Here is a 71,318-nt window from a genome sequence, read left to right on the forward strand (position 1 = left end):
ATTAGAACCATAAATTTTGCTTTAGCTAACCAAGACTAGGAAAGAGAAGTGATGTACAAGCAAGTTCTAATCCATTTTACATGCAAAACAATTAGGGATGTCAATTTAGCCCGAACCCGATGGGCCAACCCGATAAAAACCGAAACCGAGCTATGGCCCGAACGGGCTAGCCCGATAAAACACATTAGCTCGACGAGCCCGAAATCGATTAGCCCGATACCCGATACGGCTAGCCCGAAATTAAAAGGGCTAGCCCGACAACCCGAACTATTGAAAATTATTTTTTATTATAGAAGTGATGTGAAACCTAGCATACATAAAATAATTATTATAATTAAAAAGAAATAAATAAATAAATACATATATATATATATATATATATATATATATATATATATATATATATATATATATATATATATAATAAGTAAAGTAATGCTACTGTACATTAGCATTACTAATATATATATATATATATATATATATATATATATATATATATATATATATATATATATATATATATATATATATATAACTAAATGCTACTCCCGTTTTGCCCCGCCCCGTTATTATTCCTACTCTAAATATGAGTACTCACTTTCAGTTTTTAATTTTAGTTCAGATTGTTCAACCCGCCCGATTAGCCCGACAACCCGAAGTTTAAGGTTAGGGCCAAACCGAACCCGAGAATAAAATATTAATTAACCGATTAGCCCGACAACCCGACAGGATTAGCCCAAAATCGAATGGGCTGGCCCGATTGACATCCCTAAAAAAATCATAGAACTCAAGTCAAATAATTAGTTGTAGAATTGCAACAACAAAATGACAACATCTAGTGTATGAAGCTGTCCATAATGGAAAATTTTCTATGGACCATGGTCTACACAACTTGTGTGAACCATGAATATAAGGTACATTTTTAATATACTAAAGGTACATTATCTTATAGTATATATAAAATAATGTACCTTTAGTAATAAAATAGTGTACTCTCAAATAATGTACTTTTAATATACAAATAATGTACCTTTTGTATATTAAAAATGTACTTTATATTTATGGTCCACACAATTGTGTGGACCATGGTCAATGCAATAATGATTGGTCCGTAATGTCATAGGCGTCTAAAGGGATCAATACGAGCTGGTCTGCCCCATTAGTCCCGTTTTACCGCAAATTGTAAATTTTGCAAGTTTTACAGGTTGACCCACGAACCCGCAAGTTAAAAAATTTTAGCCCTAACCTGCCTTATGTGGGCTTCGGACTCCCCGGGTCAACTTAAAAAAAAAAAAAAAAAAAGACTTTTAAAAATTATTATAATATTATTCTATAATAATATAATAATTTGATGGAATAAGGGTCAAATGGGCCGTTCAACGGCACACCAAAGTGCAATTAGGTCACTGAATCATACAAATTCATGCAATTCAATATAAAATTACCTGTTTATCTGAAGTGACGGTTATCAATTTTAAAAATTATTTTTAAAATAATTTTAAATAAATTAATTAATTAAAATTTTAAATAAAAAAAAATGGCCGGGGATGATTTCGACATTTCGTCTCCATGGCTGGAGATGAAGGGAACCTTCGCTGCTTCGTCTCCATGACTAGGAGACGAAGGTCTTCATCTTCATGGCCGGAGATGAAGCCGACCGGAGACGAATCGTCTCCGACCGTTCTCTCTTTTTTTTTTTTTTTGTGATTAATTATTTTATTTAAAATTAGTAATTACAAGTCATTTTGGATTCAATTGCATAAGTTTGTATTGTTCAGGGAACTTTTTTTTTTTTTTTGAATGCTACTAGCTCTATTACAATGTAGTATCTGTTCATATACTTTCTCAACCTACTGAAACACAAAGAGCCAATAACGCCTTCACTGAGGCTCGAAATCACAATCTTCCAAATGGAAGTCCAACCCGGATACCATTAGACCACATAATCCTGGTAATTGGAGTACCTATTTGACCCTTATTCCTAATTTAATCTAATATATATACACACACAATATTTTGTAAATTTGATAGTTAAAAATTAAAAGAAATATTTTTACTATAATCGAATCTAAAAAAACGATGGGTACTCAAAAATGGAGCGGAGCACACATTGTTATATACTAGTTCATAAGGGTGAGACAACACAGGAATTAGAAGCATCGTATCTTGATGAAGGAACAACGAAACACACGAGTACATGACAAATTTAAAATTTCTATTAAAATCATTCGCTAATAATAATTACTTTACATTGCAAGTAAATGAAGTAATATGGTCTGACATTTTTCATCAAGAACACGTTTTTTTTTTTTTTCCTAAAATGAATCTTGAATATGTTTTCATTGAACTTTCCTTTAGGAAGCATTATTACCAATTATTAGTCATGAAAAATGATGGGTAAGGACTAAGGAGAATTTCCTAGTGCTGGTAAAAATAACTAACTCACTATGGTATATATAAAAAAAAAAAAAAAAAAAAAAAAAAAAAAAAAAAAAAAAAAAAAAAAATCATTTGGCTAACTGCTAACATCTGGGCAGTGAAGTGTTTTCTGAGTAGTTGAGAAAGCTTCATCCATTGCATCCCAACACAGAATCCATCTCGCATTCTAAACAAAAAGATGACAGTAATAAATATTTCAGTCTAAGAGAATCACTACATCCAGTTTACGCAATAATGCCATTCTATCCTTATTTCAGAAGAATCAAATTGATACATGATTAAAACGTGGTAACAAATTGCTGCTTGAGAGTTGAGACAGCACAACATAGTAGGAAACAAACTCCATTTTCTGTTAGGATATTACCTGTAGATGGGTGGGAAATGTGGGATTCAATGCACAGGGCCACAGCGTTATGTAGGGTTTATTAAAATGTAACGATGTTAAACCGCAAGGCTGTTTACCATGCTTGGACTTATGATAAGAAACGAGAGAAGAGCTGAAGTGTAAAAGAATGAACTTACACTAATCTAGGTGATGGGCATCTTTGTTTTATGAGGCAAATCCTTGGTCGCCTGAGAAATCTGTTTTACAGTTGAATTGCTGGATGTGGTAGTATCATCAGACTCGAATGCAAACTCAAGCTGCTTCTCCACAGACTTCAAGACAGAAGTACGTTTTGATTTTAACCGATATGGAGGAGATGCATTATAAACGTGGGTGCTGTTCAGTCCACTGTTATTATATGAAGAATTCCGAGACGGACTTCCATCTTGCAGATCAGAGTTTTCTGACATGTCAGTCCGTTGCTCCTCAGAAGATGTACGGGGTGTACGGGGATTCTTACCATCTACAACCTTTGATGGTGTGATTAACCGAGCATCAGTTTTTCTCTTCCTTAATATAGAGGGTGTATTTGGGAAGCTTTGGGCAGCAATTTTTAGTATAGACTCGGGGGTTTGTCCATACAAATTGCTCCCTTTACTGCTGGGTGGTGTTAGAAAAGTAGCAGGTGGCAAACTAGGACTTTGCGGAGATTCATGATGTGCCCAGGGGAGATTTTGATGATTTCTCTCCAGCTGAACATAATGTGGGGAATCATAGTACACAGTAATGCATGTAGGGATACCAGAAAACGCCAACTTATGTTGCCCATTTTCATCACTAACTCTGCAGCTCTCGAACTTTAGATCTGTACTAGAAATAGCATGAATTGTATCAATCCGTTGAGGACACACTGATGACTGCACCTCATATCGAGCACTTCCAGAATTACTAGTTGAAGCACCCATGTTCATAACCGTGATTGGTGTCCTGGGTTCTTGGTGAACCTTACCGTCTACTTGGAATATACATATATCTGTTGTTGCTGGTGACTCCAGGCCAGTTGAATCGGATTGTTTCTTTGAGCACTGAAGCCGCTTATTCTTTGTAACTGTTCTACTGATATCTTTACAACTATTTTGGTGGCCATTCTTAGCAGCAGGTGGTAGGTTTCCTGTAGCCAAATAGAAATCCATTTTTTTCTTCAAAGAACTGTTCCAGTGATTCTTTATTGCATTATCAGTCCTGTGCAAAAAGAAGTCATCAATATCGGCAGCGAGGGAGAAAGCAGACTGAAATAAACTATAGAGTAGAAATTTTTCATGTATTATCCATTGAAACTAAACAAATTGATTAGGACTTGTTATCCAGGTTAAAGCTCTAATTGCCAAATCCCAACCATTTATTACTACCATCAGCATTCTACATAGCTGTGTTTAGCTATAGTTTGGATCAAAGGATCAAGATGTCTTTAGACGGTGACATTAAAATTGCCATCACAAAAGAAAGAATGCATAGACTGAATACCTTCCAGGTAGGACCTTTGCTATTTTAGCCCATTTATTCCCATTGACATGATGAGCATTAATGAGTGCTAGCTCCTCCTCTAATGTCCAAGCATCCTTCTTTATATTAGGATTCAAATGATTGTGCCACCTAAAAAAAGTTTTAAGATAAATCATCAAGCTAATGCACATAGAAGAAAAATCTTGGAAGGTTATTTAACAAAAAAAAAAAAAAAAAAAAAAAAAAAAAAAAAAAAAAAAAAAAAAAAAAAAGAAGAAGAAGAAGAAGAAGAAGAGAGGAGTTTTGAAGTAGTAAGCTTAAATACTTAAGTAAAGAAGGTTTTAACGTGATGATGAATCAAAAAAGATACGCAAGTACACAATACAAAAGAAAATACGAGTACAAATTTTAAAATTTAAATCCATTACATCTATGTTATGAAAGCTAACGCTTAAAGACAAAATACATGCTTCCACAAAGATACCCACACAACAAATACAAATTAAATCATGATTGTGTAACAGTTGAGTGTGTTTAAATAAGCAAGTTGTTTCAAACACATAGCAGTTGCAAAAAAAGACACCGGCACAAAAATACAAAACCAAAATGTGGTTATGCAACAACTGAATTATATTTAAATAGATTCAAACACATAGCAGCTTCGTAGGATGAAATTCCTACAATCATAACAAAGATACTTTAGACTTCAAAATGAAAAACTAATAATGATCCATGCCTTAAATGGAAACTAACTAAACAAAAGAGAAAAAACTAAAAAAGAGAACATTCAAAGTGCAGAAAGATACAAAATTCAAGATAATTCTCTTGAATAGGAGATATATGCCATTAATGGCATTACCTCTCTCGGCATTGTTTTCCTATTCGACCAGGCAATGACTTTGCAATGACAGACCATTTTGTAGCCCCATACTCCTCTACAAGTTCAATGATTCTATCATCCTCCTGTAAGAATAACAGCCAAAATTTTGTAGTTACAGATTTGAGAAAACCTCCATTAATGGGGCTGATACCAATGCAAAAATGAAGCAAAAACTAGTATTGACCTCCTGAGTCCAGGGACCTTTTACAAGATCTGGATTTAGAACCTTTTGCCACCGATGCAGGCATTGTACTTCTGATCTACTGGGAAAGAATTCAGCTGAAAGAGATCAAGTATCAAATCACATTCTTATTACATATTAAAGCATAAAACAAAAATGTACACCACAGGCATATATAAGAGAAAATGCAGGCAGCAGATGCAAATTACCTATTTTCTTCCAACACTTCCCATTGTATGCTGCAACAGCCTTCTTTAACATATCATCCTGTAACAAATCATCATGATGTACTTTAAAAAAAATGTAGAATATAATAAAAACAATGCTCTAAATGCATAATTAATGAGAATAAAAGGCTTGAGGTGGAATAAATATTCCTCCAAAAAAATCCAAAGGTAGTTCATTTTTCAGATTATTATATGTTCATTGAAAGAAACATGCTTACCTCCTCAGGAGTCCAGCCACCCTTTGCTCGTCTTATCGGACCACTTGCTCTCCTAAAAATTTGAATTTCATGTAGCAATAGTTAATCATTAAGTTATAACCAAAAGAATAAGTGTCCTTTCTCTATCCATATAAAAAAAAAATACTTAAAAGATCAAATTATTTGACCACACAACCCAATGACATTAATGATACATGCACAAGCATTTCAAATGATAGTGAATCTGAATTGTGAATTCATATAGCTGAATAAATATATAGAGGGAAGAATGGGGCAGCTGAAACTTAGTGGGATAAGGATAGCATTGATCAAGACATATAGCCTAAAATACCATATTGCACTTCATTATAAGCTTTAGGTGGTGATAATACTGTTTTATCATTCGGTTGCTCTTTTATATCAGAGCTCCCCAGATATTCATTCTCAAATTTAGATTCTTTTCTGGGAATCATCTAATTTTAGGTGTTGAATAAAAAATATCTATCACAAGCATGCAACATTGTATGCGCCCCAATATAGTTCAGAGCCTTTGGCAAAGTGCCAAAGAAAAGGTAAATGCATTTTCTTGGTAATTATTATTAGAATAATATAATCCTAATTTACAAGACACAACGAGAAGGCTTCTACTATTCTAAGCATAAAGAGAAGAGGTCAGTACTGATGCGAAGGTGACGACGGCATGGGGCTAGAGATCCCTGGTGACTTGAAGTTAGTACTCCCACTATTCTCAGAAGCTGAAGAACTTGAAGCAGCTGTTGATTGCTTATTCTCCACCCAGCAATCCTCTGTTCTAGCTTGATCCATCTTAGGCTCACACCTCAACTTTCAAAACTCAATACTGAATGAGAAACAATCACCAGTATGAAAACCACAATTCAATAAAAACATCAACTCTTAAACAAATTCCAATTCAACAATAACTAACTGAATCCACCTAAAGCTCTAAAACCCTGACAATAACTAACTTAAACAAACTCCAGCACGTAACCAACATATCAAGCTAAATCCAGATCTCAAGACCTGATCTTCAGATCAAAAATAAATTAACCAAACAAAACCAAACCAATAAAAGAATCCCTAGCCTTCACCTACCAATAAATGCAACAACAAAAACAAAAATCCCCTATCCCGACTAATCAATTGAGGATAGTTTAAATAGCCACAGTTTAACCAACCAAAAAATCAGTAAAATTCACTCTCTGGAAATCAAACAGAGCTCTTTCAACGCAGTTTCAAGAATTCAACGGTAAACTAACCTCAAACGGGAAGGAAAAAAATGGCGGGAATTCAGTTGGAGCTCATCGAACCGAAATCCTCGGAGCACATGAAACCTCAGAGTCTTCTGCGTAAAAATCGAAAAGGAAAACAATTGAGCTTTCGCTTCGAAGAAGAAAAAACCTCGCCCGTTGAATGAGAATAAGAGTAAATCTTAAATATATATTTGTGCGTTAAAAAAGGTTTTGTATGTAACGGATAGCTAAAGGTCACCGACGGTGCCGTCTGTTGTGCCGTTAAGTGTTCGGGTTTGACGATGGGGAGAGCGACTACTAGGAGGTTCCGTAACGACGCCGTTAACAGTTTCACCCAAAAATAATAATAATAAATAAATGAAATATGGTTAAATTGTCGGTCAAGTGCATGGTGTGTAATGCTTCCCGGGCAATTTTAGCCGTTGATTAAAATCAACAATTCGTGTTTGATACGTTTCTAAACTCGAACTCTCTCTTATATTTTTATTAAAAAATAATAATTTATTATTATTATTATTATTATTTATTATTTATTACGGAGTATTTATTACTAACCTAAACTCCAACCAAGTTCTTTTCACAAAAGGTTGAACATTAACACCAAGGACCCCACACTTTGACCCGACAAAATATTTAGAAATATGTAAATCACGATGACTTAATGGCTCACTAAACATGACCAAATATTAAAACGCACAAAAAAATTTATCCACTTTAAACATAATCCCCACATTACTCCTACCGTACTCCAACCAAATTCTAATTAGAAAACACTCTCTCAGTATTTATTGTTAGAACCATACGTTTCTAATTTTCGAAGTTGAGATTTAAGATTTAACTGCTGAAGTGCTGAGATTTGTGCAGTGATTTAAGCGTTGTTTGGAAATACGAAATACGATTTCTGAAAAAAAAAATAGTCTTAAAAAAATTAATTTATTTTCTAGTATTCGACTAGGGTCATAAAATAATTTTTTATTTAGTTAAAAAAAATTAGAATTTATATTTTCGTTATTTAGTTTATTTTTTAAAAAATACAAACATAAATCTATTATAAATATTTCTTATAAAATATTAATTATTTTAGAATTTTAATGATAATAATAATTATTATTATTATTATCTACAACTATAAATTAAAATTTATAATATTTATCAAGATTAATAATAATAAGATGTAAATAAATACTTTTTAAGTTGTAACTTATATTATAAAATAAGGATAAATACATAAATCCACAAATATAATAATTATAAACATTGATACTTTCCCATCAATTAAATTCTTGGGAAAAATATTTGGAAATATATTTGATGGGATAACTTTGCAAGAAAAATTAATTAATATGTTTGGTTTTACTAAGAAACATACAAATTAAATTAACTACAAAATTAAGTAAGATGTTTGGTTTGTTTTAGTTTTCTTATTTAAATCTCCAATATAGCATTACTATATACAAACATTAAAAAGAAAAAATATAATGAAAAAGTGAGAGTTTAATAAATCAGTTGTAAATTAATAAACTATATGCCAAAAAAATCTAGTCTGTAGCATGAATATTCAAAATTCAAAACAATATGTAAGTTGATAAATACAGTTGTTATCCTTCGTAACGGTAGAAGAGACAAATTCATTATATTTTTAAGAGACGTTTAATCTAGCACCAAAAAGAATAAATATGTAACTAAATAAACTTGGTAAATTCTTAGTCACTTGAAAAAAAAAAAAAAAAAATCATACATCCCCAAATTTACTTTGCTTCCTTGATATCATAAAATTAGATTTCCATTGACTCAAACTTTCTTAAATCAAAGATTTCACCAAAACCTAACAAATACAATTCATATTGCAAATATAATTGTAGATAGTATTGACAGTTGGAAGTAGTTCATTGTAATGTATTCATCAATTAATTAACATTGTACATATACTTACATATGTATGTTACTCAAGCACTGCCACATGAGAGCAACAATAAATTCAAAAGTGTAAGGTTTAGGCAAGCTGCATTTATTCATTCATGTTAATACCAAAATCAGAAATACTGCCTTCAAATAATACAGATAATGAAACTGAGGCAAAAAAAAAAAACTTTTCATTCTTTGGCGCCTGCCATATATGGATTTCAAAGAAACAAGACTAGTCTCGAACAATCCAAAATCATTCTCGGGAAAAAATAACCATTTCCTTCCCAATAAATCCAAAATCTATGAGGGAGAAGGCAAAACTCCTATTAAGAGACCATTTTATGCAAACTAGAAATCATTGTCAGAAACTGGAGGATGTATATCTCAATCTTGGGTAGCTGCGCCTTGGTTGAGCTCAGCAAATCTCAGGCCAACACGCATTGAATGCTTCAAGAACTTCTCAGCACAACGGCGCACGCAGGTCTCCTCTTGTTTGTCCAAAGTTTTGCGACGGAACGTATCAACACAATCAGTGAAGCATCTCTCCACCAGGTTGTTGTACATCCGTAAGCTGCAGTATCCACCCAAAAGAAGCATAAAGATCATAATGGTTTCAGTTTTAACTTTTAAGGATGTGTTGAAATTGCAAAAGCTTGCACAGCACATTGTGTACATGGAAAAAACACACTTCAACAGAAAGGCCAAGTCTAGAACAATTTAGTTATTCAAAATGCATCACAGCCACAAAAAGAATATCAGGAAGTGGATAAAATTCAGATGTACCAGTTTCATAATATCAATTAGTATAACTGTATAAGTAATGCAAAATAGAAAACCACAACAAAAGGACTCAACAGATGTTCTTCAACTTATAAAACAACCAGATAAGTCATTTTTTAAAGTACAAGTAGGTTTCATCACCCTTACACAAGAATCAAAAGATCCCTTGCTTGGTAATCCAGACTTATAAACCTCCTAGCTTCTTTCACATCATGCACACGAATTTGATCATTTGCAAAAATAAATACTGTCATTTAGAGTTCAATACAAACCATTAAGTTGAAGACCGACAAAATGTGCTCATTTCTTCACCTTCAATATTGTAAGCCAAGCTTACTCATTGGCCAATCACCCAAGCATTACCCTTAATTATAAAACAGATTTTATTCTACAACTACAAATGCAACTTGTGCAAAATATACAATATGACAGAATTTTAAGATGTACAGAACAGAATTTACATAAAGCACTTTGATAACTACCCTTTCTTGTCCCCAAGTGAGTCCAGCATGACATAACAAGTATGCCTTATAAAATTGAGTAGAGAATTCATTCAGCAAGACTTAATATTATATATCTCCATTATGCAATAAGTAAAGAACTCTTGGAGCATGAAGTTTCTGAGTTGAGATTAATGCTTGGTGACAAACAAGAATTAGCAGATAGCTGCTAACCTGATTTATTCATTCCTTTCAATACAATTGGTAACACGGCACAAAAATCTGTTTAAGCAACTAAGACTAGAATAATTCCTCTTATCAGCCTATGAAATTGTACCCAACTGACGGCTAATCTGAATTGCATCTTAAATTTTCCCAACCGATCAATCCAGGCTGAAAATTTATGCGGCCAACTCAAAAGGTGTGATAAAATTTACACATCTAATAAATCACCATTGTTAAAATGCCATTTACATTACTATCGCTCATATCAGTACGAAATCCCCATTAGTGAAAGTAAACAACAGTTATAGCCAAAATAAAAAATAAAAAATCAAGAACATGACGAACTACTCGTATGCCATGAAATTAATAAGCAAATCGACACATACACACATACAGAGAAAGAGAAAGAACCTGTCACGGATTTGGAGTTGGTCAATCATGGTGGCCATACGCATCTTATCTTCCTCGGGAAGATTGTCCATGTCGCCAATCATGCTCTTGTCCATCCTGCTTGATCGCTTCTCGGATTCACTGCTAGGGTTTTAGAAGAGAAGACGGGAAGACCAAAGTTTGTTTTGCTTTCTTGCACTGAGGAGGAAGGCATCTAAAACCAAAAACCCTAACGATTTTACGGAGCGGTCAAGTTCTCTCGGACTTATTTTGCTAGTAGGTCCTTAGTCTTCAAGAAATTGCTTTCATTTCCTTTATTAATTAACTACGGAGTACTACACTACTACATAAGGTTTGTTTATCACTCGATCCCCTCGTGGCCTCATTATTTAGCCTCTTTAATCCTCAAATACAATTTATAATTGGCAGAAGTGTCAAAAGACTTATTTACTAGTGCGAAGTGCTTAATTTTTACCACGAATTAAATTAAAGTCTAATCAATTACACTTATTAATTAAATTTGTTCGATTAACTTTTTTTGCAGGTTGCTAACCGATTGCCTATTTAATTATTTAAATTAGAAAAAATCAGCCACCGACTATCCGGCGATGACAGCCGGTGGCTGCCTATTTCACTGACAGCCGGACATCCATGGCTATTTGGGGACGGCCATGGCGGTCCATTGCCGTTTAGAACGAGGGCGGTGGCCATCCGCCGCCCTCATTCCAGGCCGTTTGAGGTCCAGATCTGGACCTCATGTTTGACAGACGTGGCTATCCGGCTGTCCTCGCCGGATTGACTGCTGGTGGCTGAATTTTTATTTTTTATTTTTAATAATTGAATAGGCAATCGGTTAGCAACCTACAAAAAAAGTTTATCGAACAAATTTAGCTGATAAGTGTGGCTAATTAGACTTTAATTTAGTTCGTGGTGGAAATTGAGCACTTCCCAGTAGTAGATGAGCCTATTTGACACTTATGTCTTTATAATTTTAATGAGTGAAGGTCAAATAGATCATCGGACTATACACAAAAATGCAATTAAGCCATTAAACTTACAAAAAAAAATGTAATTGAGCCTTTGAGCAAAGCAAAATGATGTAATTGAGCCAAAAATGACCTAATTACTTGTTAGCTTACTGGTGTGGAGTTTATCATATTAAAATAATAATTTTTTAAAAAATTTTAATAATTTCAAATAACAAAAAGTAACAAAAAAAAAAACAAAAAAAAAACAAAACAAAAACAAAAACAAGTTTTCCGCTTCATCTCTATGCCGGGGACGAAGAAAACCTTCTTCGTCTCCATGCGAGAGACGAAAAGAACTTTCTTCGTCTCCGGCCAGGGACGAAGACTCTTCGTCCCCGGTCAGAGGTTCTTCGTCTCCAAGTTGCCGGATACGAAGAACCATTTTTCGTCTCCGGCAACCTGGAGACGAAGCGGCATTTTTTTTTAAATTTATTTTGTTATTTGAAAGTATTAAAATAACAAAATTAAATATTAGTAAAAAGTTGTGTGAGTCCGCCTCACGAATCCTTGTATGTGAGACAGATCGGGTCAATGTGAAATGTAATACTTGTACTAACAAATGTAATACTAAATCATGAATAAAATGTTTATTACTTATATGAGAAAATATAATACTTTTACATTTTAATGTAAAAGTATTATATTTTTTTTATTAAAAGTATTACATTTTCCTTTATAAGTGCAACATTACTTAGAAGGGACAATAAAATATTTTGATAAAAAAAGTAATATTTGTATATCAAAATATAAAAGTATTACACTTGTCTTCAATATTATGTTGTCCTTATAAGTAATGAATATTTTATTTATAATTTAGTATTATATTTACCCGTATGAGTATTACATTTACCTATTGATCTGACCTGTTTTATGAATTATTCGTGAGACCGTCTTATACAAGTGTGATTCAGAAAAATACAGAATTGATTGTTAAGCCCGTGGACAAACAATAATTTACAAATAAGTTGTACTACATATACTTTCAAATTTTACTATAAATGTGTCTATATCAAAATTTGAAATGTAAAAGTAAAAATTGAAAGTATAGGATGTAGATATATTATTTTCCTTTCAAAAAATTTTCTCCAACAATGTCCATGGTGGCCCAGGCGTCTTTAATTCAAACCGTAACCGCATTTCGAAAATTTGAATTCATCTCTCCGCAGCTCGCAACCCCTGTTGTTTAACGGTCTCTCTCCCTACTCCATCTCCGAACCTTAAGTCACTGTGTCTGCGTCTGAAGCGAAATCGATCCTCACCGGACAAGCTATTTCGACTACAGAAATTTCATTTCGGATTCCTCAGCTTGAACTACACAAGGTAAAAATAAAATAAAATAAAATCTGCTTTGTTTTTCTCTTCTGTGTTGATGTACGTTGCTCTTTCTCCCTCGATCGCTGGGAAGTTTTGTTTATTACATAGCCAAGTGATGAAAATTTTGATTCTGAAAGTTCATCGAATTGATCAGAATTTTAGGTTGATTTCATTCCTTCCTTCCTATTTCTCTTAATTTGACTAGTAAATGTTTGTATTAATTTCAAACTTGAGTATATGACAAAGGTTTAGCTGATTGTATGAACATGCTGTGTTTTAAAATTTAATATTAGGATTTCAGGAAGTTAAGCTGACAGGTACGCTGTTTCTGGGTATAGATATAATGGCGGCAGATATGGCTAGCCTTAAGGCATCCCAAACGGAGAACATTTCGACTCCGGAAAGACTCCAAACCTCACAATCTTGCTTAATATCTAAGGTGAAAGTCATTGTAAGAGTTCGCCCCTTTCTTCCTCAAGAAATCTCGGCCAGAAATGGGAACTCAGTCTCTTGCGCATCGGTACTTCACTCTGATTCTGAAACTTCCGATGAAGTCACCGTTCATCTCAAAGATTATGAAACTAGGTACTTTGTTTTGGTCTTTGGGGGCAATTAAATTGTTACTAAAATAGCAAAATGTCTACTTAAGAGTACTTGTAAATTTCTGATTTATGGTCTCATGTCTTTTGCTTGCTTATTGCCTAGCCGAAAGGAATTTTACAAGTTGGATGGTTTTTATGGGCATGATGACAACAATGTCGGTCAAATTTTTCACAAGGAAGTTAGCCATTTGATCCCAGGGGTGTTCCGTGGCTACAATGCAACCGTATTTGCATATGGGGCAACTGGGAGTGGAAAAACTTACACCATGCAGGTATCATTTTCATTGCTTCTGTAAACTCAAATTTCCTTCATTTCCATTAGTGAAACTGTATTGAAGTAGAATATGCATTGGCAACTGAAAATATTTGAGAATAAAGCTAAATAAACGCAGCTTTAAAAATTTATGAATGCATGAGAGGTCTTATTGAGCAAACATGTTCAGAACTCAACTAGAAATTGGCTTACCATTCTGCAGAATAAAAGACTCCCCTTGAAGTTGTTTATGAAATTTCATCTTGTCTGTGCTCTATGTATTTGTCACTCCATAGTGCCCACAAAGAAGCATAGCAAGTATCAAACCTGTGAACAGGGACATTCCTTATTCTTTTAAGTTGGGTACCTTAGCATGTAAAATGACATTTTTTTAATACATAGTCACTTATGCTTCAGTTTCAGAGCATTACTTATTCTTTTTGAGTTGGGTTCCTTAGATGTAGAATGGCATTTTAAAAATACATATTCTCGTGCACTTTAGTTTCTTTTTGCCCTTCTCAAATATACATGAAAGCTTACAGCAAAAATAAACGATTCTTGATTTTCTTGTACAGGGAAGTGCTGAGATACCTGGTCTAATGCCACTTGCAATGTCATCCATCCTTTCAATTTGTCAAAGCACTGGAAGTACTGTGGCCATCTCTTACTATGAGATTTATATGGATAAATGCTATGATTTGCTAGAACTGAAAAATAAGGAAGTTGCTATATTGGATGATAAAGATGGGCAGATTCATCTGAAGGGACTTGCACAAGTTGGAGTTAACTCAATGTCAGGCTTTCATGAGATTTTCTCTGCTGCAATTCAGAGAAGAAAAGTTGCCCAGACAAGTCTTAATGATCTCTCTAGTCGGAGCCATGGCGTGCTTGTCATATCTGTTTCCACACCTTGTCATGAAACCTCAGGGAATGTTATCACTGGGAAGCTGAATCTCATTGATTTAGCAGGTACTTCAGATGATTAACATTGGTAGACATGACTGGATGCATACAATGTTTTTATGTACAAGATTACTGATGTATTCTGTACTTTTATCTGGTCTAATTAGGAAATGAAGACAACAGGAGGACTTGCAATGAAGGAATTCGTCTCCAGGAGAGTGCCAAGATCAACCAGTCCCTTTTTGCATTGTCAAATGTGATCTACGCATTGAATAACAACCAATTGCGAGTACCTTATAGGGAAAGCAAATTGACACGTGTACTGCAGGATTCCCTTGGAGGAACAAGCCGTGCTTTGATGATTGCTTGTTTGGTAAGTAGTTCTCATCTTGTAATTTTATCACTGTTCTGAATATGAGAATATGAAACTGAAACTTTCACTAAATTTAGTAAATTTGTTCCTTTATCACCATCTAGAACCCTGGAGAGTACCAGGAATCTGTTCATACAGTCAGTTTAGCAGCGAGGTCAAGGCACATTTCTAACTTTTTATCATCAGCTAAAAAAGAAAATACTCCAAAAGTTAAAGTTGACATGGAAGCAAAGCTTCGTGCTTGGCTGGAATCTAAAGGCAAGACAAAAAGCACACAAAGGCCAAAGGTGGTTTCTTCTCCATTTACTAGTAAAACTCCAAGTTCACTGTGCTCAGTCAAAAAAGTTAATATGTGTCCAAGTTCAGTTAAAGCAAAATTGTTTAGCAACCAAGGTGCTTCAGGTTTAAAGCAGAGGTAAGGGATGCATGCATTAACTGGGTTACCCACCTTAAGGTTTCTACTGCTATCACTATTTAATTCATTTCATTTTGCAGGGCTCCCGATGTTCCTTTTAGAAGCTTATTCGGTAGTAGACATGATTTTATCTCTGTTCTAGAGGTGAGCTGAAACATTTTTTAGCATTCATGGTTATTTTCCCACATATGGGTAATTTTTTATGATGTTATTTTTACAAAGATCCTTATGATGTATCAAATAACAGAAGGGTTCACAAATTCTAATGTAGACAATACTATATGTTGCTATGTACACGGGCATCTTTTGAGTGAAATTCTTTGATTGTTAAGAGATGCACTTCAGAGTTCAGATTCTCCTGTTGTTTTACTATGCATTAGTGATGATACACTGACATTTAGTAGTTTATTTAACGGTCCTTTTATTTGTTCAAAGTGCAAATTTTCCCCATTTAAGCTGGTTCCACACTTAAAAAAACAAAGCTGAAGAAACTTTGGATGTTTGCATTTGCAGGCACTAGACCATGTTAATGGTACAAATTTGGAAACAAAGCTTGAGGTTTCAGAAGAAAGAGACAAAGAGTCTAATAATTGTAAATCTGATGCCATTCTGCTGCATGATTAAATTTATTTAGTTTGATTCATTTTTCCCCAAATCAAGTGTATTATATAATATATACACAAATTCTGAATATTGTGTAGATAATCAAGTGGTAAGGGAGGAGAAAAATGCAAATGTTGAATCTGTCAACCCTGTAAGATCATCACCCGCTACTAAGAAAACTAATGCATTTCAAAGTCCACCCAGGAAAGCCCTTTCTCCAATTATCACCAACATAAACATTGAGAATGTTTCAGAAAAGGAGAAGAGACATATATTCCTGTCTGATCCAGATAACATTGCTGATAATACATTTCAAGTGCTAGGAACACCACTTGATAAACTTCATACGAGGAGTTCCAATCTGAAGGTATACAGCCAAGCTTATTTTCATGAACCCGTTGTTGTTGCTCCATTTGGTTCTGATTCCCGATGTGTATCAATATGCAGAGCTCTCTTGCCCAGGAATATATTGAATTTCTGAACGCAGCCAACAGGTAAGTAGTTTGTCAGCTGTTTTTTTTTTTTTTTCCTGCCTTCATTCGTGCTTAGAGACATTACATTTTTTTTTTCTTACTTTTTGGCAGGGAGGAACTGCTGGAGATAAGGGTAAGCAATGGATCAATTATAATAACGGTCACAATTGTCTTGTCAATAAGTTGATTTCCAATTTTGTTTTTTTGTTTTTTGTTATTACACAGGGTATAGGACAGAAACTTGCTGACTACATTATTGAACTAAGGGAGGAAAGCCCCTTGAAATCGGTAAGACCCTCTTCCAAAGCAAATACACTGTTTTGAACTCTTCTAAGCACCCTGATCCGTGCTGAAATTATAGCGTTATGTTCTCTTGCAGCTTAATGATTTAGAGAAGTTGGGCCTTTCGTCAAAACAGGTAAGTTTGTTAACTTGCTATCAACATTCAGCTCTGCATATCTTGATCGCGGCCATGAAATGATACTTGATCTTACATGGATCATGTCTGTGTAACTTGCAGGTGCAAAACCTGTTTGGTAAAGCTGCGAAGATCTTATTTGAATAGACCTGTGTACCAACACCTTGTTGTGTCGTAATGATCTAGGATTATTTGTATCATATCAGTTGGGCTAATACTCATATCTGCTGAGTGCTTGGCCAATTTGTGTCTGTATGACTGAAATGTATGTTAATTGAATGAGGTGTGAGGAAACTAGGAAACACAGTAATCTAACTAATGTAGCATTGTTGGCTTGTGTGTGCAGCCATTGGATAATTGTTTGATTTGTTTCTGATAAACCTGTGCTATAGAAGTCTTTGTAGTTTGTACTTTATTTTATTTCTTCATGTATTTTAAGTGATCCAACTAGGAAATATTAGAAAATGCTTGTTTAGTATGCAATATTTTATTTGGATTGGAATCGAGTTATAAATTTATTAAATTGAAAATTTGTTAACTTTGTTTAAAGAGAAAACTGAATAATTTTGCAAGCTTGGTCCAATTGTAGAGGATTTACTTGGTTGTGCCAAGCAACAATGGTGAACCATTATGCCATGTGCTATCTAAGAGCAGCATCCAAAATCTAGCTAATATCTTGAACGACTTTGCAACAGAACTTGAGTTGAACTTTACTAATTATGTACGAAATTTCATGCCCACAAATGTCATGCTATTATCAATTGTGAATCTAAAATTTAAATTTCACTTTGAATGAATTGAGTGGTACAAACTTTGTAGTGTTAGGATGGATACGGTTTACAACACTAAATTACAATAACAACTTGCACTGAAAATATTGAGAATATTTCTAATGTAAGATTTAAAATAAACATACACAGAATAAGACAATTTGAAGAAGAATTTTTTGTATTGACAAAATGATATGACAATAGGAATTACAAATATAACTCTATATTTTTACTCCATGTATTTTGCTATGTTAAGAATGGATCGAATAGGATGATCTAAATGAATGAAGAGATGTTGCCTATTTATAGAACCCATGTGCCTAGAGATTTCCAAGCTAGCAACTCATGTGCCTAAGATTTCCAAGCATTTAATGCAACATTAAATGCAATTATTCTCCAGCAAGAAAAAACTTTAGCCCAAGCTTTTCCCTTTACACAAACCTCTACCCAAGGTTTTCCCTTGCCCAAGCATTTCCCTTTCTCAAACCTATGCCCAAGCAAACCTCATCCCAAGCATTTACTCCTCCAAACCTTAGCCCAAGGTTTTGCTACTCTAAACCTAGGGATGACAATTTCAATCCGTCCCGCGGATATCTACCCCACGTGTGTCGGGTATTTTTGGGTGGTAGTGTGTGATGGGTTGGGTGTGGGTTTTAAAAAAGTAAACTCACGGTGAGTTGAGTTGGATTCGGGTTCTATGTACAAAACCCGCCTAGGACCCCACCCGACCCATAATGTAGTTATTTATAATAGTTTCTATAACTTTATGTAAATTTTTACTATTTTTATATTTAAACTATTAAATTTATTTTTAAAAATTAACAATTTAGTTATTATATTTAAATATTTATATTGTTTTATGTTTTCGTATAATTAATAAATTTTATTATTTTATTATGTGTAAGTAATTTAAATATTACTCCGTATTATTTTTTAAATAATAAGATTATAAGTGGTGGGTACCCGTAGTGGGCACCCACACCTGAAGGGGGTGGGGGTGAGTTTTGAAAAAGTCTATCCGATGCGGGTTGGGGGTGAGGGTGAATGGAGAAAATATAAGGTGGGTCGGGTGATGGATGCCAGCCCTCCCCGACCCACACCCGAACCACTGTCATCCCTATCTAAACCTCTTCCCATTTCCACATTTTAACTTTATTATTTACATGTAGCTTTGTAAAATAAGAAAAAAAATCAAATTCGACCTATTTTTAACATATCTTAACATTACATATCAATGTTTATGTCCCTTCCGTTCGAGTCTCTTTCCATACTTTCCCAAGTTTCATAATATGTTGAAGCATTGATGTCATTGTCACTCAAGTAAAGTTATCTCTAACACCACCGTCTTCCCAAACTAACAAACATACAAAATACTGGTAATCAAACATCAGTATTAGTAATCATTTCAATTTCACCTTACTACTAAACATACAAAATACTTTCACCAAAATCTATTACCATTACCGATACCAAGTATTTGATTCTCATTCCAATTCCAATTCCTCTGTGCGAACCAAACACGCCCTTAGATGGTAAATAGTAAGTTACAATTCACAAATTAGTATTTACAATTCACAAATTAGTATTCCAAAAGGCTGAACCCCAACCCTAAGGGGCCCCCGACAGAGCGGTGGGAGGTTGTAAATCATGGTGACTCAACTGAGGTGGGAGGTTGTAAATCATGGTGACTCAACTGAACATTAAGGGCCCCCCCGACAGAGCGGTGGGAGGTTGTAAATCATGGTGACTCAACTAAACATTAAGGGCCCCCCCGACAGAGCGTTGGGAGGTTGTAAATCATGGTGACTCAACTGAACATTAAGGGCCCCCCCGACAGAGCGGTGGGAGGTTGTAAATCATGGTGACTCAACTGAACCCTCACTGCGCACAAGGAGCCCCCCTCACTTTGAGAGGTTGCTCCCACACTGCCGCTGGTGAGACTCGATCCCTGGTCATTATTCCAAAGTTTCACCTCTATGACCAGTTGAGCTACCCATGCGGGCACAATTCACAAATCATAAATATGCAAACGGGAGGTTAATATAATTTTATAAGAAATACATGCCACAAACACGAAAAAAAAAAAGAATGGGAAAAGGGCCAAACAACAAAAAAAGGAAAATACAAGACAAGAAGTAATCTTAACACATAAACCCTAAACCCTACTAATATCCTTCGCTGCTGAAACGAGATTCAACCCAGAAGATTCTGTTTTCCCGCCGGAGATACGCCAGTTAGCGTTTCTGCAGGCTCTCCGGGGAACTGCGGAAGGTAGAGGAAAGAAGATGGGTTCCGTAACATTGAAGAAGAATTACAAGTGCGTTCAGTCCCTGCAGCAATTCTATTCCGGAGGTCCTTACGTTGTTTCGTCCGACGGGTCTTTCCTCGTCTGCGCCTGCGATGAAACCATTAAAATTGTCGATGCTTCGAATGCGTCGATAAAGTCTACAATCGAGGGCGACTCGGAGCCGGTCACGGCTCTCGCTCTCAGCCCTAACAACAGCCTGCTCTTCTCGGCCAGTCATAGCCGTCAGATTAGAGTCTGGGACCTATCTACCCTAAAATGCCTTCGTTCCTGGAAGGTATTTCTTCACACCATGGTTTCCAGTTCCATTTCTCCCCTTTTTTCTGCAATGCCTTTGTTCTGTTTTGAGTTTTTTAATTTTAGTGTGTAATCAACATGGCATTGTGGACAGGCACATGAGGGACCTGTGATGGGATTAGCTTGCGATGCGTCGGGTGGGCTGCTGGCAACAGCAGGGGCGGATAGGAAAGTGCAAGTGTGGGATGTGGATGGAGGATTCTGTACTCACTATTTCAAAGGCCACAAAGGAGTTGTGACTAGCATTATGTTTCATCCTGACCCAAATCGTCTAATTGTGAGTTCATGTTTCTGATTTCTTGATGGGTATATTAACTGAGGGCTTTCCTTGTATATATATTTCTGAAATCAGGAATTAATATATATTTGGTGATCTTTTCCTGTTTACTATGCTTCAAACTTTCCCCTATTTCCTCTAAATGATGATTAACCTTACTAATTATTTATGCATTTGAATTTTTGGCTGCTAGTGCCTAGTGGAATATGTTCACTGCTGGGTTGGGTGTTGAGCAACACCCTAGATTTATTGACGCTCATCAGTTTTCACTTTCATCTTTATATTTTACTTATAAGGTTATTGCTTCTGTATTCCTTGTAGCTTTTCACTGGGAGTGATGATTCCACAGTTCGAGTCTGGGATCTAACAAGCAAGAAGTGTTTGGCGACACTAGAAAAACACCAATCAATGGTCACTTCTGTCGCAGTATCTGAAGATGGATGGACCTTGATTAGTGCAGGGAGGGATAAGGCATGTTTTAATCTTTCCTCCACTCCCTTAGTTTTTTTTGCATAATGCTATATTGATTTTCCTTTGGATTAAGGTATAGTGGTATATTGTATGTATGATTTTGCATGTTCCTCTTTCTATTCATAAGTATGATCCTAAGATGAGCAAGAGAAACTGTCCAGTTTAATTATACAAACCGCCACATGTGCAATATAACTGTAATTTATTCTTGCTTAGGCTCTAGGATCCATTCTTTCCTATGAAGGAAATGAAATTTATGATAATTTATTCAATTCATTAATGTGCCCTTCCCATGGATTTGAACTAATTTAATTGCATGTCTAAATTCTTGGACCTTTTTCTTGCCTTCACTGCTTCTTGTTGGGCATAAATTCTTATACCAGTGGAGTTGCTGATGTTCAGATAAATTTCAGGTTGTGAATTTGTGGAATTTGCATGACTTTAGCTGCATGATCACAATCCCAATATTTGAGGCAGTAGAAGCTGTGTGCATAATTGGGTCTGACTCTCGCTTCAATGCATGCATTGCTTCTTCTTCGGATCAACATGGAAAGAAGAGAAATGATATACCATCGATTAATTTTATCACTGTTGGTGAACGAGGGGTGGTGAGGATATGGAAGTCAGATAGGTATCTTTCATTGATTGGAACTGATTGCAATGCTCTTATTACGCTACTTTATATCTTTCTGGTTTTTAGTAGCATCCTTTCTTCCACTTCCCACTAAAATGTTTCTTTGTATAATATACTTCTCATAGAGCAATGTGTAAAACGATAAGTAACACCCTACTTTGTGAGTTAAACATGCATACTTTGTAGTTCATAAACCTTTGAACCGAATCATATATTGGTTTATTAGCATTGTTTCCTCACACTATAAATCCTGGGTTAACTGACTTTCAACTGTATTTCCAACAGAGCTCTTTGTATTTTTGAGCAAAAACAGTCTGATGTTACTGTCAGTTCTGAAAGAGAAGATACCCAAAGAGGGTTTACTTCTGCTGTCATTTTGCCAACAAGTCAAGAGTTGCTTTGTGCCACAGCTGATCAGCAGTTTCTTATTTATTCTCCCAAGGAATCTGATGGTATACTAGGATTAGTTCTGACGAAAAGGCTTGTTGGATACAATGAAGAGATTGCAGATATGAAATTCTTAGGGGAGGATGAACAGTTCCTTGCTGTTGCCACAAGTGTTGAGCAGGTGAGATTTTCTAATGAGTTTCTTGATCTAAATTCTTTCAAGCTCTGTCATGCTGCATTGTCTCTGCATGGTCCTTGCTTTCAATCTAGGGTCCATGTATGCTAATTTTAAGGTTTTGAGGACAAAGTGCGGATATATAATCTGTTTTAAAAAATAAAATTGTTTATTGACATCTGCCTACAATCATGATATGTCATCTACTGATCACTATAGGATCATCGAGAGACTAGAAATCTACTAAAATATTATTCTTTATAGTTCTTAAAATGTATTACCTTGAATTAAAGTCAGCAGGCTTGCTTTGAGTTATTTTGAGCCTAACCTTTAGGGATTAGCATCTAAAGGACTGCATGTATGCTGATCTGAGTGTATAATCTTATATCAATTATTTAAAATTCTTAAGATTTATAACATGAAATAATGTCTGCATTTTATACTTAGCTCTTTTGAGTATAGCTTTTGTGGACTTATATCTAAAAACTGTATGTACATAGGTCCGAGTGTATGATCTTACAACAATGTCGTGTGCCTATGTGTTGGCTGGTCACACTGAAATCGTTCTGTGCCTTGATACCTGTGTATCAACTTCTGAAAGACCACTAATTGTTACTGGGAGCAAGGACAACAGTGTAAGTTTATCATGTCACTTTTATTCAGGCACCACTTTATTGCTACTATAACCCTCTATCATCTTTTTTTTTTTTGGGTGGTTCATTGTGAGGAAATATTCTTATCTTCAAGCTTCTGTAAGCCTTATTCCGTTGTTTTCATAGGTTAGGTTGTGGGATTCCCAGACCAAACATTGCATTGGAGTCGGTGTAGGGCATATGGGAGCTGTTGGTGCTGTTGCTTTTTCAAAGAAACATCATAACTTCTTTGTGAGTGGTAGTAGGTAAGTGTCACACCAGAAATTACCGTACTATAAGTCTATATCATCCTTTGGTATATTTATTTAATCACACATTTGATACTGAATTAATAGCCTTAACATTCTAAATCACACAGTTATGTTCCTTGCCTACTATTCTTTGTAAAAGAGTTAATTGAATGATAAAGATGTTACCTAGGTTTTCATCTCAATACCCACCCTGTTTTCATCTTATATTTTCTTTCAATGTTGTGAAGACTTTTGTTTTGTTTTTTTTGTTTTTTTCTTTTTTCCTCCAGATATTTGGCATATAGCTACTGATTTAGGTGTTTATATAAAAAAGGTTTTTTTTTTTTTTTTTTTTTTTTTTCAAATCTTTCAGTCCTATATTTCTTTCTACTTTTGAGAGTTCGCCATTTCCAATCACTGTTCTGTTATCCTCTTTCTTTTTGGAAGCTTAGTATTCGGTATTTCACTATTTTTAATGGATTTATAGTGCTCCTTTGACCAAATAGACAGAATCAATGTTTCACTCTTTTGCTACTTTAAAAGCACTGTAATTGACTCATGGTGTTTTTGTGTCTGTGCAGTGATCGTACGTTGAAAGTATGGAGTCTAGATGGTCTCCTGAATGACACTGAAGAAGTTTTTAATTTGAAAGCAAAAGCAACTGTAGCAGCACATGACAAGGATATTAACTCTCTGGCAGTTGCACCGAATGATAGTCTTGTTTGTAGTGGTTCTCAGGTACGAAGCTACTTTTCAACATTTAGAATCTCACATACTTCTATTGGAGTCTGGTTGTCATCTCACAATTTTCTTTCATTATCTCTCTTTCAATTACAAGGACCGCACTGCTTGCATTTGGAGGCTTCCTGATCTAGTGTCTGTGGTCACACTCAGAGGGCATAAAAGAGGGATTTGGTCTGTGGAGTTTTCTCCAGTTGATCAATGTGTGATTACGGCATCTGGAGATAAGACCATAAAGATATGGTCTATATCTGATGGTTCGTGTTTGAAAACATTTGAAGGGCACACATCAAGTGTAATTCGAGCATCATTTGTTACACGCGGCACTCAGTTTGTTTCTTGTGGTAAATTGGAATCCTGAAATCTAGGCTTTTTCTAGTTGTGACCTGCTTTTAGCCTGTTACTAAAAGTGAAACCATCTTTCTTTTAGGTGCTGATGGTTTAGTGAAGCTGTGGACAGTCAAGACCAATGAGTGTATTGCAACATATGACCAACATGAAGACAAGGTGCTAAGTTTCTTGCAGTTTTTCTTCTTGTGCTTAAGGAAGCCTATATGTATTGATTTGATGAGGACAAGATAATCCATGTTTATGAGATTACTGATAGTAGTGCCCATCCATTGATGTCTACATGATGCCATGGCTGCTTAACATGCTTAGACTTCTTTTATGAGCTTATGGCATATTTTCATTTTCTTTTCAATATCGGATAGTATGTTCCAACTTTTTTGCAGTCATATTTGCAAAGGATGCAATAGTCTTAATTCCCTGAACTGTTTGACTTCAGATTTGGACTTTAGCTATTGGGAAGAAGACAGAAATGCTTGCAACTGGTGGCAGTGATGCAGTTATCAATTTATGGCATGACTCTACAGCTTCAGATAAAGAGGAAGCTTTTCGTAGAGAAGTGAGATATTTATCTGTTTGTTTCTTTTATATTGAAACAGTCCTCATGCTGTATGAAGCATCAAGTTATTGGGTTACAGCGTCCTAACAGCATTACTGTGCTGCTGATGCAGGAGGAAGGTGTTTTGAGAGGACAGGAGCTAGAGAATGCTGTATTGGATGAAGATTACACTAGAGCAATCCAGATTGCTTTTGAGCTTCGCAGACCTCGTAAGCTTTTTGAGCTATTTGGTCAACTCTGCAGGTAGGCATGGCTACTGGTCTTCTGTTCTTTTTTCCTCTCTTGTTTTCATATGCTGGTGGTAAATGGTAATGTTGTCACAATGTCATCCCCTTCGTCTTCTTTGTAACGGTAATTTCAATGCAGAAAGGAAGAGCCTAGAGTTCACTTGGGGAAAGCTTTACATGCTTTTGGCAAGGAAGAGTTTTGCTTGCTTTTGGAATATATCCGAGAATGGAATACAAAACCAAAATTCTGTCATATAGCACAGTTTGTTCTTTCTACAGTATTCACCATGCTTCCACCAACAGAGATTATTGAGGTTTGAGCCCTCTCCTTTGTTGTTGTAGTTACAGATTTTTGCAGATATTAGTAACAAATTCAATGCCTATGAAAAAAGATTTGATATTTTATTAGTGAATTGGCAGTGAATTAATGAATTGATTACAGTTAAAAAGTGTTTTACTAAATTTGAATAAAGAGTTTAAAGGAAGTTTTGTTCTTTATATGGTGTTCCAGATAAAAGGTATAGGAGAATTGCTCGAAGGCATTATGCCATATTCACAGAGGCATTTCAGCAGGATAGATAGGTTGGAAAGAAGCGCTTACCTATTGGACTATACTCTAACAAGCATGTCGGTCATTGAACCTGGAGCCGGTGTTGGTGGCTTAACATGGAAATCGGAAGAAAAAGATGCCAGAGACACTGTTGAAGCAGCAGATGAAGGGCAACTAGGAGAAGGTGATTTAACAGAGCAAGAGGCCAATCAGGAAGAGATTAAAACCAAGATCTCTTCGAAGAAAAAGAAATCACACAAGTTGAGAGACATTGAACCATCAGAAGGTGATTTAACAGAGCCAGAGCCAAATCAGGAGTTGGAAACCAAGGTCTCTTCAAAGAAAAGGAAATCACACAAGGCGAGAGACATTGAACCATCAGAAGGTGATTTAACCGAGCAAGAGCCAAATCAGGAGTTGGAAACCAAGGTCTCTTCAAAGAAAAGGAAATCACACAAGGCGAGAGACATTGAACCATCAGAAGGTGATTTAACCGAGCAAGAGCCGCCTCAGGAGTTGAAAACCAAGGTCTCTTCGAAGAAAGGGAAATCACACAAGGCGAGAGACATTGTACCATTAGGAACTGATTTAACAGAACAAGAGCCGAAGCAGGAGGAGCTGAAAACTAAGACCTCTTCAAAGAAAAGGAAAGAGGTGATTTAACAGAGCAAGATCCGAACTGGGAGGAGTTGAAAACAAAGACCTTTTCAATGAAAAGGAAATCATAGAAGTTGAATGGCAAATTGGCAAGAAAGCAAAGGGAGAGAGAGAGTAAGTTGTTGGGTTCATCTTTAGCCTTCTGTCTGTCTGTGTAATTATCAAATTTTGTCATGAATGATGAGTGAACACATAACCCCCATTAAGAATTCTCACTAATTTCCTTGTTTGTGTTCCAATTTTTATCTTCAGCACTGCTGTAGATTCAGTCAGTGGTGTTATTAGCATTATGTGTTGCATGCCATGTGACATGGCTTATAATGTTAGTATTTGGGTTTGCTACAAATACATGTCAATTCTAACATGAGCATATATGTTGTTCATTTTTACTGAATTTCACATTTTCATGGTATGAAGATTTACAAACTTGGGACTATGGTATACTGTAAGTAATACTGATTGTACTAACCCAAACCATTGTTGTCTGGAATATAAACTAACATGTTAAAAAAAAAGTGGCTGTCATTAAATTGTATGAACATAGGGAAATATACTTCCCACTCCTACAAAATCTGCTGATAGATGAAGTCAATATACAAGCAGGTCATCATAAAGCAGCTCATCCAAAAGATCATCTAATATGAGGTCTTCCAGCTCAAGTCCAACACACTCTGCTTCAAACTGAAGATTCATCCAATTATCACCCCTAGCCAAATCCCAGCCCACCGGATCCTCAAGCAAATCACTCTGGCGCAGTAACCGCCTGATATTGCCCCACACTTCCTCTAAAACCCCATAACCTACAGGCATTCGTCTGATACAAGACCGGCACGTCAGTGGATTTGGCCAGTACACATACGACTTGTCGTATATTTCTAGCACCGTCTCATTCACTGAACTAAACAGAAGAAGATGATCGTACGCGCCATCATCTTCACTTCCAGTACAGTCTGATTGTGCCATAATGCACTGCTCCACTTCATCAAACACCAGAGGGTTTAATGGCATTTCAGCCGAATGCCATCTCTCTAGGAACTCTCCTCTGCATAATCCCGATTCTTGTAGTATACGTTTTACATAATCGAATGCAGCCCTGTTACTGTCATCAACCTCAATACGCATACACATGTCCTCCCATCCCTTCTCATCGTTTACTGAATCTTCTGCTGTGCTTATATTTTCTGTCTTTGATATGTTTTCTTGGTCAGCAAATGAATCTCCTATATCACAGAATAAAGAAAACAAAAGTAACCCATAAGTGTCGATTTAAGGTTGTCTCTATCAACTTGGCCACACAAGTCAAGCCATAATCTTGATTCTAATTTCTAATGCTTAACGTTTGCTTAGTCATATGATACAAATACACACAAAAGTAGTCAGACATGAAGGCATGACATATAACAAATTCCTTAGTTTTTGCAAAATACCTTCATCCATAGAGAACTCTGCTGGTTCTGTTGTGAACTGGAGATCTATTTCAGGAGCCGATATTTGTGTTGGTTTGTCAAGTACTGAATCAGAAGATGAAGTGCGCTTGATGTTGTTGCTATAGGGGGCAGGGCTCTCGTGAGTTTGTAAGCCACTAAAGTCATCATAATCACTTTGAATTTCCAGATGCTTTTGGTCACCGGAGATACTCAAGGTGTGTCCTGCAGCAGTACTGAATGGCGTGTTAGAAGAACTAGCATATAGACAATCCTCATTTGAACCATAACACCTCAGATCAGGCAACGAAAGAATCCTGCCGAGGGTTTTGGGGCCAGCACTAGAAGAGGAAGGCGTTCCTAATGCTCCATAGCTCTGCCTCTCGGAGGTATGGTGTTTTACTTTTTGTTTGAAACAGGATTCGAGCAACCGATTATAGCGGTCTGCAAAGTCATTGCAAGACACGGTTCGTTTCATGTATCGTGCATCGGTCTTTCCAAATGGAGAAGTACTACTGGAACTCCTCCGGAGGGACCTTCTGTATTTCGTGTCCAACTCTTCTTTTTTATCGTGTCCGTGGGGGACTTTATCAAGAACTGCATCCATGACAATCCTATGCTTCTCCTTTTTGCTCTCCCTTATTGCATGCCTTATTTTATCCCTTAGGTTCCTGAAACTTTTTTTACCTTGTTTACTATCATGCTTGTTCTTATGCTCCCCACTTAAATCTGGAGGGACATTGTCAAAGAACTCGGGATTTGTCAAAAGACGTTTTGTAACACTACCTTCCCTGCACAGCTCGGGTGAGGGTGCAGGCCTTTCTGCTTTTGCATAATGCTCGATTTCTTTAACAATAAACGCCTCTCTTAGGAACGAGCCAGCAGAAGGAAACGACACCGACTTGGTTAGTCCTACTGGCTTTTTCGACCCCTGGGTGCTATGCAATTGATGCCCAAACGCTGAACCCCGGTAATGTAAGAATTTGAGGAATACCTCCTTTTTCATGTCTAATTGATCAAGAGCACCCGGGAATCGCTTTGACTCTGGCTTGGCCATACTTGGCAGGACCGGGTCCGATAAGCTAGTGGCAGAACAATGGGCACTACTAGTGCGATTATGCTTAGAAGTTTTGTCAGCTAAAGAAATATCATTGTCAGGAAGATCTACACTTGAAGGAGCTCGACGATGGATGGAATTTGTTCGGGCTAGTGGTGAGTGTGTTGGGCTTGGGCACGATGAGGTTCGATTGTGTTGGCCCCTTCTTTTATACACTTCGTCCACGATTAAAGCTTTCAATCGAGATCTCATGGACTTAGAAACCGAACCAGACGAGTCCCCAGCTTTCCCTGCAGCCTGAAACTCATCATATATAGTTAAGATCACATCTCATATAATTGAAGCATGTGCTCCATCTCAACTAAAAGCTTAAGCTGATAGTTGGATTTGCACATTAATGATTATATGCTCAACACATATAATTGGAAACAACACAGTACAGTTAGCACAAACTTACAGAATTCTCGGTTTTGGCATCTATGTTTCCTTGAATTTCACCTCCACCCGGAGCAGTTTCTTTACTCCCTTGATCTCCAACCACCACAAAAATAATACATACACTTTCAGAACCATCGATCTCGAAATGTTAATTAAATGATGAGGAAAGTGATAGAAGCAATGGTAGTTCTAACCAGAGTCATTTTTCGAACTGCCAAACCTTCTGCTAGGCAACCGTTTCTTGACATTAAGCCATTTAGTGCGGTGGAAGTGATGTAATATTCCCCACATGCATCCTGGTTGAGGATTATCCAGAGAAATTCCGCTTTCTTGGTGCTGCAAATCCTTTCCCATCTTCTGCAATACAATGCTTCCCTAAGCTGTCACAACATAATAAAATAGTTCAAGTACAAAATTTGAGGTATTAAAATTTGATGTTACAAGAAATTATGAGTTATGACAATCTAAGGTTAAGGATTTGTTGGCGAAAACATTGAAGGAACGCGAACAACAAGAAGTCAAGAAGGATTGGGTTATGCCCGAAATCCTGTATTTAAAAACTGGAAAAGAAATTTGGGATAATCCGTGCGTTCCTTCAAATCCAAATACAATCAGACTAACTAACGAAAACGGGAAATTTTTTAATGATTCTGTGGGATAAACTAAATAGCAATATTAACATAGGCAGGAACACGGCATCTTTCTGTGTATGTTTCATTTCTAATTCCTAAGTTTTGCGGCGAAAAGCAAAAGTTAACAATCTGAAATCATGGAAATTCAAGAATGGGTTTTGTATGTAATGTGATGACCATCGTACCTGGTGGTCTGCTGCCATGGAGAGAGAGAGAGAGAGATAGAGATTGGGGTTGAGGGAAGAGAAGAGAAGAGAAGAGAAGAGACGAGACGAGACACGGCTAAGACAGAGATTTTCTCTCCTCCGATGTTTTGGTCGGTTTCTCTCTCCTCTGTTGCTCTCTACTTTTGGCGCCATATTCATCCGCCAACTGCTCGCCATCTCACGCTTCTGTGAGTCTTTTGTCCAGGTGGTAGTCTATATACATTCCATTCAAATTTTTAGAGGTAAAAATACAATTTAGAGTTCTCTCATTATAATACTTTGGAATAAGGATCAAATAAGCCAATCAATCAAAGTGTAATTAAGTTATCAATTCAAAAAAAAAAAAATACAATTAGATTCTTGAACAACACAAATTTATGCAATTAGGTCTAAAATAACCTGTTTACCTACTGTGGAGGTTTTGAATTTTAAAATGATGTTAAATAAAATAATTAATTAAAAATAAAAAAATCAAAAAAACAAAAAAAAAACAAAACAAAACAGCACGATCGTTTTCAACCGGCGAACTTCGTCTCCCTGGCATGGCAGGAGATGAAGCCCTTCGTCTCCCGATGGCCGGAGACGTCTCTAGTCTAGGGAGACGATTCGTCTCCATGGCCGTCATGTCAGCAAAGTTTAAAGTAAATAAGTCATTTTAGACCTAATTCTATTAATTTGTGTTGTTCAGGAATTTGATTACATTTTTTTTTTAGTTTGATGGTCTAATTGCACTTTAGTGTACAGTTGAGTGGCCTATTTAACCCTTATTCATAATAGTTTTGTCACGTTTTATCCTACACTTTTAAATTCACTATCCATGGTCCTTCAATTTTCAAATTATACCATTTGTAATTTAAATTAATTACACATAATTTTTTAACTGTCAAATTTTAACCACCCATGTTCCTTCAACTATAAAATTTTAATCCATAGTTGTAATTTTAGAATTTGATTGTTTAACCTTTAACTACTCTCTCCCTCTCTCGCTGAGGTCTGGACTAGTCTCTCTCTCTCTCTGCCGGTGGAGCAATGACGGCCGACGGCTGCTTCAACGACTGACGGAATCGACTGCGTGGTGACTCTCTCTTTTTGCTGCTTGACCTCGGTGACGGACGAAGGAGTGACGGCTGGCAGTGACACAAAATTTCAGATTAATTTCTGCTTGGCTATAGGTAATAATTGATTAGTTTCAGAATGTATTTGAGATTTTCGGATTTAGTGATGTTTTTCAGATTGTATGAGAGATTTATTAATTTCTGATTGTATGTTGATTTATTGATGCTTTACTTGAAAGTTTCTGATTCCCCGTCCAGATTGTGATTGTTGTTGAAAATTGAAATTGATTTTGAGATTGTGTGTCGGCAGTGTTTATGTAATATGTTGCTATATTTCAGATCAATTTCGATATGCCAGCTTGTTTATACATAATATACCTATAGGTTATTTCTTGGTGGGTAATTCATGCGTTTCTGTAATTAACAGTTGGAGTAGAGGACTCGGAATGTGCATATTTGCTTCAGCTGCTGAACATCATAGTGAGGTTATGCTTCGTGTTTCAAATATGCTGAATGATATTTGCTTGAGAATGCTCTCTGGTGGCTGTGAACTTGACCATTCCTGGGTAACTTTCTTGAGTACAGTCATCCCATACAATAACCCAGAATATAGGAGTGACTAATGGTAATCGATATTTCTTACCATTTTACTTCATCTATTGATATCTTCATGAATTTTTCTAAGCTGCTTAAGAGGGCTTTATGCCAGATCTTTTTATTTATGTTGATTTTTGAATGTGTAATGTGTTGCTGTTTGCTACTAAAGTGCTAAGAGAGCGTCTAAAAGAGTAACAACCGTTATACTGTGGGTTATGGTCCATATTGCAAAATAGATCACTGACATACAAGTTTATTTTTAGTATGCCATAAATTCACTTTTACCGTACTATTGTAGAAACTAAAAATGAACATACAATATACTAAAAATTAACATGTATCAGTCATCCACAGTATAATTTGCCAAAGAGTGAAAGGAAAGGTTTTAAGTGCAGACGTATTGGGTGTTTAGCCTGGAAGTGATAGAGGCAGGGCTTAGTATAAACATATGTAGGTGGCCAGGAAGTGATATATGCAGGGCTTTGTAATCAACAGAAAAACACATTCCTAATTACATACAATACCTTTTAAGTCTTTTAATTCTTAAAAATGGGTTGACGGGTTGATCTATTTACCTTGGCTCATTTACAAGCGGGCTAACTTGATAGGCTTAGGCTGTCCTGTTTTGACAACTTTGTCTGGTCTAGTATATATATACAAACAGGAGTAGTAGGGACAATTGTCTTAAAAATGTGAATACACAATTATAAACACCATGAGGTATAAAAATAGATGGCTTATTGGTACAAAAAACTCGAACCCAATTATATAAAAACTTTTAAAATTTGGTAAAAGAAACTGAAATATTTGTGTTTTGTGACAATTATATCAAATTATAATATCTAATCATAAAAATAATTTAATTATCTTAATTTAGGTATTAATGGGTAGCTATCATATTGACCATGTAAATTTTTTAGCAGTTTAGTTTTGAACTTTTAGTGTATTATTTGGATACATTATGGTTTATTTATTTATTTATATAAATGATGTTGTAATTTAAAAAAAAAAATTGTAAGCAAACTTTAAAAATACAGCTTAGATTGGATATTTTCTTGGATTGGAAATTATAATTACAAAATACAAGTCTTTGATTTTAATTTGAAAAAAGTTTAATATAATTATGGTGTATGATAATAATTGTCACAAAATACAAATTTTTGGATTTTTTTTCAGAAGTTTTAGAGGTTTGATTATAATTAAGGTTTGAATTTTTTCAAATCTTGTTGGAATTGAGTCACCTATTGGGAAATCGCAGGTAAAGCCATTGGTACAAGAAAGAATGCTCTCAGGAGCTGCTGTCTCCCTGCTCTCCCTCGTACGTAAACATGAACTCAAACGTACAGCAATCCAACAACTCCACTCTCATTTGATCTTTGCTTCCGTCCACGCTGACTGCACCTCAACGCCGATCGTACTCACTCTTTGGAACTCTGTTCTCCGCCACTACTCCCTCGGTTCCTTCCCCCAAGAAGCTCTTTTCCTATTTCAGCATCTGCAACGCATATTGAGACCCGGGTTCTTCTTTGATAGCTTCGCTTACTCTTTCCTCATTAAAGCTGCTGCTAATCTAACCCAACCCAGTATTGGAAAACAGGTGCATTGCCTGAGCTTTAAATCTGGGTTTCATTCTCATGTTTATGTGCAAACTGCCTTGGTTGATATGTATGTTAACTGTCGGTGTCTTGTGGAATCCAAGAATGTGTTCGACGAAATGCCTAGCAGGAATAGTGTGACTTGGAATGTGTTGATTACTGGGCTTATCAAGTGGGGCGAGCTTGGGTTTGCTCGGGCTGTTTTCAATGCGATGCCGGAGAAGAATGTAGTTTCTTGGACGGGTATTATTGATGGGTACACACGGACGGGGAAATTCAATGAAGCTTTGTTGTTGTTCCGTGAAATGGCGGTGAGTGAGGGGATTAAACCAAGTGAAGTGACTCTTTTGACGATTTTCCCTGCTGTTTGGAACCTTGGGCATCTCAAGTCTTGCCAAATGCTGCACGCTTATGGGGAGAAAAGTGGGATCAACTCTTTCGATATCCGCGTTATGAACTCCCTTGTGGATGCATATTCCAAGTGTGGGAGCATAAACTATGCTTCAAAAGCTTTTGATGATATATCAGATGAAAGGAGGAATTTGGTGTCATGGACATCAATAATATCGGGATTCGCAATGCACGGGATGGCCAAAGAAGCTTCAAATGGTTTTAGGATGATGCAAAATGCAAATGTAAAACCAAATCAGATTACATTCTTAAGTGTACTACATGGTTGTAGCCATGGTGGTTTGGTGGATGAGGGTGTTGAGTTTTTTGGAAAGATGGTTCATGACTTTGGGCTTCAACCAAATATTAAACATTATGGAAGCTTGATAGACATGTTGGGGAGGGCAGGGAGATTGGAAGAAGCAGAAAGGATGGCTTTGGAGATCCCTAATGAGATCTCCAATAATGTTGTGATTTGGAGAACACTATTGGGTGCTTGTAGTTTTCATGGAAATGCAGAGTTGGGACAGAGGGTTATGCAGAAGATTCTGGAGGTGGAGAGAACATATGGTGGTGATTATGTGTTGCTTTCTAATATTTTTGTTGATAATGGTAGGTATATAGATTCTGAGGAGGTTAGGAGATTAATGGATGAAGAAAATGCACAAAAGGTGCCTGCCTTTAGTTTTGCCTAACTGTAAATGAAGGTTCACCTTCTATTGTGGCATACTGCCATTACAAATTGTTTTTCTCTTTTGGGTATTTGATTACCAAGTTCTTTTTTTTTTTCTTTTTTATTTGGAATAAGTTCCCTAAAGAATACAAATGTATGCAATTGAATCTAAAATTACCTATTTACTTGACAATTACCAACGTCACGATAACCAGATTAAAAAAAATTTTATTTTAAAAATTATGGAGTATTTTAATAATTTTAAATAAAATAAATGTTAACCAAAAGAAATAAAACAAAAAACTCACCCCTCTCCGTGTCGGAAACAAAGACAAGTTATTTGTCTCTTGGTCGGAGATGAAGGCGGGAGAGGGGAATTTTTTTGTTTTTGTTTTTTTTTTTTAGAGTTAAAATTTATTATTTTTTTATTTTTTGAAAATAAAATAAACTTTAAGCATGAACTTAACCTAAATTTAGAAATAATGTTTCTATATGAGTCTAAAGGATAATAAAAATTACAATAATCTCACACTCCACAAGAAATTGAGAAATGATACTTGAGAGATTCTAACGCCTAGTAAACTGGGATAGGATTTTCTTTTAAATTTTATTACCAATTACCAAAATTATTAATGATCTAGTTGGGAGGTTAGTGGATAACGAGAAATATCCTTATTTTATGCCAAGAAAGTGTTCAGACTTCAGAGTGAAAGTGGTTTGCTTCTCCCACCTATATTGGACTAGTTCTTTGGGAATTGGGATGAACTCTTCCCTCAAGCTAAGTACCTTCCTATCACAATGTTTCCATATGTATGACATATGAGTGTTTTGTTGTATTAATATCCAATTTAGGCCCTCAACTTTAATGGTCTTACCTAATTGAGACCCTAATTATTAAAATCAATGATTATATTGAAAAAAATCACTATAGTCGAGAATTAAATTGGATAAAATCTCTATAGTCGAAGACTAATTTGGGTAAAACTATTATATTCGAGAACTAAATTGAGTATTAATAGAGGTGAAATTACCAAACTATTTTAACAAATGACTCAATTGAGTAAGACCATCAAAGTCAAGGACCTAATTAAGCACAAAGAGTCGTTTAGGACTAAATCGAAAAAAATAACCCTAGTGTATGACTAAATTGAATATTAACTCGTATTTTGTTTAAACTAGGATTTCAAATTCAAATTCAAATTCAATCACATACATTGTATAAGTGTAAGTATTATTAGTGGATGGACTTTCTATTATGGATAATAATGCATAATAAACTTATATGTATATCATATTTATGTTTGAAGACATTGACAAATGGAAGGTTTATGAAATTATGAGTGTAAGGCATAGGGTGATGGTGAGCCCATTAAAAACGAGGATGTTAATGGTGTATTTCTGAGCCCCGATACACAATACAATAATAACTTATCCATTTAAATTGGTAATGTCACAAAATTCCTGTCTATACCAAATATTCACTTTAAAATATATATATATATATATATATATATATATATATATATATATATATATTCAAGAAGTAATGGTGATGGTGATGAAACTATGGAGGTGTTTGGTAAACGTCTATTAGCTGATTGAGTTAGTGAATTTAACTAGTTGATAATATTAGCTGAATGTAGAAAAGTATTTGGTAAATTAATTAGTTGTTAGCTGATTACATACAAAATGACTTTTTCAAAAAGTTGATCGAAAAAAATTACTTTAAGCAGTTTTTTGAATTTTAGTATTTTAGAGCAATAAGTTGTTACAAAAAACTAATTAATCAAACATTCATATTGATTATTTAACCAAGTTAAATAATTAATAATGATTAAATAAATTAAAATTGACTGATAGGCTAATTATTTTACCAAACAGGACTTATATAATGTTACTATATTTAATTTGTATGCATGGTACTATGGTACACCCATTGAATAGTAGTTTTGACTTTTGATTCATTTCCACTGTATCACTAAAATATGAGCAAATTATATCCTGGACCAGAGTTTACAGTGCACTGCGGACTTTGGTCTAATACACATAATTTGACTTCATAAGATACCAAATTTATGTTCATAATGCACAGAATTCATATTCATAATACACATAAACACGATATAATAAACATGAATTCTATACATTATGAATATGAATTCTGTGTATTATGTTAAGTGTTTATGTGTCTTCAGCTATATAATATACATGATTCATGTTCATAATGCACAAAATTTATATTCATTATATCATGTTTATGCATATGTGAATTATAAACATGAATTTTGTATATTAGACCAGGGATTACAGTGAGTCTACAATGAACTGTGGACCCTGGTCCACGACATAACGATTGTAAAATATGGTAGTTATCACTTCATGCATATTAATTGAGCATGTTCATTCAAAGCCCAACTAACAACATTAGTATCTAGACCAATCAAGATGGGCTTATATTATATTTCATTTTTGGCACATTCCCTTTGTATCAGCAAATTATACCATGGATTAGGACCTATATACATTGCATTGTGGATTATGGTTCAAAATAATCTTCAAATTATATGTTTACTATTGACATATATATTTTGTATTTGTAATTAACCGTTTATGTATTTGTAAATAAATTAAAGGCACATAACATGTTAACTACAGACACATAACATAGTAACTACCGACACATAATATGTTAGCTGCAGACACATAATAAATTGAAAGCACATAACATCTTAACTACATACACACATATAACATGGTAACCACCGACACAATGTATTTTTCAATATGGTAAATATTATGTGTCTGCAGTTAACATATTATATGTCGGTAATTACAACGTTATTTGTCTATAGCTAACATATTATATGCCTTCAATTTATTTACAGACACAAACATTTAACTGCAAATATTGAATATGTCAATTACAAACTTAATTTTTAGATTAAGGCCCACAATGCAAGATGGACCTTGGTCCATGGTATAACAATTTCTTTTGTTTCCAATCATTATATATAGACCATAGTTCAAATTATAGGTGAACTACACTAACATAATGTTCATTTTTAATATATTGAATGTCCATTTTTTATACATTAAATATTCATTATTTGGTAGTATATCAAATAATGAACCTTCAGTATTTAAAAAAATTAACTTTTAATATATAAAAAAAATGAATATTTATCCATTGTTCACATTGCAATGTAAACTATGATCATAATATAATTTGTCATCTGTATCTCTCACGTTTCCATATTCCAGAGCAGATAGACTATTTGATCAATTTCTTCCTGCATGATAATTTTTTGTTTTCTACAATATAATATTTGACTAAAGAAGTGGTTAAATTATGACGTTATATTTGTAGTAAACAGTATTTTTGTACTTGACATTGAAGCACTTAAAATATGTACACAATTTTATAACAATATCTTTACGACAATATTAACACGCTTTATAGTCAATGAGTTCTAGCCTATAGGTTAAACAATTGCATACCCTAACCTTAAGTAGGGGGTTCATTCGATACCATTTTTTAACAGGTGCAAATGTATTTATCCCATTATTTGTATAGTAGGTGTTTTGTCCTGTTAAATTCAAAAGTGATTTTAATTAACTATATGTAGTTGTAACACATAAAGATTGTTATTTTATGATTGCATTCAAGAGGCCCTCACCAAATTAAATTCTGAGATGTATCAATTGGATTCAAGTTCTCATCAATAGACTTATAGACTGTATACTATTGTACACGAGGTCCTCTTCAAATTGTAGGGTATGTTTTTATTTTATTTTAATTTTTTTTGAGTAATTCCACTTTAATTAGGTCCCCGACTATTGCACCTCTCACACATTTTTTATCATTAACTATCCAAATTTTTATATTTGGCGCATGATTATCAATTCTTGTCATATTTGGTTCTTTCGACCAATGTACTCCCACATAATAGTCATGTGCATTTTCGAACACTTTGTGGTCCATTTATGCGTACTTAATGGTGAGTGATCGCGCGGCTGCACCCAAACATGCATGACTGTACTATATATATATATACTTATATAGCAATCACACATCAAGACTAATTTTATTCGTGTCCAATAAGACTTCAAGGGCGACAAAGCATTTCCTCATCAATTTTTAAGGTGACTATATTCTCAGGTTCAAATTGAAAACCTTGATAGTCTAATTAAGTTGATGATGAGTTGATTTACCGTGATTTACTCCTCTACAAACTGTCGGGTCGAGGTGTGGGAGCGCCTGAGATGGGCGATTATATTCCACCTTCTGCATGTCACATGTTTGGAAGAAATTCAAACTATTTTATCTACGTCTTGTCAAAAATTTTATATTGGGAAAGAAGTAAATGGTGATTGGAGGCAAGCTATTGACAGTCAATTTAATGCGTTGCTTAAAAACAACAATCAAACGGCAAGCAAATTGGTTGTATCGAACGCTACAAACACTAACTCGTGGCAACCATAATATTTAATCAAATTGAAGGCGATGATTTTAATGATAAGTTTAGCCAACAATTGTGAGTATCGTGTTGGCTTTATATATATGGAAATATTCACGTGAGAAGAAATTTCGAGGTGAAAAATGGATAAAATTTGAACAGTTAATCTAATCTAGATCAATTGTTCAGAATGAAGAAAAATTTTAAAAAAATAAACTCGCTTCTTAGAATTATGCACCCATATCTTCATTTAATTTTAGTTATACATATTAAGTTCAATGTTAGTTACCTAAAGATTTAAAATTATGCACATGTAGTTCCAAAGGTATGCATCCAAGGGAGTAAAGTTATGCACCTAATTAATGATTAAAATGTATGCACGTTTAGGCTAAACTCTATGCATCCCAATGTGCAAAGTTATGCACCATACAGTGCAAAGATAACATTTTAAAGCCATGTACCCAACGGTCTAAACTTATGTATCTTAAGTTCTGAAGTTATGCACCCAACAGTCTAAATTTATGCACTTTAAGTTCTAAGTTATGCATTCAAAGAAGGAACATGCACTCGAAGAAGGAATAATATATATGCACCCAATGAAGGAACAATATGCACCCAAAGAAATAAAATAATGCACCAAAAAAAAGAAGAAGTAAAAGTGCACTAGAAGATAAACTATGCATTCGAAGATACAAAACATGCATGCATTCAAAGAAGGAACAATATGCACCCAAAGAAAGAACAATATTCACCCAACGAAGGAAAATAATGCATCCAAAGAAAAACGAAAACGAACCTATACTAAATTACCATAATGCCACAACGTTTTTTATTTTATTTTATTTTAATTTACTTCATTCAGGACGCTATATCATGACAAAATCAATCATTATGATTTAACCTCATTTTTCACCAAAGACAACCTTTGCATATGGTCTTGTGTGTGTGTGTGTGAAAACATGATTTCATCAGGTAGAAATTGAAAATTAATCTAATTCATCTATTTATATAAATTCAGTTTATCAAAAAATAAAGAGAAAATGAGCAGGAATAATTTTATAAATATTGAAAACTTAAGCTCAATATTAAGAGATTCAAATTTGACTCAATTTGTAATTTGATATAAGCTCGAGAGTAACCACTTGAATTTGAACATTCATTGAATCAAGCCCATGTAACTCATGAATAGCCTAACTCATTTACACCCTTAGATTCGGACACGATTTTAGAGAGGTTGTCCGGGAGAAGGCGACCAGAAAGGTCGCCTCGCCTTCCTCGGCGGCTGGTCGCCGGACTAATGCGAAATGACTTGTAATAATAAGTCATTTACCGGTTCTCAAGATTCATTGTCTCAATTTGACATGTTTGAGGGTTTAATTGGACTTTTTAAAAGTTTAGGTATCTAATTGACTTTTGGTGTAAAGTTTAGGGGTTTATTTGACCATTTTCCCAAAAGAAAAAATTAACCACACGAAAATAACCATATTAGGGAGTGGTAAAAATTATATGATTTACCCCAGGACTTAGCGTATTTGGTTTGTCGCCTAACCTAAAGGTCATGGCTGACTGGTGACCGAGCTGATTGTGCAACTCGCGATTTACATCCAGAAGTTCTAGGGACGAGGTTCTGTAGACTTAAGATTAGTCCGATGAAACTCGAATCACTTAAGTTGAAAAAAAAAACTATCTAATTTTTTTTAGAGGTGAGAAGCATTTCTTTATATAGAGCATGCTTTCTTGGCAACTTAATATCAATCGTCTCACAAATGGCTTGCAATATTTAAGCATCTTATTGATCAAAGTCCATAGTAATGACATAATTTTTTTACCATTTGATAATCCTCGTATGCCATATATACATTGTTTATTAGTTAAATTAATTTTTTAAAACTTATTTTCTTATGATTTTTAAATTCAAACTTTTATATTTAATAAAATGTTTATTGCAATTTTTAAATATATAAAATTTATTCATTAAACTAAATTATACACACAAAAAATAAAAATCTAAAAATTTTACATCAACATTTAGTTATTCCTGTCATATATTATTGTAGCAAAGATGGAGTACCCATAATTTTTATCAAAACATTTTATAGTGCGAAAATTTCTTTAAAAAAAAAAAAAAAACATTTTATAGTGGACAGACAGACAGTTGGACACAGTAGTACGTAGAAAGAGTTGTCTTTAACGAGGAGAAACAAGAAGGAAAGGACAAGCAATGCATGTCATTCATATCCAACACAAAGACAACAGTACCCACGACCAGTATCACATCCTACATCCTGTCACCATTCATAAATCCCTTTATCAAATAGTCAAATACAATTAATCATTCCCATACTTTCTTATTTTTATTTTTTTATTTTAATGCATAGGTTTTCAGTTTATAAATTATGTCACAGTAATCTTAACCTCTAGTTTCCATCTTGAAAAATCACTAGAAGATATAAATTCGAATCACATGAGTAGAAACGGGGAACCCAACTCCAAACAAGGGAAACTGTTGGATCTCAGCGCTGCACTATGCTCATTGCTGTAAGTCAAGCACGTTTAACCACAAAGTTATTTGGCTATCTGGTTAATTGTTATCACCCCCTCCGTGACTAGACTTGGCCCGAATTACGCCCACATCCCATATGGGACTGGACTCGGCTTTCACCTCGTCATCGATTCGAACCCGTGACTTTGGCTCTGATACCATTTGTTAGATCTCAGCACTGCACTATGCTTATTTTCCAATGGGTCACTCATCCTAACTCTGGTAAGTCAAGCACGCTTAACCACAGAATTCTTTGGCTATCTTGGTTGTCAAATCCTACTTAAAACCAATTAGTTATAAGCAGGTGAAAATTAACCATTTAATCACATTTTTCATGGTAAGCCACAACGCTATCTCTCGAATCGAGCAGGATTGAACTCAGTCGACCCAGCCGACGTCCAACAGAACCCAACTCCAATGATATTTGAGGTGGAGTTGGAATACTTTGCTTCGGGCATCATTCCCATACTTTGCTCCCACATTTTTTTTTTGTTTCAACTATTTTTCATCAAAAAAAAAAAAGAAAAAGAAAAAAAAAAGAGAGGAGATGATGAATATATATAATATATGAAAAGTATACAATACTGATAAATATCACTATCAAATGGTATCTATACCTTAAAATTTATTTTGATCGAATGATATCTATCAAATGAGCAAAGTGCATTGCTGGGCATGATCTAGTAACCCTATTTTGGAGTAGTCCTTTCATTCCATAATTTTTTTTAACTCCTTTTGAATTTCAACAAGTATCGTGTAGCTCTCTAACTTCTAGATAGTCCTTTCTCACCATACACCGAATTCTTAATAAAAACATTATTAATGATAGATGAGACTATAAATTATATACAATTGGGAACTAATTAGTATATATGTAATGAACCTTGAGTAAGATCGATCTCAAATTCTAACCCTATGAATAAATTAGCAAGTATTAAGAGAATTTGTTTTGGTAACATTCAATATAGAAATTTAAGTTTAGAAAGGATTATACTATAGGAAATACAAAAATTATTATCTGATTAATAAACAGAATACATAAAACGACAAAAAGGGTGAAATATGAGAAAATGGGAATTGAAATATGAAGCTAAGGGGGCAAAATCATGGAGAAGCACATGCATGACATGCAATCATACGTAGTGCCGCATCAGTGTCTGCACGCACTCCATCACCTTTTTCCATAAAACATTAGAGCAAAACGGGGTGGACATTTTGGTTCAGGCCAGGTTATCCGAACTAAATCGACTTGGTTGGTTTTGATTTATTATTCAAAACCGAATAATTTTAGTTTATGTAAACTTGGTTTCAATCTTTATTATTATTATTATTATTATTATTATTATTATTATTATTATTATTATTTTGAACCGAAAATCATTCGTTAACACATATATACAAAATAACTCAAATACATATACTAATAATAGATGTCTTTGTCGAACTAGGAGCTCGTTTTGAAAATCTGAAAAATGTTTTCCAGTGACTAATTTTTTGAAAAATATTTTAATTTTCTAGTATTTGACTAAATGTTAGATTTTTTTTTTTTTTTTTGGCTAAAAGTTAATAAATTGTATTTTTTAGTTTGGTTCATTTTCCTGATAATAATAATAATAATAATAATTATTATTATTATTATAATTATATTATTTTTCCTGATAATAATAATAATAATAATAATAATAATTGTATTATTTTTTGTTGTAGCTACCAATTTATTTTTTAATTTAAGTAATAAGAGCAATAAAGTGGAAAAATTATGATGTGGAACCGTGTCCACCTTGCAAGGTGGACACGGTTCCAAAATTGTTCATAATTATGAATATATAGTTCAAAAATTATGAACATAAAGTTGTGAACATAATTATGAACATATAGTTCTGTAATTATGAATATAGAGATTCAATAATTGTGAATATGAAGTTAAAAAATTATGAATATATAGCTTTATAATTATGAACATATAGTTCAATAATTATGAACATAGAGTTCTGTAATTGTGAATATAAAGTTCAATAATTATGAATATGAAGTTAAAAAATTATGAATATATAGCTTTATAATTATGAACATATAGTTCAGTAATTATGAACATAGAACTGTGTCCACATTGCAAGGTGGACACAGTTCCACGGCATAACGATTGAATAAAGTGGCGTACATACTTTTCATTCACAATAATGAAATCATTGATTTTTTTAAAAAAATTTTCATTCGTTGTTGACACAAATTGTTTTGAGAGCTTGTCAATGACAATTGCTGTCAATAGATGATGATAATAAATAATTCAAAATATAAGGTTACAATAGATATTGTTATAATAATATAGTAAAAATTAACTTACAAATTTCTTTAGAAGTTTTCATGCATTGATAAAAGCATAATTGAAATATTAAGTTTTGTTCTCAATAATCAAAAGAAGATTAATTAAACGAAAAAAAAAAAAAAAACTGAACTTAAATTTATTATTTTTTAATGAAAAAAAATCAAATGATTATCAAAGTTCTTGATTTATAATTCTTGAATGTTATGTATTTAGTCGGGCTAATTATTTGACCAAAGTTTATGTTAAATTTTATATTTTATTTTTTAATACATTTTAACATATTTGTAGTATATGTTTAACAATTATGCTAACTCTAATTGGAATGAGGTTCGAACCTAAGACCTTTCTTATAAAAATTAATGAGTAAGTTAAGAATAATAAATAGTTAACGGAATATTCTGTTAATAAAGTTTATACTAACGAAATTTAAGATTATTTAAGGAAAGAAAATAATATAATAAAGGGTAAATAAGGAAAATCATTAAAAATACTAAAATCAAAATACTATGAACCATTCATTTTAAGAAACAAGTAGTACCGACATTTTTTTTTATTGCAATTAAGGGCCTAACATTATTGGCTCTTATTATAATTGTAAATTGTAGATGTAGATTTAATATATATAATCCAACTTCAATTTGTAACATTTTGACTAGGAATTTTATAATAAGATTATTAGATCGCATAAAAGATCCTTATTACATCAATGTTATTGATTCTTTATTAAACTAACACATATCTGCTTATTATAAAATTTTTCTCAAAGTTGTCATGTGCTCTTCTTAACCAAGTAACTAACCATGATTAATTAAGTGGAAGAAGTGATGCATGTGCCAGTAAGTTCTAATTCACATTGCACATCAGATCGATATGATAACCATGTTGTCTCATGTTGAAAGAATTAATTACATTCCACAATTGTAACTAACAATAAATTAATGAGTCAAAGTTAAAGTAATCACTATAAATAATTCATTTTTGTCACCATTTAGTAAAAAATTTCTCTATCAAAAACCCATTTCTTTACTTTTTGTATAGGGAAAATAGCACTTTTTCCCCCTTTGTTATATACTTATAGCACTTTTTTCCCCTAAATTATTTAAGTGGCAGTTTTTTCTCCTGATATATTAAATGGACATATTTACCCTTAAAATAAATATTTTAATTATTTTTCTTCTCCAACAAATTATAACCACGATTTGAAAAAATAAAATACATTAAGTGTTGAATTTAGAATATTTTAAAAATAAAAAAATAAAATTTTAAAAGAAAGTTTGAACCAACCGTTCAAATTGGATCCAAAATTGTGAACCGACGGTTCAAAATAAAACTCAAACCGCGATTATATATACTTATATGTGAGAGTCAATATAAATGCGAAAAAAAACATACACTATTTGCAAATATTATAATTCTAATTTAAGCTATTGCTAGTAGTTATTCCGATTTGAACCTCCGGTTCACGGTTCAGGATCCATTTTTTTCCTGTTCACGATTTTAATAAACGGAAACCCAAATATTGGATTATGTTATGAATCATAACCGAAATTTTTTAATTTGATTGCTATAGTGTTTGGTTCAGTTCGAACCGAACCGTGGTCATCCCTACGTATAAGCAATAATTTGTTGAAGAAGAGAAATAAATAAAATATTTGTTTTAAGGGTAGAAATGTCCATTTAATATTATCAGGGGGAAAAACCGCTACTTTTATAATAATTGAGGGGGCAAATGTGAATGCATGAATAACTCAGGGGGAAAAAGTGCTATAAGCATATAACACAGGGGGAAAAAGTGTCATTTTCCCTTTTGTATACGATATATATGAAATGACATGGAATACACCACATTCAAATTGATAAATCAGATAATGTGATAATCTTTATAAAATTCTAATAACTCGTTAGAATTTCTACGTTTAATTTAGGAATAATTTACCATGTCATAAAATCAATTCCAACTCTTATGATGAGTATGTATATGTATCTAACGTCTGGCTCTCATGAAAACAAAACTTTTTATGAGAAGTGTGACCTGGACAAATGCTAGTTATCGATTTAATAAATCTAATGGTTAAAAAATAAAGAAAAAGAAAAGGAAAAAAAGGGTACGTTAATTTTATAAATATTAAAAGTTTGTAATATTTGTGAAATTAGCATTGTCCTTTCTTCCTCTTATTTTCTAGTCATTGATAATTTAATATGGATAGTTCATATTAGTCCACACTTGAAGCTTTGTTCTCATCAGCATAATTGCTTTAATTTCTCTTGATCCCTCTTTCTACCTTTTTTTTTTTTTCAAAAAAATAAATTAATTAAGAAGGAAATCCGTATGTAGCCACTCCTCTAGGATGCACAATAGGTAAACTTTGTTTTTGTACTCACAAATTGCACTGGAAAGATCATGTTCGACATGCTCGATCGATAAGATGTTGACAATAATCAAACTCATGATCTTCTAGTACAAGAATCATGCTCCACACACTTAACCACCCCTTATGGGCACCTCTAGATGAGTAGATCCCTCTTAGAGGGTTTGATTTGTGTAATTGTGTCTTTAGAAAATTCACATTATTTAAAGGAATATTATATAATCCTATTTTATCTTCAATTTTTTTTTTGAAGGTAATATAATATTCATAAAAATAAGTTTTTAATTTACTTTTGGTTATTATATATATATATATATATATACTTCAAAATTTAATTTCTCTGAAAATTTCAAGTAACATACATAAAATTCTTCTCCCAAAAGATTGAACCCCCAATCCCAGTGGCCCCACGTCCAGCCCAATAGAGCATTTGGAAAGATGTAAATATTCAAGGGCTCAGCAAACAGGGCCAAATGCCGGTGCGCACAAGGGATCTGCCTACTTTTAGTATAATCCCACACTGTCGCTGCCGAGTCCGAACCTTGATTTCTTCTCCCAAATACTACCTACTAAACCATTATTGAACTAAGCCCGTGCGGGCAACATACATAAAATTTTTAATTATACATAAAATTCTTGAAATTAAAATATGACAAGTAGTTAAACTAAATGCATTTCATTTGCTAGTGAGGTAGCCTGCAAGGCGCAACGTAACTCTGCCGTTTTTAACTACTTCGTCTGTTCATCAGTGAAAACTACTGGTTCATTTCTGCCATGGCACAACCACCACAATCTTAACAGCATTGACAGATCTAGATCAGATCCTTCACTGCAATTGGTTTTGTACTATAATCACAAATAATTATGTCATGGACAATACAAAAATCCACGCACTCTACCACTAAGCTAAGAAGGCCCCTGTTTTTGGTGTAATCAGGGGTATGCCCAGGTGTCACATGTATTGGACTTTTGATTTATATTTACATCTCGCGATTTGATGGACAATACAAAAATACCAGCCCCCAAAATGAAAAGTCTATTTCGTTTAATTTCACGAAATAACCTTACTTGATTTTTAAAAAAATTTCCAAAAAGTACAAATATAAAACATTCACTCATCAAATTATAATTCAATAATAATATTACAATCCCGGAGTACGGTTCAATTAGTCGATTAACCCAATTTATAATGGAATTGAATATGATTCACGTTGCCTAGACAACAAAGTCAATTTATACAAAGTTAAAATCCAAAAATCTCCCTAAAATCGTGGCGGGTAGTGAGACCAACTCAAGGCTCATCGGCTCAAGCCTGGAGATGGGCTTCTGGGCCACTAGTGCCTGCCAGCTCGGGACCGGCCTCAGGGGCCTTCGACTATATCCTTGCGCCGGGTCCAGGTCCTTTGTGTCTTGCCCAGTGCGTCCATCTCTCTTATTAGCCCCTCGGGTCAAGGGGCCTTGGGCCCCGGGGGGTGGACTCTTCTTGGGTTATTTCCAATATCTTCTTCACTTTAATTTGTTTTTCAAGTTAGTAGTAGTATGTAATTGTGTATGGTTCGAATCCTACCAAGAACTTTTTAAGAGCATTATCTGTCAACCAGTTGAGATACATGCACCATGAGATTTACTTCCTCCATCCATCTCTAAGGCAGAGGAGTTCGGGGCCGGATATTCACTACTAACTAACTTTCTCTATTAAAATAACTCTTTACAGGGCGTTTGGTTGAAGGGAATTTAAATTCCCTTCCCACTTAATTCCCACCTAATTTCAAAGGCCACAAAATTCCCTTGTTTGGTTGAAAGGAATTGCAATTCCTCCATTTTCATGGAATTAAAATTCTATGTCCCCCTGAGATTTTAATTCCTGTGATTTTAGGAAGAAAAAAAAAAGATAATATGAGTCAAAATTACCCCTTCTCTTTTTAACCTAAAATTAATGCCTAACAACAACAATGGACAGTTTTGACTTTATACTACTTATTACCTTTCAATTCCCATGTATACCAAACATTGGAATTGAAATTCCTAGTAACTCTATTCCTCTAAACCAAACATTGGAATTTAAATTCCCACTTTATTCCCAGTAATTCATATCCTATGAAATTGCAATTCCTTTCCCACGTAATTCCACATCTCCAACCAAATGCCCTGTTAATGTTTTACTCAAATTTCATTGTCATTCCCATTTACCATTTTTCAAACGCACAGCTATAAACATAACACTCCCTTTACAAGGTCTCAATATTCAACCTTACAATTACCGCAGCCGTCCATTTATAAATTATTGTCCCAAACGGTTATATTTACTCTTCATTTCATTAGAAAAATACAAGCATATGTAGTCCGTTGTGAGTTGGGGGTGTTAGTTGATATAGGGAGTATTTATTTTTGGAACCGTACGTGCATAAATAATTGTAACATATATATACATATTGTACTGTATGTACTGTTGGATCACCTAAAATATTACTTGTCAATTCAATAAAAAGATTAGGTATCTGAACCTTGTCTCGTACATAATGTACATCGTCCATCTGTTGCCACCATATATGCCATCTCATCATCAGTTGCTACAAACACCAAACATTGTCATTCTCGAACCCAAGCTCCAAGTCTGTCGTCGTTCAATTCCTAGTTTCTGCCTTCCATTTTCAGCTTTTAATTTAGGTGATAGGATTCAATTGATCGGGGTATGCAGAGTTAAATAACACCGATAATTAAAGAACAAGGATAATACGGTAAATAACAAGTGATAAAGACAAGAAATGTATGTCACGGAAACAACGATTGTATTAATGTTTGTTAATGTTATTACAAGAATTTGATGATGTCTTAACTAGACAATTACATTGGTATTTATGCTAATTGCGCGCTTTCTAACCACCCCCAAAAAAAGGGGATCGGAGTTCGTTAATTGTAACAGCTTGGACCCGCAATCGAGCCCTCACCTAGTACCGGCGGTAGAGGCCTAGGTCGAGCACGGGGCTCGGCCTAGGCGGCCAAGGGTCAAGTGCGGGGCCCCACCCCAGAGGCCAAATCCAACCGAACCCATCTTGCATCGCTCTATTGAGTCGGTTTATCTTGGGTCCATCTTTAATATATCCATCATTATGAATTCGATCAGTTTTAGATGATGATGAAAAATGATATAATTTTGTCTTTGCCAAGCACCTTGTGTTAAGATGGCATGTATCTCTCTCATACAGGAGATCATAAAATCGAGTCTCAATGAAGGCGGGTGTTGACTGTTGCTTCAACATGTTAAGAAAGTAGAGATGAAAACAAATACTAAAATATAATAGAGTTAGTAATTTTCAAAAAATATATAATTTTGTCTTTTTGTGAAAATGTATTTCATTTGAGATCAATTAAAAAATGCACAATCATATACCCCATTTTTTTTCGTATTAAAATATTTTTATACCAAATTATTTTTCGTATTAAAATATTCTTTTGACACATCAAGAGAGTTATTTTGAGATTTTAATTGATGATTTTTAAACAATTTAAATTGACTACCCTTGACTGTATTTGGAAGGTTCTCAGTCAGGTTCTATGTTGTGGGAGTTGGCTCCCGCCTGACTATATATATTCAACACCTGCTATAGTAATCCATTTTTATGTGGTTTTGATTTAAAAACAAAAAAATAAAAAAAAATAAAAAAAAATAAAAACTTATTACCGATACTATACGGAAAAGTAAATGATTCATTAACACAAATGTTACATAAATATTAATTTAACCTTATATTATATATATTTTGATTTTGATTGTTATAACAGTTTTACCCTTTGTTTTTTTTTTGCCAACAATCCAAGAATTTTAAATTAATTTTACTGAATTTAACTATGTTAGATTCTTTGTTTACTATCAATTTATTCACCCTTTAATTTGAGCATAGTTAATTGATTGATGAATTCAAGAAATTATTAACTTTATTTCATTGACAATTACATAATTATCTAACTATGCAACCAACCGTAACTGTAATCGTAACCATGATTGTAAAATGCGGCCTAGATTGTCCTAGGCCGCGGCATTTTTGCCCTTAGGCGTCACATAATCGGCCAGCTGACTATGCGCCGAGTTGGCCGTGTTAGTTAACTCGGCAAGCTATTTTTTTTTAATTTTATTTATTGTTTTTTTTTTTTTTTTTTTTTTTTTTTTTTTGCAATTCGTGAGATCAGACATGAGTAATAATTTTTTATTTGTGTGTATATAATCAAATACACACACACACACAACCTTGTTTTTTTAAATTTTTGTAAATTTTTTTATTTTATTTTTGTGTCTTCCGCCTAGACGGCCTGGCACTAGGCGGGCCTTTGGCGCCCGACTAACGCCTAGGGTATTGCACAACCTTGATCGTAACCTTATGGAAGGTTACAGTTACTATTCAAACTGGATGTATATTATGGTTACGATTAAAATTAATTATTTGGCAAACCATGAGTTGAAGAGGAAGAAGAAGAAGAGGAAGAAGAAGAAATGTCCTAACAAGTTAGAACCATGAGTTGACAATCCACTTTAGTTCTTCAAATTTTTATTTAGTTTTGGTAAAACTAAGTGCAAGTTTTTTTTTTTAAATATATAAAAATTAAAACTTAAATAAAAAATTTAAAGTTTTAGAATATGAAATTCAACATGTTTGTGAGACTCTCAAAATCCAAATGACATTTTGTTTACCATCAATTTAACACCATTCCCAGCCTAAGCACAATCATTGACTCACTATATATAGTTAAGGACCAAACAACAAAAAGAAATTTAAGAAGAAAAAAAAAAGTTACCATCATAACATAGGCACATAGGTCAAATTAACATTATATATATAGGCATAAAATTTTCAATCCGTTGGAAGAGCGTGACCTAACGCGCAGGCGTCAGGTAATGGAGGATTTCCATGCATGATGATGATGAAACCCATGCACTCACTCCCTTTGCCGGCCCCCTACTTTACGCCCCATATCTTCTCGCCATCTCGTGCCGCAAATTTATCGTAGCGCGAGAAAATGGGACTGTTAATTACCGGCTAGTAGGCTACAACTGTACCGGCGACGACGACTTTAGGCTCTATACTATACTAGAGAGGAGTTTGAAGTTCACCAAATTAAATGTTGCAGTCTGAAGGAAGAATCCTAGGTTGCTGTCCATCGAAGAGGATCGGTTTTTTTTTTTTTTTTTTTTTTTTTTTTTTTTTTTTTTAATTTTTAATTTTTGTTTTACTTTGCAAATTAGGTAACAGATCGAGATGGCTCACACCACTTTGTCTACAGTAGGTAAACACTTATTAATGTCCATCTATCCACTACTATTATATATATTGTACCTTATATTAGCAGCTAGGGATAGCGCAGCTGCCTTCTTCATGGTTCTACTATACCCGTTCCAATTTTAAATGTTCTTGTCGCTCGTGGTGATTTTAATTTTTAGATCCACAGTCACCTTGTACTTAGAGAACAAAGGGTATATAGATATTGACACAATATAAAGAAAATGATGTTCACCATTGATCTCTTAATTGTTACGTGATTATACGTTTTGTAGTATAATATTTGTCTATGTCGATCTTGAGAGAATATAGAACAAATGCGGCCTCGACTTTTTAGTGAATTTGGGTCAAACTCGTGATTGGGGGAATGGTGTGGAACGATAACCCTCTAGAAGAATTGAAGTGTCCCCTCTTTAATTTTTAGATGTTGTTAGCGCAATTGCGCTTCTTGTACAAAGTCAAACATGAGTTGAGTGTGCACTCTTGGGTAGCGTTCTCTATTTATCATTAAAAATAATGGAATTTGTCTTTCAACTTTTTAAAATGTATATCGTTCCTTAATTATTTTGTCCGCTTAAAAACATTTGTCTTTAGAGATTCTTTGTAATTTCATATTTTTTTTCTCAACTTGAATATATAGGTCAATTCATCTCTACCATGCTAAATTATTTTAAAGTAAAAAACAAAAATGATATGATACATTTTGGTTGGTTTAGTTTATTATTAGAATTAATTAGGGTTAATGATTAGACTTTATCTATGTTTTTCAAATTAGTTTCACCGAAATAGCTTAATTGATAATCAATCAACATTTAATTTTAGCTTGCTTTCAAGCAAGGTGGGGAGAAGCATGGTGGGTGTTTAAAGTGTAAACCCTACTAATTCCATTGAAAATCTGATCGAGGAGTCATTAGAGACTTTGACCAATTCAATCGATGGTAGTAAAAAATTTTTGTGCGTTAAAATTTACAAGTGACAAAGAATCTAAAATAATCCGGGAACTCAAGACTTGAGATTATTAAAAAAAAAAGAAAAAGAAGAAGATGTAAATAGAAATTCCTTGAATTGTGGGAAAGTGGACACGCCACAACAATTGGCTGTTGGATCATCATCATTCATATTAAGTCAAAACATACAACAACAACCGACTTAATCATTGCTTTCTTAGCACGTAATGATCTCTCATAATTACGATTTTATGCTTACCTGCACACACTCTCACAGTATCTCTAACTGAGATACCAATAACATGTGCGCTCAAATTTTTTATTATTTAAGATCCTTATAATATATATTCGATTTTTCTTTTGAAGAAAAAAACAAATTAAATGAAAATAGATACGAGATCATATACCTAAGATTATAGTACCAAAATAAGTGTACGTTTTTGAGAAATTGTTGAATAAAGTTTACTCAACTAATTGAGAAATTTATATGAATTTTTTTATGGATCACTGTACTAGAAATTATTCAAGTTCATAGCACACTGACTCAATTTGCGATTAATTTAAATAAGTTTTAGTTTTTCTTGAGTCATCACAAACTCGTTATCTCATTAATGTTATGATTAGTAGTGTTTGTATAATCTGATCTGTTGACTATAGAAATAAATTAAAAATAAAAACGAAAAAAGAAATAGAATAATTAAAGAAAGTTACTAGGTGACGGCAACGTTCATAGAGGCACGGCAAATGATCGAAAGTCAAAACGCCAGCTTACTTATTTCTATATTGAGCAAGTGCACATGTGCCCATGACTACTTGATTTTATTTATTCAATTTTTCAAGTATAGTCATTATTCAAATGTACGTATCATGTAAATTTCGCCCAAGTATAATAATCTCTAATTCATGCAAAAGAGGTAAATCACATTACGAAGGTCTTGTGTGATAGACTCAACTAAAAAGATATTGACAAAAACAGAACTCATAACCGACATATATATATAAGAATTATACTACACCTCCTTTCGAGGCTATTTTATTTTATGTATATGTGTGTGTGTGTGGTGAATGGATTTATATATACAACATCATTGCCAACTAGCTAGTATGTACTATGACGATATCTCTATTGCCCTTTCAAATGAGTAGTAATAGAATTAAATCCTGATAGGGGAAACTTTGATTCTTTAAACTGAAAAAAGATGAAAAATATAGAACATATATTACTTTATAAAAAGCCATGAGTATTTAAAAAAAAAAAAATACAAACAATATCTTTGCCTACATTACATCGTTTGGATGCAAATGTTCGAACTGATTCAACAACGATAAACGATTAGACATATATTGAGACCAGAAAACTGACGAGACAATTCACAATTTCTCTCGTTTAACGTCTCTTGAGCAAGAGTTATGCGGTCTTAAATTACTATAAATTAAGATACCTAAATACATATATTCGAAATTTAGTTAATATTGAGGATGAGGAGCCTGAGGAGAGAGATATGAGTTGATGAAACGAAAAAATGACGAGATGATAAAACGGGGGCCCTGGGATTGTAAGACGAGAAATAATGGTCCTCGTACGTGTAGCAAAACCACGTGGCTAGCTGCATCAGAGTGCGTAGAAAATCAGAAAAGCTACACTTTATTTTTCTCCTCCACCTTCTTATTATTTCTATATATATATATATATATATATATATATATATATATAGAATAACAACGGCAAAATTCATCCGAAATCAGAACACACAAATAAAAGGAGGACTTTTTATCCACTCCATGCGATTGGCATTAACAATTGACTCTCTAGCTAACAAATAAATGCACAGTACTATTAGCGGATCGCTTTACAAACGAGATAAATACATTATAAAAATGATTAATCATATCTTTTAAATCAAGAAGTATAAGATCAAAGAAAGAGTTGTAGCCTATTGATTAAAGCCCTTGAACAACTTGAAGAGCATCTGTTTCAATAATAACACAGTTAAGATTACGGTCCTTATTTCTAAATAACTAACTTCTAAAAATTCAAAACATTTGTGAATATACATGCAAACATTACTTCTATTCAAATCCAATTTACTTCAACATATTCGTGTGGCATATGTATATAAATAGTTATGATAGAGTCTAAATATATAGCGCGTGATACTCAATAAAATTATATAATTTTATTATTTTTAATGGTATGAAAAATACATATCTACTCGTCACAAGACAAGAATGTGTGTGTGATGCTGGTTTGTGGGTATGTAGTAAAGGATTTTTGTGTTGTTACCATCTATCATATCTAAAAAGAAAATAGAAATCAACTTTAAAAAAATAACCACTTTCTAATTACTTGGTAGGATCAAATTACTGCATTCTTTTTCATTTTCTATAAGGCACTAGGAGGAGCAAAACAACACTAAAGTAACATCTAATAGTTCTATAATGTACAAACTTTTTATTTGTAGATCATTTTCACCCTCATTCTATTACCTAAATACCAACTAAACTGTCTATTGTGATCATTTTTAGCTCATTTTCAAAATAAGAAATATCACTAAAACTGTTAATATAAAACAGATAAGCTCAACCCATACGATGAGTTGACCCATAATTGGCCAACAAGAAATGAGACGAGACAGACCGAGATGGGTCACCCCACTTTTTTATATGGGTTGACAAAATTGTAACCCAACCCACCTAGTAGCGGCTGCGCTGGTGGGTTGAAAGCACATTTTGATTATATAAATCTATACTACTAATAAAAACAAAATCCTATTTTAACAACTTCCCGCCAAAATTACTTCCCAAGCTATATTACTATATAAAATCTAATAATTATTATGGTAAATAAAAGCTCAATAAATGTGACAAGTTTTATATACATATTTTTTTTTACTTAAGGTATAATAGTATAATTGCACAATATTAGTATATTTATCTAATAATTATTATTGTAATTAAAGAATTAATTGCACAGATATTAGTATAATTGACTAATAATTATTATGATAATTAAACTAATAATTAGCATAATAATATTATAATTATAATTAAACATGGGTTGTTGGATTTTTTTAGTATAATTGCACAATATTAGTATAATCACTACTTATCACCTAATAATTATTATGGTAATTAAGAAATTAATTGCACATGTATTAGTATAATTGACTAATAATTATATTAATTAAGTTAATAATTACACAGATAATTAATATAATTACAATTAAACATGGTCTTTAGATTTTTTTCTAATAATTACAATTAATTCATTCAAATATGAAGATGATGGAAAAATAAATGCGATATGATGGAAAGGAATATACTTAAGATATAAAAATATAATTGCACATATATTAGTATAATTGCCTAATAATAATTGTCTAATAATTATTGTGGCAATTAAGCTAAACATGGGTTGTTGTATTAATTTTTATAATAATTATAATTAAATTATTTTTTCCTTTTTTCCATATTTATTTTTGTAATAATATAATTACATAAATAAATCATATTTCATATTGATTTTTTAAGATAATTGCAGACAAATGAGACATATATTATTATTAATAATTAATTGAGTGATACTTTTGCATTAATCTGATAATCAAATAAATACACACTTCCAAATATTAGAATTATTTATAATTTCATCTTTAATTTTATTATTATCTAAATATATAATAAAAAAATGTATGCATGCATTGCACGGGTAATTGGGCAATTATTTTGCTTGAATTCAAGCAAGGATAACATTAGAAAACATAATGGATCCAATCCATTTCATCAAACTGCACTATATAATATTTGTTGTTATAATTTATATTTGTATATTGATGCTGACCCAAGACAAGAGGAAAATGACTAATCAGAATGTGGTGGTTTCTTATCCGAAATCCGTCGTCACCGGCATAAGGGTGGCGGTGCCGAAGCCATTTCATTTCCGCATGCGGTACCAAAACTGCTGCCCGCCTGAGCGGGGAATTTTATTTTCATTCCCCGCCCCTGCAGGATCAATGCATTGTTCGAATCCATGAGGGATTCCTTGCCAACCCGAAGATCCTCCAAGTTTGACGATGCTAACAAGTCTTGGATTGTGAGTCTGATTTCGAAATTCATATATACTCCCTAGCTTCCTCACCTTGCAATTTAATTAGTAGACCTTAAGGATTAAGTTTTATTATTTTTTGGATGGAACAGTTGAGTCATCCGTATGCTATAAGCATGTTTGATGATATAGTGAATTCCCTGAAAGGGAAGAAGATCGCCATGTTTCTTGATTATGATGGCACTCTTTTCCCATTGTGGAAGACCCTGACAAAGTTTCATGGGCCCCAAGGTTGGTTCAACAATAGAATTGTTATTTACCATTTCATCTTTAATTTTGGAACGATGACATTATTTTAGGAAGACTAAAAAGGAAAGTAAGACAGGTAAAATGGGACGGGAGAGTATAATAAAAACTTATCCGTACATCGTACGCGTATTGCACAGGTAATTGTGTAATATTCGTTGTTATAATTTATATTTGTATATCCATCTAAATATTTTAAAAATATTATAACAAATTCATTCCGTGCAACGCACGGGTGAAAATACTAGTTGAATTAAAAAAAACAAAATGAAACATGACTAAAATGTGAGAACATTTTTTGGCAAAAATAGCGAAGGCAAAAGTATTGTAAAATTTTCTAACATACACACACGTTATATGTGCATATACTTTAGCAAGAATATTAGGTGATAGATCCATACAGACATAAAAAGTAAGGTCAGCAAGTTAAAACTAACCGCTATATATTATTATTATTATTGTTAGGGATAAAGGTGATAGATTAGGAAGAATGAATAAAAAAAGAAAATGATTATATACGTGAAAAACACACATCATATATTGTCGTATTGAAGCTGGATCATATCAGTAGGATTTCTATTCCATTGGGACGAAGCTAAGATATATGGAAGAGAGAAGGATATAATCTCCATCAGAGTTAGTGTGCATCGGATCCTTCGCCTCTATGTTGAAACCTTCAACCTTCTCCAACTGCCCCCTTTCTCTCTCTTCACCTCTCTTTCTCTCTCTCTCTCTCTCTCTTCAAAAGCAGTAGCTCAGAGAAGCTGCACTTCCAAATTATATTCCAGAAAATGAAACCTCACTCCCAGAACCCATAAAGATATGTGAGTGCTTGCTGCGATATATATAATTCTCTCTCTCTCTCTCTCTCTCTCTCTTGCTGCAATCCAAACACGTTCTGAGCTGTCTTTTGTTCTGTTTCGCGTTTGCGTAAACCTTGATGTACTCGAAACTGGATCACGTATTGGGTATTATGTCAGAGCGTCAGGATTTCCACCCCAAGAAAGATCAAGAAAAGGAGATCCAATCCGAAATCCAGATCCGACCCGCTTCCCACGATCCAAAAGGGTGCCCCACCGTCGCACCAAGTCGTCATCTTTCCCAGCTCCAAGAATTACACGTCGCCGGCGCCGGCGGCGATGGTGGTGAAGACGACGACAACGACAACCGGAAAGATCAGAAAGAAGTGATCGAACCCGGTATTTCGACCCGACCCACGTCGCAAGACCCAGAAGGGTGCCCGGATGTTCCTCCGACAAGCTCGCATCATCTTTCGGAGCTCCGAGGTTTTCGAGAACTTCGAGGAGAGGAGGAGGGTGAGAAAGAGCAGCAGCTCGGAAAGTCCGAGGTAGCAGAAGACGACGATGGGTTCAGAACTCCAGATTCTTTGGAACACAGAATCCCAGTGATCACAGCGTGCCCGCCAGCACCCAAGAAAACCCGGCCCAAGATTTCACCGGCAAAGAGAAGTCGAACAACCGCCGAGCTGCTCGACCTGTCGGACGAGGTTGAATCGCTGTGTTCTCCGTCGAACACCAAGATAAAGAAGTTCAAGAAAGAAGAAGACGACGGTTCAGAATTATGAATGAAAATTCTTTACCAGTATATTTCTATGTGGTAAGACATTAAAATTTCTGTATAAATGAATTTATTTTTCTTATACCAATGTTAATTAGTAAGTATATTCTACTGCCATGAACAAATACATATAGATCTTTAATTTTCTTTAATTTAAAAATAATAATAATATTATTACTAATATTATTATTATTATTATTATTATTTATTATATATTATTATATATTATTGTTGCTGCAATTATTTATTTTGGAAAATCTAGATCTTAAATTGTAGATTTTGTAAAGCAAAAGTGGAGAAGTAAAGATCAAGAAACTAGAAAAGAAATGGACCAATCTTCTTTTGTAATCAAGGTGTTATGTTGTTCAAAAAAGTAGAGAAAACATAGTCTACAGAAATTAAAACCTTTTTTTTTTGGTTTTTTTTTGGGTATCTTTTTTAAGATTTTGTTGTATAAATATGATAATTCATTGCAATTAGCATGCTGGGATTTTTCTTAATTAGTGCTGAGTATTCTTAAATCTTAATCATCATGGTACAGATTTGGAGGTGTGTTTTAATGTTAAACTAAGTATGTTTCCCAAGGTGGCAAACATCCTTCATGATGGATTCTCCCCACTGGCTGACACAAGTTAAATGTTTATGGGAATTACAGCCCTAAATGATACTTTCTATGGTACAGGAAATACCAACTAGCTAGGCTGTTACTTACTATGCAATATTAAATTTACAATGTTTAAATTTTTTTTTTAATCATCTGTAAATTTGATAACACTACACAAAGTTTTCTTGTTCAATTTAGGGTTTAAAATAATAATACTTATTATTATTATTATTATTATTATTATTATTATTATTATTTTTTGAGTAGTATTACTGACTCTGTTATAATGTAGTATCTGTTCATAACTATTTTCTCAACCTACTGAAACACAAAGAGTAGTTAATATCGCCCCCATTGGAGAACGAACTCATGACCTCCCATTTGGGAGAGTCATTTGGTGCTTATTATTATTTAGTTGTTTTTCAATAGGATTTCAAAAAAGAATGAGAGTTTTTTTTTTTTTTTTTAATTCGTTTATGATTTGAATCCCATTTCAAGGTGACACGGAAAAAAAAAAATAATAATATGCTATCTACTACATATGACTGTATTAGTATATATGGATTAAAAAAAGTATGATAGCATATATACATATATGGTAGTGGTATAAATATATTTTGTATTTGATAAAAATATTTTTAATGTTATTTTGAAATTATAATTTGAAAAAATGTATAGTACGTACCATTATATTCAATACAGTAAAAAATTCCTATATTGGTGTCAGTTTGTTTGGGTATACCAACTCTGACTTCGAAATCATGTGTTATGAATGCATTTTGTCGGACAAAAGTGTTCTGTTCGCGAAAAGAGAGATAAAGAAAACCCTCATTATAAATTTAAACATTTTTTAAACTAAACGAGAAAAAATCATGACTATTATCTTATAACTAACACCCGCTCATATATATAATAAATCTTATGGGATGGATTTCATCAAAAAATTGTTAGTAAAAATATAATTAAATTAATTTATGACTTGTAGAATAATCATGTTTAATCAATTCAGTCACTATTTCGTGACTAAACAGAAAACATATACTGATGAAACATCTGCATCCCATGTTAAACCATGTCATGCATGCATGTGCATTTACAATGGAAGCCGTTTCGTTGCTTTCATGCATTTATAGCACCTATAATTATATTGCTCCATATATGTCCGATTCCGATGACATGTTTTGTATGTAAACCAAGAAGATGGACAAAATATATTTGTTTCTTTTTGGTATATCATACGAATTTTATTTTGGGGTGTTCGGTAACTAGCTGTTAGCTGATTGAGTTAGTAGGTTTGACTAGTTGATAGCATTAACTGATTGTAGAAAGGTGTTTGGTAAATTAGACGTTAGCTGACAGCTGATTACATGCAAAATGATTCTCAAAAAACTGTTCGAAAAAGCTACTTTGAGCAGCTTTTTGAATAAGTATTACAAAAAATTAATTAATTAAATACTTATATTGACGGTTTAACCAAATCAAAGATAACTATGTTATCAAACAGGGTCTTTATAATTATTTTTTAAAAAAAGTGTTAGAGAAGAAGGAATCTTAATTATATATTTTTGAATGCTACTGACTCTATTACAATATTTTTTTGGAATGGAAGGAAAATTCTGTCTTGTGATTCTAGCAGACAAAGGACCACACGGAAGTAAACTAGCCTAAATTATCCATAGTTATTGGCCGGCTAAAATCAAGAAGGCCAATAAATCATTCTTTCTAGATGTTGAACTTAAAAATGTGATTACTAAGTAAACAATATAACCAACTTGATTGGAATTACTCAAATTGTATTTAAGATATTATATATTGCTTAGAGGAAGAAAGAGGAAAAGATATGATCGACGGTTTTTTAGGGATGTGTGTAGGTTGTTAGTTTTAAGTTTCAACAGATAGTGATGGCTATAATCTGTATCAAAGTCAAACTGTTTTTTTTTTAAAAAAAATAAAATAAAAATTATTCTGAAATTGGAATTGAAACTAGAAAGTAAAAATGGGTGATGATATGATGATGGTTTAGTGGAATCCAATGAAACTTTGCTTAGACTTTTGCTATCTTAAATTTGTTTCATCATTTGTTGTTAGTTACATATATGTCATGCCACAAAAGGAATCCTCAATTTCAGCCATCCATTACTGCCTGCCCAAACTCTGATGATTATTCATAATTAAACCCTTTTTATCTAAGTTGGAAATTCATAATTCAAAATTACATTTGTTTTTTTTTTCCTTTAAAAAAAATAAAATTTTACAAGGAAGTGTTCTTATCTAAACCATTTATTTATATATATATACTCAAATAAAATCATGAACAATACGTGCATATATATATATATATATATATATATATATATATATATATATATATATATATATATATATATATATATATATATATCTTATGAATTAATGCTCTAAGCATGAGGTGTTAAGTCGTGAGCAACTAACATTGAAACTGTGTGCATACACATTAATTACTAATTTCATGTTTTGTAAATTGTTAACGTGGCTTCTAGATTAACACACACAATGGTCTTAGAAGAGTTGAAATTGAGAATAACACTTTATATATTCATCATTCTTAAAATTAAAAATTAAGGGATAATGATGTCCTTGACCTTCAAGTTAATTCATTTTCATCTTCTTTAATTTGAGCTATTAGAGCTAATAAAGTTAGATCCCTCACGAAAACTAAAATATATTGGTGTATTTATATTATTTGTTGAAATAAATGGTTCATATTATTTAATTTCAGTATTCTTTTTAAAATTATTTTTGTTACTTTACCATATATTATATCATTTAATTTTTTAAAATATCGTTATATTCTATCAGTGTAAACTAGCTAACTTTAGTAATAGAATATTCTGTTAACTATTTATTATTCTCAACTTACTCATTGATTTTAATAAGAAAGCTCTTAGGTTCGAACTCTATCCCAATCAAAATTGACATAATTATTAAACATATACTAGGAATATGTTAGATTGTATTTAAAAATACAATATAAAATTTAACATGACATTTTGTTAATTAATTAGAATCACACATTGGGTACTGATGAAACGGTAACCTAATTTACAACATATATTCAACACATATGAGAAACTATGTCTATCATCATTGTCTTTTTGGGGAAGGAGGATTTGGTTTTGTTTTTGAAGGTGCATTGCGCCAATGCACTAAAATTGCAATGAAGCACACTAGGGCCGGGACTAAATTAAATCAGGAATTAATTCATGGTGGAAGTGACAACAAGAGGAAGCATGGATCACGCCAATTAATAGGTTTTGTGTTGCAAAAATTAATCTTGAGTACTATCCATTGAGGGTGTTTCCCTCTAAAACTGTTATTGCAGTGGTTAATTTTATGAAAAATTATGTCACAGATCATAGTTATGCATTTTTGAAATATTTACTTTTCTGAAAAATTTGATAATCTTGCATTGATATACGTCAGGATATTGAATGATACTTTGATAAATTCTGAAACACTAATTTAAAAATACACATTGGACATTACTCATGGTTGCAGTAGGCGCTAGTCGGGTGCCTGGGCAGCGCCTAGCACCTAGGCGGAATCTAGACAGGCACCAAAAAAATAATTGCAGACTTGCAGTTTGACAATATTAATGAGGCTATTTTCAACATTCAATCAAATAACACATCCAAATAAATGAAATAATGATAATTCATAAGTAATAACATCAAAACAATATTAAAAATTAAAAATACTCAAATACTTCAATCATCCAAAGATTCAAAGTATCAAATTAGTCTACGGACGTCTGGACCAGACGACATCGGACAAAATCGGATGAAATCGACCGACTAGGCCGATTTCGCCGCCTAGGCGCCCGACCAATTTTTGGGCGACTAATAGTGAAAGCGGAATGGCCTAGGGACGCCTAAAGTCTAAGCCAATTTTTACAACAGTGGACATTAGACTATTCACGCAATATGCATGTGGTAACTAGTTTTATTATACGTTAGTGAAATTAACCAATTCACGACGCCGAATAAATTTTAGGAGGTAAAGAAAGCATTATATTTTGCATTTTAAAATTAGTTTATAATCAAATATAGATAGTTTCTGAGTCAGATTGCGGTGAATGATTTTACATTCCGCCTATCTTTCTTGTCGACAGTCTTGCTTCTGATTTAATGAATTAAACCTTTTATCTAAAAAAAAAAAAAAAGTTTATAATCAAATATAGATAGTTTAAGAAAGCATATTAATTAGTCACGTAACATCAACGTTCAGGTGGATGAGAAGTCATAGAAAAGTCAAGGATATATGCACCACCCGTGGGCATGATTTGACTATATATACGAGGGTTTACTAGCTACCCTTTAATTTCCAAGGTTTAGGTTTAGGTACAACAAATGAGATGAAGATTGAGTTCGTGCATGCAGCCACGCATTAATAATTTCAACATGTAGCAAAGGAATCCAAGATAAGACGCTTCAATTCGTGTTAAGTACATTATTTTTCCTAATAAAATGAATTGAATCCCCACACCCCCTACCGGTAACTTAATTGGACTATAGAGGCTAGATCTTTATTTAGGCTCCTCACTTTGAAAGGTTGCTTTCACACACTGTCGCTGATAAAATTCGATCCCTGATCATTATTCTCAAACTTCACCCCTATAACCAGAGTTGTCCATGCGGGCATTAAGTACATTATTGTTCACATTCAAAAGTGCATCTTTGGAATTAATTAAGATATATACGATATCAACATTGTTTAGGTGATGATCCGCTTGCTAATTAATTAGTCAACTCCAAATAATTATGGATTGTGAGTTCACGCTCGATCGGAGATATGTTAGTTGAAGACTTGTTTTGCAATTAATCCTACTGCATATATAGTGCCATGCAAATTATCATTATTGTTAGGTAGATTATAGCGTGTTTAGGTAACAACATTGTCAAATGTAAAAGGATTATATTACAATATACTTCTATACATCACCCTAACTTCACCACAAAAGCGATAGCAGTATTAATATAAAATCATATTATTGTCCTCTAGATGGCTCACTTTTTGAGTTTTCGAACTCTTTTCGGCACTAGTTAGCTTTTTTTTTTTTTTTTTTTTTTTTCTTCTTCTCCCTTTGGACGACTTCACTCCAAACCATATATATCAAGTACCATGTAGCCCTTTCCTAGGTCACTCCCTCCATTAGGTCGGTAACATACGAGCAAACAACGTAACTCTGGACCTTATCAAGCGTCAACATACTCCACTGTGGGCAACTAATTTCACTGCTGGAAATTTTGGAATTTCCGACAACCTAAAAGTGATCTTAAATCAAATTGAAAGCAAAAAGTGGTCGAAAATAGCAACAAAAATTTTTCTGGATACCAAAAGTAGTCGGAACAAGACTTTCGACTTGATTTAAGATCACTTTCAAGTGGTCGGAAATTCCATAATTTTCAGCAGTGTTTTTACGCGACTTTTCTCGATTCCCTTTGGATCATATCAAGCATTGGATAACCCTTTATTTCTTGCCATGCATCAACTTCTCAATGAGAGTACCAAATTATATTGTACTCAAGGCAAAACTCTAAGTCCACTATGAAAAACTAACTCATGAGTGAAGGTTTAATTATGGCTTTAACCTAAGTACTATTCCACAATTTCTCGTTGAGGCAATATAGAATCTATCAACTTCATATGTGATTATATACGTTCTATTGTTATAAAGTTTAATTTAGCTTAACATTGTACGATTTAAACTAGTATTATATATTTCAATATTGTATTATTATTAATCCGGCCAAAAAATTTGTAACAATGTTGTCATGGGTGTAGTTTGCATCTTATAAAGAGTAAATTAATTTATATTTTGCATAGCTATACTTTCTCTCCCTATGTCCCTCTAGTAATTTAATGCAAGAAGTACAACTTTACAAGACATATGATGATATTATATAATTGTTTTTTGTAATTCAGTTTTAAACAAATAGCGATTTTATTAATAATACATTATATCATGTTTAGTTTGATTTTGGGTAACGAGAACTCGAGAAGATGTGCAAACTTGTGTCTTTAAACAAATTCAGTCATAATATATACAAGTCAAATTAAAGTGAATAGGTTGAGTCCAATATAATAAATTTCTAAGTTGAACTCATATATATATATATATATATATATATATATATATATATATATATATATATAGGGAAAATTGCACTTTTCTCCCCTAAATTATATACTTATAGCACTTTTTTCCCCTCAATTATTTATGTAAGCACATTAGTCCCCTCAATTATTTTAAAAGTGGTGATTTTTCCCCTGATATATTAAATTGACATTTCTACCCTTAAAGTAAATATTTTATTTATTTTACTTCTCCAACAAATTATTGTGTATATGTAGCAATGACCACGGTTCGGTTCGAATTGAACCGGACACTAAAGCAATCGAATTAAAAGTTTTCCGTTATGATTTAGATTTAGAATCCAATATTTAGATTTCAATTTATTAAATTTATGAACCAAAAAAACTGGATCATGAACCGTGAACCGGCGATTCCGGATCCGTTCGCGATTTTGAACCGTCTTTATTTTAAAATTTTATTTTATTTTTTATTTTAAAATAGTCTAAATTCAACAATAAATGTATTTTATTTTTTCAGTTCGAAACATGAACCGGCCATTCCGATTTGCGATTTTAATAAACTCTAAATATCGCGTTTTGATTCTAAATTGTAATTGGAATATTTTGGTTTGGTTGCTATAGTATCTGTTTGGTTTGAACCAAATTATAGTAATAATTTGTTAGAGAAGAAAAATAAATGAAATATTTATTTTAAATATTTATTTTAAGGGTAAATATGTCCATTTAACATTTTAGGGGGAAAAGAGCCACTTAAATAATTTAGGGGGGAAAAGTGCTATAAGTATATAACTCAAGGGGAAAAAGTGTCATTTTCCCTATATATATATATATAAAATTTTCTAATGTGAATGTATAGCACTTAATTTGAGTATTGTTCAACGTTATGAATTGTAAAACAAGCTACAAAACTATATATGGCAACGCTACACTAATAGTTAATTTAATTGAACGACACTAAAAAGGATTTAACCGTGAATGTTTTTGACAACGTAACATTGAACTTGTAACTTTTTGATATATATAGAAATCATGTACTCATTCAGTCAAGTACACTTTTCAGAGTCTCAATATTCATTATTACTTTATGGGAAAGTAATACTATACCTAATACACAATCTTAGTCTTCACCTACTATATATCATATGATTAAACTAGTCGTAACACCTACATACATAATTCCTTCCATTGATCGTCGTCATATTATATATATTATCGAGTTCCATATACTAATCCAATAGCGTCATTAGACGTGTACATACTTCCAATTCAGACATCATCATATTCAGAAACAAATTGAAAACATACAAGAATTAAAAGTATATATCTAATAAAGAATTGTATTATATACGACTAGGTTTGTACCATATATTAGCCGGCATAATCACTTTATATACAACGTAATTCTGGTACTGATGTCGGCAAAAGGGCAGAACAGTTCATTGATCAAATATTTAACCTGGTCCATGACAGTTGCAATTTGGAAGTTTGATTCATTAAAGTTGTACACCAATTTGTGAGTTGTAAATTTTTATGGATGTGACATGGGAGTTTGTTGAACGTGGTTTTATGATAAAATATATCACTAATATTGAGGATTTGAGCGACGTTAATTAGATTAGTTAGAACGACGATAGTATAGTTTAAAAAATCGCTAGGCGTTCGAGGGGCGTTTAGCGCCTAGGGTGCCTAGGCGGGAATTAATCGGTGCCTAGATGCCCGTGTATTGTTTATTTTATTTTTTATTTCTTAAAAATATGTTTAAAATTTTTAAATTTTTTAATACTTGATAATTATAAAGTATTTAATACTAAAATATTAAATATTAACCTAAAAATATTTAAAATTTGAACAATTTAGTGTTATTTTGTTCAAAACAATGTCGTTTTGAGTTAAATAACCATTTTAAGAAAATGAACAATAGCTAGTCGGCCGACTAGGCAACCTAGTTGGTGCCAAGGAGGCCTAGGCGGCTCTTAGGCGACCTAGTCGGCCGCCTAGCCGGTTAGCCTCCTAGACCACTGATTATGGTGATATGCTAGGCGGACGACCAACGCCTAGACGCCGATTAATTGGTGCCTGGGAGGAATTTTTGCAACACTGGACGATAGTAAGTTTGAAGTGATTGGGTTGCTCCAATTAGTTGCTAGCTTCTAATGTACATTTACATTCCCAATTGAAATTTTTACAATTGGAGTGGCAATTTGGTCCAATTACTTCAACTATAGTTCAATCAAAGAGGTGTTTTTTTTTTTTCCTTCAAAAAAAAAGAGGTGTTTTTTTTTTCTTTTTTTTTTATTCTGAGTATTGTACATCTCTCATATAATCACATTTGGTCATTAACTATTTTTTTTTTCTATATTTGGTGCATGACCATCAAGTTCTTTCTACATTTGATTATTTTGATCAATTTCTCAACCAACTTTAACTTGAATCTTCTAAATGACAACCATGTAATTTTTTTTATATTTAAGCAGTATATGTAGACGACAAAGTGTAATACAGTAATTTTGGAATTAGCGTTGGTGAAAAGCGAACAAGGTTGATGCAAAAATTTGTCAAAATGATCAATCGTGACAGGAATTTAATAATCATATACTAAAATTAAAAAAAAAATGATAGTCAACGATGAAATGTAAAAGGGTCAAAGTACCTATGAAGTCCCTGTACTATAGTGTTTTGTTCAATTTAGTCCTTGTACTTTTATTCTGTTAAATTTAGTCCCTCTATTTTAAAATAAACAAATGACCCAAAAAAAAAACTTCTTCATCTGAAAAATCTTCTAAAATAATTGTAACGATCCATCCATTTAATACTAATACATGCATGGTGCATACGGATGCAAAAACGACGTCGCTTTAATAAAACGCGCGTCTCCTTTTAAAAAAAAATCAGGTTCGATTCCCAGCAACAACATATAAACTAAAATTCCATAATTGATGAACTATAATTCCATAATCTATGAACTAAAAATTCCAGAATGAATGAACTAAAATTCCATAATCTATAAACTAAAATTTCGGAATCGATGAACTACAATTCCATAATCGATGAACTATAATTCCATAATCAATGAACTATATTTCCATAATCTATGAACTAAAATTCCAGAATGAATGAACAATATAATGTTGTTGCTGGGAATCGAACCTGAATTTTTTTTAAAAGGAAGATGCGCATTTTTTTAATAAAACGACGTCGTTTTGGCATCCGTATGCACCATGCAGGTGCTGCACCATGCAGGTGCATACGGATGCACAGCATAACGATTGCTAATACACTATCGCCAATGTGGATTTGGGCCTGAATATCCATTGATCTTAACAATGACAGAACTCAGAAGGGACTTCGATCATCGAAACATTTCTGACTTTGGGCCTTGGCCTGTTCGTCTTTTTTTTTTTTTTTTTTTTTTTTTTTAAATTTTTAATCTAAACTAGTTTTTTCCTGCGCATTGTGCGAATGCGATAATGGCTAATATTTATTTTTAAATAAGTATTTCAAATTATATCAATGCAAGATTATATAGGAGATGTTCATGTATAAGTAATTGAATGTTGAATTTGTTTATTTAAATTGGCTTGGTAATTCAAAGTATATGAAATGCAAGATAATATAAGAGAGATTGATTATAATTGTCATTGAAATAAATGTTTGCAACTTTGTAATAACGCTAGTCTAAATACTTATTATAAGAATGATAGTCTAAATAAATACTCCGTACTACTTTTGGTTTGAATTTCATTAAGTATGATCTTCTTAATTCTCTTTTGGGTAGCATTGCCATTGACATCATCTTCATTACTTGTCCTCTTATTTTGTTGGTAGTGTTTTATTTGTAATTGGGTTACTGGTGATAGCATAGAGGGCAACATCATGCAATGAAATTATGGTGTAGGAAGCTGTGGATTTGCCTTGTTATGTATATGATTGAGATCTTGGTTGTACTATATATGAACTCTTGATATTGCAAGCGCATATTGATATTTAACAATGGTATGATAGTTTTTTTCCCTACATGTTTCATGTATTGTGAGATGTGTGCCGTAGATTCTCATGTGAAAGTATTGAACAAAATATTAATATTAATATTAATTTTATATGTAGAAGGTTCATTAGTAGTATCTCTTGTTCTATTTTTAAAATTTCTTTATTTTCTGAATTTGCAAGGGCATTGTTGTAGTCTCAGCATCTTTTTCAATTCGTCAAATGTGTCACAATGTTTTATTGCCTTACATTGACATTTTTAATAATAAGTTTTAAATGTAGCTACGTAAGATAATGATCTAATTACCATTTACGTTTTATTATCAGCATAAAAGCATATCGGTCATTTGGTCAATAAGTTGGAATGAGTCTTCAATCTATAATCACTTTCAATCATATGTCAAAAATATTTTTTTAAAAAAAATGTTATGAAATAGTTTGCTCGCATAAATAAATGTTAATATGAAAAGGTGATATATATATATATATATATATATATATATATATATATATATATATATATATATATATATAGGCTCTGTTTGGCAAACCTAGCTGAAAAGCTATAAGCTGCTGAAAGCTAAAAAGCTATAAGCTCGGAGCTAAAAACTGAAGAGCTGTTAAGCTAGCTGTTATGGTTGAAAGTGTTTGGTAAAAATAGTTTTTTGATAAGCTGATAAATATAAAAAGACTAAAAATGACATCTTCATAAAATTTAAATTGGGTTTGTTTACATATTAAAATTTAACATTTTGTTTTTTAAAAAAATTAACATTTTGAAATAAAACTATTAGCATAATCATGATCTAAGCATCTCATAATGAAGTAGCAATATTGTTACAAATCTCATAATAATAATAATAATAATAATAATAATAATAATAATAATAATAATAATAATAATAATAATAATAATAATTGCTGTGAAAGTTGCGGATAAAGGAGAAGAGAAAAAAGTTTTAATTGGGAAGGGTAAATTATGTCATTTCTTTAAAATAATAAGGATAAAGATGGAAAAAAAGTTAGGAAGCTAGGAGCTTATTTTGAATCGCTACCTAAAGTAGCGTTCCAAAATAAGCTCTTATTTTAAGCTACGAGCTTATTTTGAAAACATTACCAAACAGAGCTTATAGCTTATTAGGAGCTTAAAATAAGCTATAAGCTCCTAAATAAGCTATGCCAAACAGAGCCACAATAGTAATAATAATTCACAAATCAATGTCTCTTGTTTGACCTATAATGCACATGAGCCAAACTACACTAAATAAATCCAACCAATTAGCCACCACTAAAAATGTGTTTGTTAAATTTAATGATTAATTAATTATTTAATACAAAATGGTATAAATAAAAAATAACTAAGGTATCCCCAATAATTTATAAATTTAAAATGCATTGTTAATATTAACATAATTTGTTAGCAGTAGACTAAAATTACCAGTTTATACATAATTAAAGGAAAAATTTTATCTGTGATAATAATTCATGCATGCATAATTAATGGGCTAAAATTATTATTTTTCTTTATAATTTTATTATTACTTTTGTTTTTATTGGTTGGAGTATGGGTAGGAACTAGGAATAATGTTAGTAGTGGTCTAGTGGACATCATATATTCATATATACTCCGTATTACTTATGCACGATCTCTCCCAAGTCTCCTCCATCACATGAGATCAACCAATTCAATAATAAGCAAACATAGACGTGAGGAGAGCAAATTAAAGGAGCCTTCCATTCACAATGCTGCATTCTTTTTTTCTTTTCCAACCAAACTTCATAGAACGCAACGGTCCCTTTCCTTAATTTCCTCGCTTCCATTTGTCTCTCCCCTGTCGTTTCTCTCTCATCTGCAACAATTCACTAATCGAGAAAAAAAAAAAAAGTTGGCAACTTTTTTCATGCAATTTCGTCTCCATCAGCATTCTCTGATTCTTCTAGGCACTGGGATTCTTCCGTCGGCAATGTGCTACAATGGACCGGCGGAGGACGTTGACGATGAACTGGGAGCATGTCGGAGATGACGACGACGATTTCTTCGACCCCAGAGAACGGTTCTCCTCCGCCGTCCCGGGTGACATTGAGTCCTCGGGATCGGAGGATGATTACGAGGATACCCGCATGTCGTTTAGCACCGCCGTCTGCGCATCCGCCCCCCGCCCCTTCCCCTCCCTCTCCCTCAGCAACTCCGCCCGCGCCTCCGAGGCGCCGCCTCCGCCCGCCTCCGCCAGACCTCGCTCCGCCTCCGAGGATTAC

The 71,318-nt window shown here is 33.4% G+C and overlaps 8 protein-coding genes across 12 annotated transcripts in view; 5 read left to right on the forward strand and 3 right to left on the reverse strand.

Moving 5' to 3' along the window:
• Positions 1 to 2,351: 2,351 nt before the first annotated feature.
• On the reverse strand, positions 2,352 to 7,189 carry LOC109181514 (myb-related protein B-like). Of its 2 annotated transcripts, none has more exons than XM_019331320.1 (9): positions 7,033 to 7,189; positions 6,435 to 6,614; positions 5,777 to 5,828; positions 5,541 to 5,598; positions 5,335 to 5,429; positions 5,130 to 5,233; positions 4,292 to 4,420; positions 2,965 to 4,009; positions 2,352 to 2,608 (listed from the first exon to the last, which is right to left on the reverse strand). In XM_019331320.1, exons 2-8 carry the CDS (start codon positions 6,578 to 6,580, stop codon positions 2,971 to 2,973), a joined length of 1,623 nt encoding a protein of 540 aa, XP_019186865.1. In that variant the 5' UTR covers positions 6,581 to 6,614; positions 7,033 to 7,189; the 3' UTR covers positions 2,352 to 2,608; positions 2,965 to 2,970. The 2 variants fall into 2 exon arrangements, with proteins under 2 accessions (XP_019186865.1, XP_019186867.1); XM_019331322.1 differs by lacking the exon at positions 2,352 to 2,608 and adding an exon at positions 2,610 to 2,687 and having other exon boundaries at positions 2,950 to 4,009.
• A 1,824-nt stretch (positions 7,190 to 9,013) lies between these two features.
• On the reverse strand, positions 9,014 to 10,997 carry LOC109181515 (mitochondrial import inner membrane translocase subunit Tim9). Its single transcript, XM_019331323.1, has 2 exons — positions 10,788 to 10,997; positions 9,014 to 9,502 (listed from the first exon to the last, which is right to left on the reverse strand). Exons 1-2 carry the CDS (start codon positions 10,880 to 10,882, stop codon positions 9,316 to 9,318), a joined length of 282 nt encoding a protein of 93 aa, XP_019186868.1. The 5' UTR covers positions 10,883 to 10,997; the 3' UTR covers positions 9,014 to 9,315.
• Positions 10,998 to 12,888: 1,891 nt separating this feature from the next.
• On the forward strand, positions 12,889 to 17,563 carry LOC109181513 (kinesin-like protein KIN-10B). 3 transcript variants are annotated; one of them, XM_019331318.1, is made up of 14 exons: positions 12,889 to 13,114; positions 13,442 to 13,693; positions 13,814 to 13,982; positions 14,539 to 14,932; positions 15,034 to 15,239; positions 15,344 to 15,654; positions 15,735 to 15,798; positions 16,168 to 16,255; positions 16,356 to 16,624; positions 16,705 to 16,751; positions 16,842 to 16,863; positions 16,956 to 17,018; positions 17,110 to 17,148; positions 17,251 to 17,563. In XM_019331318.1, the coding sequence occupies exons 2-14, from the start codon at positions 13,452 to 13,454 to the stop codon at positions 17,293 to 17,295; spliced, it is 1,959 nt and encodes a 652-aa protein (XP_019186863.1). In that variant the 5' UTR covers positions 12,889 to 13,114; positions 13,442 to 13,451; the 3' UTR covers positions 17,296 to 17,563. The 3 variants fall into 3 exon arrangements, with proteins under 3 accessions (XP_019186863.1, XP_019186862.1, XP_019186864.1); XM_019331317.1 differs by having other exon boundaries at positions 13,447 to 13,693; XM_019331319.1 differs by having other exon boundaries at positions 13,447 to 13,693; positions 16,168 to 16,246.
• A 2,513-nt stretch (positions 17,564 to 20,076) lies between these two features.
• On the forward strand, positions 20,077 to 26,716 carry LOC109181511 (transducin beta-like protein 3). Its single transcript, XM_019331314.1, has 14 exons — positions 20,077 to 20,500; positions 20,615 to 20,797; positions 21,119 to 21,268; positions 21,682 to 21,899; positions 22,188 to 22,470; positions 22,965 to 23,099; positions 23,244 to 23,362; positions 23,929 to 24,085; positions 24,186 to 24,432; positions 24,519 to 24,595; positions 24,876 to 24,995; positions 25,108 to 25,238; positions 25,362 to 25,536; positions 25,734 to 26,716. Exons 1-14 carry the CDS (start codon positions 20,204 to 20,206, stop codon positions 26,433 to 26,435), a joined length of 2,994 nt encoding a protein of 997 aa, XP_019186859.1. The 5' UTR covers positions 20,077 to 20,203; the 3' UTR covers positions 26,436 to 26,716.
• Positions 26,717 to 26,813: 97 nt separating this feature from the next.
• LOC109181512 (protein TRM32-like) lies at positions 26,814 to 30,369 on the reverse strand. The gene is made up of 5 exons (XM_019331315.1): positions 30,166 to 30,369; positions 29,543 to 29,728; positions 29,368 to 29,441; positions 27,857 to 29,207; positions 26,814 to 27,649 (listed from the first exon to the last, which is right to left on the reverse strand). Exons 2-5 carry the CDS (start codon positions 29,700 to 29,702, stop codon positions 27,018 to 27,020), a joined length of 2,217 nt encoding a protein of 738 aa, XP_019186860.1. The 5' UTR covers positions 29,703 to 29,728; positions 30,166 to 30,369; the 3' UTR covers positions 26,814 to 27,017.
• Positions 30,370 to 31,153: 784 nt separating this feature from the next.
• LOC109180874 (pentatricopeptide repeat-containing protein At1g09220, mitochondrial) lies at positions 31,154 to 34,554 on the forward strand. 2 transcript variants are annotated; one of them, XM_019330573.1, is made up of 4 exons: positions 31,154 to 31,358; positions 31,669 to 31,866; positions 33,097 to 33,435; positions 33,538 to 34,554. In XM_019330573.1, exons 2-4 carry the CDS (start codon positions 31,864 to 31,866, stop codon positions 34,516 to 34,518), a joined length of 1,323 nt encoding a protein of 440 aa, XP_019186118.1. In that variant the 5' UTR covers positions 31,154 to 31,358; positions 31,669 to 31,863; the 3' UTR covers positions 34,519 to 34,554. The 2 variants fall into 2 exon arrangements, with proteins under 2 accessions (XP_019186118.1, XP_019186117.1); XM_019330572.1 differs by having other exon boundaries at positions 33,097 to 34,554.
• A 22,716-nt stretch (positions 34,555 to 57,270) lies between these two features.
• On the forward strand, positions 57,271 to 59,127 carry LOC109181052. Its single transcript, XM_019330810.1, has 2 exons — positions 57,271 to 58,378; positions 58,881 to 59,127. Exon 1 carries the CDS (start codon positions 57,702 to 57,704, stop codon positions 58,344 to 58,346), a length of 645 nt encoding a protein of 214 aa, XP_019186355.1. The 5' UTR covers positions 57,271 to 57,701; the 3' UTR covers positions 58,347 to 58,378; positions 58,881 to 59,127.
• An 11,846-nt stretch (positions 59,128 to 70,973) lies between these two features.
• LOC109181349 (WD repeat-containing protein 44) overlaps positions 70,974 to 71,318 on the forward strand; it is a 3,692-nt gene continuing 3,347 nt past the window's right edge. The window contains exon 1 of the mRNA XM_019331099.1: positions 70,974 to 71,318. This exon is cut by the window's right edge and continues 728 nt beyond it. Coding sequence (XP_019186644.1) covers positions 71,037 to 71,318 — 282 coding nt within the window. The 5' untranslated portion in view covers positions 70,974 to 71,036.

Source organism: Ipomoea nil, unplaced genomic scaffold, assembly GCF_001879475.1.
Source record: "Ipomoea nil cultivar Tokyo-kokei standard unplaced genomic scaffold, Asagao_1.1 scaffold1043, whole genome shotgun sequence".
NCBI lineage: Eukaryota > Viridiplantae > Streptophyta > Magnoliopsida > Solanales > Convolvulaceae > Ipomoea > Ipomoea nil.

Excerpts from the sequence above, each read along its gene's own strand:
- LOC109181515 (XM_019331323.1), bottom strand. The coding sequence starts at position 10,882 with ATGGACAAGAGCATGATTGGCGACATGGACAATCTTCCCGAGGAAGAT. Across the intron at positions 9,503-10,787 it reads CAACTCCAAATCCGTGACAG|CTTACGGATGTACAACAACC; the intron begins GTTCTTTCTCTT and ends TGGATACTGCAG.
- LOC109181514 (XM_019331320.1), bottom strand. The coding sequence starts at position 6,580 with ATGGATCAAGCTAGAACAGAGGATTGCTGGGTGGAGAATAAGCAATCA. Across the intron at positions 5,829-6,434 it reads CCGTCGTCACCTTCGCATCA|GAGAGCAAGTGGTCCGATAA; the intron begins GTACTGACCTCT and ends TCAAATTTTTAG. Across the intron at positions 5,430-5,540 it reads GAAGTGTTGGAAGAAAATAG|CTGAATTCTTTCCCAGTAGA; the intron begins GTAATTTGCATC and ends GATCTCTTTCAG.
- LOC109181512 (XM_019331315.1), bottom strand. The coding sequence starts at position 29,702 with ATGGGAAAGGATTTGCAGCACCAAGAAAGCGGAATTTCTCTGGATAAT. Across the intron at positions 29,442-29,542 it reads CAGTTCGAAAAATGACTCTG|ATCAAGGGAGTAAAGAAACT; the intron begins GTTAGAACTACC and ends TGGTGGTTGGAG. Across the intron at positions 29,208-29,367 it reads ATGCCAAAACCGAGAATTCT|GCTGCAGGGAAAGCTGGGGA; the intron begins GTAAGTTTGTGC and ends GATGAGTTTCAG.
- LOC109181511 (XM_019331314.1), top strand. The coding sequence starts at position 20,204 with ATGGGTTCCGTAACATTGAAGAAGAATTACAAGTGCGTTCAGTCCCTG. Across the intron at positions 23,100-23,243 it reads CTGGGAGCAAGGACAACAGT|GTTAGGTTGTGGGATTCCCA; the intron begins GTAAGTTTATCA and ends TTGTTTTCATAG. Across the intron at positions 24,596-24,875 it reads ATGACCAACATGAAGACAAG|ATTTGGACTTTAGCTATTGG; the intron begins GTGCTAAGTTTC and ends GTTTGACTTCAG.
- LOC109181052 (XM_019330810.1), top strand. The coding sequence starts at position 57,702 with ATGTACTCGAAACTGGATCACGTATTGGGTATTATGTCAGAGCGTCAG.
- LOC109181513 (XM_019331318.1), top strand. The coding sequence starts at position 13,452 with ATGGCGGCAGATATGGCTAGCCTTAAGGCATCCCAAACGGAGAACATT. Across the intron at positions 13,983-14,538 it reads GAAAAACTTACACCATGCAG|GGAAGTGCTGAGATACCTGG; the intron begins GTATCATTTTCA and ends TTTCTTGTACAG. Across the intron at positions 15,655-15,734 it reads GCTTCAGGTTTAAAGCAGAG|GGCTCCCGATGTTCCTTTTA; the intron begins GTAAGGGATGCA and ends TTCATTTTGCAG.